The 72089-nt window shown below is 38.9% G+C and overlaps 1 protein-coding gene across 1 annotated transcript; it reads right to left on the bottom strand.

Annotated features, from left to right (window-relative positions):
* Window positions 1-40919: 40919 nt before the first annotated feature.
* On the bottom strand, window positions 40920-43927 carry LOC149179178 (uncharacterized). Its single transcript, XM_089423790.1, has 3 exons — window positions 43141-43927; window positions 42040-42169; window positions 40920-41855 (listed from the first exon to the last, which is right to left on the bottom strand). Exons 1-3 carry the CDS (start codon window positions 43271-43273, stop codon window positions 40961-40963), a joined length of 1158 nt encoding a protein of 385 aa, XP_089279916.1. The 5' UTR covers window positions 43274-43927; the 3' UTR covers window positions 40920-40960.
* Between the last annotated feature and the right edge of the window lie 28162 nt (window positions 43928-72089).

The following is a 72089-nucleotide window of genomic DNA, read 5'->3' as shown; positions in this document are numbered from 1 at the left end:
GGCATGCATGAATTCAAACTTTATCACTTCTTTTGTTTAATTAGCAGCAATAGAATAAGAGATGGAACACATAAACACACTTACAATGACAAGTAGGAAACACACCATCAACACAATAATCCACAAGAATCCACAATGATGTCTGCAAAACCCTGGCCTTCCTTTTCCTCAAATTGCAGAGATACAAGTAAAATATACAATAGAGCTTCTCCCTCAAGAGTCCAACCATGAAAATGAGCAAGAGAAGGCATAATATAGATCATCTAACTCCTTTCCCCACCTCTAGGGGTCGAGCTCAGCTTCCTAGGAGTAGTTTGAACTAATTCTAAACTGAGCACTAGATAATAGGCAGTCAAAACAACTTGCCTCTAAAACTTAGGTAACCCATTCATGCATTTAATATTCACTATTTACATCAAGGAAACTTCTAGAAGTGTTAAAGGAGAGTAAATGTATCCATGTGCCATGAAAATTACCCAACAATCCATCATTTACATGCATTAAGAGTCAACCAAAGTAAAAACAGTGTTTTGCAGGCCGAAATAGTCAAAATGGTGAAATTTCCCTGAGTGGTCGCGCCCCTCCCTTGGAGTGGTCGCACACATTGGCAGCTGTGTTTGAGGGCCTTCCTGGTGTCCAAATCAAGTGAAAAATAGCTTGTTGGAAAGTTCTATGAGTCTACTTTCCAACCCCACTGGAATTTCTGAATTTGGAGTTGATTTGACCCCTCACAAGTCATTTCTCCTAAGGCAGCTTTCTGCAACTCTAAATAGGGGCAGAAAGTCAAAAATTGCATGTATTTTGAGCTTTTGGAAGCCCAAATCTCCATAAAATTTGAATTCCATCCATAGGCAAGTGCATTTTTGCATGACAATTCCAAAAATGTAGAGTTTTCCCCGTTCTGAGCTGTCCCCACGAGTGGTCGCGCGCGGGGTGAGACCACTCCAACGGCCAAAACCTGTAAAATTGCACAAAAAATTCACAAATGACAAAATTTTCTCCAAATTTCTTGAAATTTGGGCTGGGAGTCCCCAATCAAGTACCATGCTCAGTCAAAGAGGTTTTGGCCAAAATTTGGAGTGGATCGGGCGTTTTCCTTCGTTTTTGTGCTTTGGCCAACCGTCCTTGGAGCACCTTCGTTCTCGCCGGTATTTTTGACATTTCTCTCAAACCATGACACCTGTGTAAAAAGTGAAAGAGGTTTTTCTTCCTTGTCATGTTTTGGACAAAAACCTCTCTCAGTTTTGCAAAATTCATCTTTGATTGCTCAGAAACAGCTTTTGAGTGAAACTTGTCCCGATGTGTGAAACAAGGGATTTTGTCGAAATGGAGCGAAATGAAGGGGATAGAGGGCTTCTAAATTCTTGGGGAAATTTTTGGGAGTGGGGAGGGATGTTAGGAAGCAGGGGAAAGTGGAATCTCAGATATTGAGTGAGGGGAAGGGGTCGAAAAGGACAAAACACAGGCCAAACCTAGAAAATTGCTAGGTTGTAGCTAGAAACTAGGGTTTGTGCAAAAATGAGGAATTTGGCGGATCTAAGGGATGGGAAGTGTTTGATAAGGTACTTTAAGGATAGGGGAAGGTGTATGAACATCAGGAAACAAGTTTTGCCGGTGATTTGACCATCCAAGAGAAATTGCCTTCAAAACCCTAGGAGAGGGAAATGACCTTGCCTGGGCGCAACATGAAGCATGAACAAGGTGTAAAATGACTCATTAGACACTGACATGATAATGACAACCCTACGAATGATGATAAACTCAGCTGAATGGTGACATGGACTGACATTTGGGCAAACCCTAGACCTAATGCCTAGTGACCAAATTTTGCTTGAAGACTCACTGAAATGACAAAATTTGACCTTGACACTTCAAAATCACTTTGTAAGAGCACATTTGATCACTGTAGGAAGGCTGGAAAGACTGACACTAACATTGGCTCCAATGGGGATGGTAGCTCCTTGGAGGTGCCAAGAACCTTAGACCTCTGGGAGAGCAGACCAGTGCCTTACAATCATTGGGCAATGGAGTCATAAACTCAAGCTGAAATGCAAGACTGAAAACTGACACAAACTAACTTAACCACAAGGCTAAAAATTGACTCATAAAGGACTCATGACTCAACTAAAAACTGACTCGATACTTAAACACACTCGACCAACTGAAAATGATGCTCAAAGTGGAGCTTATTCATCAAAACCTACTCTAACAGTTTCATTCATCACCTGATCAAGTGAAATGAAACAACCAATGCAACCAAGTAAGTATCCCATCTGCTGTTCGAATTCTCCACAAGTGCTTGCTTATGAACAACAAAAGAGAACTATTGAAAGGCAACTCCCATGACAACTTAGAAACAGACCCATTGAATGATATGAATTCTCTATCCGCCTCCAATAACACTGCATAAGGATCTTGAAATTCAAGCACACTGGAACTTAGCTCATCCAATGGATTACTTCTCTTTTCCTCATTACATGAATGCAAACTTTGATCTGAGTCTTGTGATGAGACCTCTGCTGAAAATGACAAAGAAACCGACTGCCGGATCAAATTCATATCAGCACATGTTTCAAGCTCACATGTGGTCAATGGAGAAAGACTTTGACTGCAAACCTCATCCAAAACATCAGCTATTGGATCATGAAAAACTTGAAAAGACTGTTGCAATGTATCCATTGAAAATGTATGACATCCTTCTAGCTGTTCATCTTTTTCTTGAGAGATTTTATGAGAATTCTACCTTATAAACTGAAATGATTCAAAACAAAAAGGTAGGGAACCTTCTTGTATCATTTGATCAAATATGTCAGCTTCCATGCTTTCATTTGCAACTTGAAAACCAATGGCATTTGGGGGCTGCAAATCTGAATATGAGAAGTCTTGAACAAAATTTTCATTGCTCTCAAGATGGTCCAAATCAAGACTTGTTGACAGCTGATTTCTAATTTCATGGAAGTTGTCTCTAATGAACTGACATGAATCAAAACAAAAAGGCAAAGATCCGCCACTTACTTCAAACTGTGCTGCACTTTCCTCGTCAATGTCATAGCTGATATGTGATGGCTGAACATTGTATTCAAGCTGCTAAAAATGAACCTCTTCCTCCCACAAACGAGCTGTTGGTTTATCTACAAGATTAGCTTCTGTTTGGAGAACATAATCATCGTCATATTGATCAAACCGAGGCAAATCATCGGTATAAAACATATCATCAAGCATGCAGGTCATATCAACAGTTCTTTCTTCTCCAAGGTGATCTACAAAGCAATCATTATCAGATCTACGACAACTAGGATAAGAAACAAAATGTTTTGGAGCAGCAACTTGTTCTTCTTCAATCAGCGAGCCATGATCCTGAACATCATAAGCATTTCTTGCATTGATCTTGTACATCATCTTTTCCACTGCACTTACCAAAATATCAAGCTTTACCTCTAGAGATGTTGATTTTTCCGGATCTATGTTTTTCATCTCTTCTTCCTTCAACCTTGCCCTTCGGATCAGCAGATGAGCTTCTACATTCACTGCACTGTTTTGCATCTCGTGAAGTGTTGCAATATTCTTTTCTCTCAACTGAAACTCCATCTCCGGATCAAAGGCACTCGGATAGTGCAAGAGAGCAGATCTAGGAGTAGGCCTTATATCAACCGGCATCGAATAATAAACTTGATTAAATCTGGCCGAAAACTGTTGTACTGTCTCACCTGGCAATCTTTTCAGCTGGTTATACTCTTCTACAATCAAGAAAAGGTTATGCCCGATCATCCACTTGTCGAGAAAAACTTTGACAAACTGCTGGAAATCTGAGATGCTTGCATCAGGCAGGGCTTTGAACCAACTCTTCACTTCAGCTTGCAAAGAAAGAGCAAAAAGCCTTATACTAACATCTTCTTCATCAACTTCAAAAAGATCTAGAAAATTCTCAAAATTCTGGACATGTTGCTCAGCGTTGACATTCTTACATTCACCATCAAACATCGGCAAGTATAGATCATAGTTTTTGGGGAAAGCATGAAGAACAGAAGGTAAAACAAGAGGCTTATACCGATCTGGAATTTTACAAGGTGTATGGGTATGTACAACAGGTATAGAATCAGACTTGGTCGCTTGAGGTTCATCACAAAATTCGGAAAAAGAATCTTGATCAAGCTCAAAGGCATGCAAATCTTTGGTATTCACAATCTTCGAAGGAAAAGAATTAACTGTAGGCCGAGGATCTCTTCTCAAGCATAGTATACTTTGCAAAGCCTTCTTGACATTCTTGGGAAAAGAGAAGAAATAATTTATGGCAAAGAACAAAATGTCTTGGATGAAATTCCAACTTGAATACCTGATTTTTCCATATTCTCCTTTCATGTTTTTGCTGGTCAGGATCATCCTCCAGTGGAGTCTTTGGATCTGATCTCAAAACTGATTTAGAGTCGCCAGGTGAATGATTTCAGCCTTTCAAGTGTCTGATCGTTGTCCACCATCAACCATCAGATCTGAACTTGATACATGTACTGGGGTAAAATGCAAATGAAGCGCTGCGTTCACAAGCTCACGGAGATTGACTGAAGCAGCGTTTATCTACTAACGCTGATGTAAAACAAGAGCGTTTTCGAAGGCTACCTGGCGTAACTTCAGGCTCCGTCTAAGACTTATGAAATAACACGTCAATGAGCAAATGATTAGTTGTTCTCCCCAGTATGGTCACCACTATGTTAGCACTTGAGATTTCACCCTAGGCTGAGGAAGGTAAACCTTCAAGGCAACATCAAACCATTTCACCTCGTAGCTAGCCCTACGGGGTATGAGAAGGCTCTCTCCGGTCAAACTCGGTAGATCTTTCAATAGGATGAGCTGACCCAATTAGGAACACTGATATTAGGCTAGTAAACTGATAAGGAGGGTTGATTTAAAGTTTTTGGGGTTTTTGGTGGCAATTGGAGGGAGTGCAATTCAGGGTGTGGGGATTGAGCTCAGTTTTTGCAGGTGGGTCTTTGGGGCAAGGAAGGAGTTTGTGCTGATGCCTTAAGCTGAGATGGATGATCAAGGAAGAAAGAGAGGGAGCTAAAGAGGGCAAACAATGACTTTGAATCCTCTTTAGACAGTGGAAAACATAAATATTAAACAAAATTGAAAGCTGAGCATGGCATGCATGAATTCAAACTTTATCACTTCTTTTGTTTAATTAGCAGCAATAGAATAAGAGATGGAACACATAAACACACTTACAATGACAAGTAGGAAACACACCATCAACACAATAATCCACAAGAATCCACAATGATGTCTGCAAAACCCTGGCCTTCCTTTTCCTCAAATTGCAGAGATACAAGTAAAATATACAATAGAGCTTCTCCCTCAAGAGTCCAACCATGAAAATGAGCAAGAGAAGGCATAATATAGATCATCTAACTCCTTTCCCCACCTCTAGGGGTCGAGCTCAGCTTCCTAGGAGCAGTTTGAACTAATTCTAAACTGAGCACTAGATAATAGGCAGTCAAAACAACTTGCCTCTAAAACTTAGGTAACCCATTCATGCATTTAATATTCACTATTTACATCAAGGAAACTTCTAGAAGTGTTAAAGGAGAGTAAATGTATCCATGTGCCATGAAAATTACCCAACAATCCATCATTTACATGCATTAAGAGTCAACCAAAGTAAAAACAGTGTTTTGCAGGCCGAAATAGTCAAAATGGTGAAATTTCCCTGAGTGGTCGCGCCCCTCCCTTGGAGTGGTCGCGCACATTGGCAGCTGTGTTTGAGGGCCTTCCTGGTGTCCAAATCAAGTGAAAGATAGCTTGTTGGAAATTTCTATGAGTCTACTTTCCAACCCCACTGGAATTTCTGAATTTGGAGTTGATTTGACCCCTCAAAAGTCATTTCTCCCAAGGCAGCTTTCTGCAACTCTAAATAGGGGCAGAAAGTCAAAAATTGCATGTATTTTGAGCTTTTGGAAGCCCAAATCTCCATAAAATTTGAATTCCATCCATAGGCAAGTGCATTTTTGCATGACAATTCCAAAAATGTAGAGTTTTCCCCGTTCTGAGCTGTCCCCACGAGTGGTCGCGCGCGGGGTGAGACCACTCCAACGGCCAAAACCTGTAAAATTGCACAAAAAATTCACAAATGACAAAATTTTCTCCAAATTTCTTGAAATTTGGGCTGGGAGTCCCCAATCAAGTACCATGCTCAGTCAAAGAGGCTTTGGCCAAAATTTGGAGTGGATCGGGCGTTTTCCTTCGTTTTTGTGCTTTGGCCAACCGTCCTTGGAGCACCTTCGTTCTCGCCGGTATTTTTGACATTTCTCTCAAACCATAACACCTGTGTAAAACGTGAAAGAGGTGTTTCTTCCTTGTCATGTTGTGGACAAAAACCTCTCTCAGTTTTTCAAAATTCATCTTTGATTGCTCAGAAACAGCTTTTGAGTGAAACTTGTCCCGATGTGTGAAACAAGGGATTTTGTCGAAATGGAGCGAAATGAAGGGGATAGAGGGCTTCTAAATTCTTGGGGAAATTTTTGGGAGTGGGGAGGGATGTTAGGAAGCAGGGGAAAGTGGAATCTCAGATATTGAGTGAGGGGAAGGGGTCGGAAAGGACAAAACACAGGCCAAACCTAGAAAATTGCCAGGTTGTAGCTAGAAACTAGGGTTTGTGCAAAAATGAGGAATTTGGCGGATTTAAGGGATGGGAAGTGTTTGATAAGGTACTTTAAGGATAGGGGAAGGTGTATGAACATCAGGAAACAAGTTTTGCCAGTGATTTGACCATCCAAGAGAAATTGCCTTCAAAACCCTAGGAGAGGGAAATGACCTTGCCTGGGCGCAACATGAAGCATGAACAAGGTGTAAAATGACTCATTAGACACTAACATGATAATGACAACCCTACGAATGATGATAAACTGAGCTGAATGGCGACATGGACTGACATTTGGGCAAACCCTAGACCTAATGCCTAGTGACCAAATTTTGCTTGAAGACTCACTGAAATGACAAAATTTGACCTTGACACTTCAAAATCACTTTGTAAGAGCACATTTGATCATTGTAGGAAGGCTGGAAAGACTGACACTAACATTGGCTCCAATGGGGATGGTAGCTCCTTGGAGGTGCCAAGAACCTTAGACCTCTGGGAGAGCAGACCAGTGCCTTACAATCATTGGGCAATGGAGTCATAAACTCAAGCTGAAATGCAAGACTGAAAACTGACACAAACTAACTTAACCACAAGGCTAAAAATTGACTCATAAAGGACTCATGACTCAACTAAAAACTGACTCGATACTTAAACACACTCGACCAACTGAAAATGATGCTCAAAGTGGAGCTTATTCATCAAAACCTACTCTAACAGTTTCATTCATCACCTGATCAAGTGAAATGAAACAACCAATGCAACCAAGTAAGTATCCCATCTGCTGTTCGAATTCTCCACAAGTGCTTGCTTATGAACAACAAAAGAGAACTATTGAAAGGCAACTCCCATGACAACTTAGAAACAGACCCATTGAATGATATGAATTCTCTATCCGCCTCCAATAACACTGCATAAGGATCTTGAAATTCAAGCACACTGGAACTTAGCTCATCCAATGGATTACTTCTCTTTTCCTCATTACATGAATGCAAACTTTGATCTGAGTCTTGTGATGAGACCTCTGCTGAAAATGACAAAGAAACCGGCTGCCGGATCAAATTCATATCAGCACATGTTTCAAGCTCACATGTGGTCAATGGAGAAAGACTTTGACTGCAAACCTCATCCAAAACATCAGCTATTGGATCATGAAAAACTTGAAAAGACTGCTGCAATGTATCCATTGAAAATGTATGACATCCTTCTAGCTGTTCATCTTTTTCTTGAGAGATTTTATGAGAATTCTGCCTTATAAACTGAAATGATTCAAAACAAAAAGGTAGGGAACCTTCTTGTATCATTTGATCAAATATGTCAGCTTCCATGCTTTCATTTGCAACTTGAAAACCAATGGCATTTGGGGGCTGCAAATCTGAATATGAGAAGTCTTGAACAAAATTTTCATTGCTCTCAAGATGGTCGAAATCAAGACTTGTTGACAGCTGATTTCTAATTTCATGGAAGTTGTCTCTAATGAACTGACATGAATCAAAACAAAAAGGCAAAGATCCGCCACTTACTTCAAACTGTGTTGCACTTTCCTCGTCAATGTCATAGCTGATATGTGATGGCTGAACATTGTATTCAAGCTGCTGAAAATGAACCTCTTCCTCCCACAAACTAGCTGTTGGTTTATCTACAAGATTAGCTTCTGTTTGGAGAACATAATCATCGTCATATTGATCAAACCGAGGCAAATCATCGGTATAAAACATATCATCAAGCATGCAGGTCATATCAACAGTTCTTTCTTCTCCAAGGTGATCTACAAAGCAATCATTATCAGATCTACGACAACTAGGATAAGAAACAAAATGTTTTGGAGCAGCAACTTGTTCTTCTTCAATCAGCGAGCCATGATCCTGAACATCATAAGCATTTCTTGCATTGATCTTGTACATCATCTTTTCCACTGCACTTACCAAAATATCAAGCTTTACCTCTAGAGATGTTGATTTTTCCGGATCTATGTTTTTCATCTCTTCTTCCTTCAACCTTGCCCTTCGGATCAGCAGATGAGCTTCTACATTCACTGCACTGTTTTGCATCTTGTGAAGTGTTGCAATATTCTTTTCTCTCAACTGAAACTCCATCTCCGGATCAAAGGCACTCGGATAGTGCAAGAGAGCAGATCTAGGAGTAGGCCTTATATCAACCGGCATCGAATAATAAACTTGATTAAATCTGGCCGAAAACTGTTGTGCTGTCTCACCTGGCAATCTTTTCAGCTGGTTATACTCTTCTACAATCAAGAAAAGGTTCTGCCCGATCATCCACCTGTCGAGAAAAACTTTGACAAACTGCTGGAAATCTGAGATGCTTGCATCAGGCAGGGCTTTGAACCAACTCTTCACTTCAGCTTGCAAAGAAAGAGCAAAAAGCCTTATACTGACATCTTCTTCATCAACTTCAAAAAGATCTAGAAAATTCTCAAAATTCTGGACATGTTGCTCAGCGTTGACATTCTTACATTCACCATCAAACATCGGCAAGTATAGATCATAGTTTTTGGGGAAAGCATGAAGAACAGAAGGTAAAACAAGAGGCTTATACCGATCTGGAATTTTACAAGTTGTATGGGTATGTACAGCAGGTATAGAATCAGACTTGGTCGCTTAAGGTTCATCACAAAATTCGGAAAAAGAATCTTGATCAAGCTCAAAGGCATGCAAATCTTTGGTATTCACAATCTTCGAAGGAAAAGAATTAACTGTAGGCCGAGGATCTCTTCTCAAGCATAGTATACTTTGCAAAGCCTTCTTGACATTCTTGGGAAAAGAGAAGAAATAATTTATGACAAAGAACAAAATGTCTTGGATGAAATTCCAACTTGAATACCTGATTTTGCCATATTCTCCTTTCATGTTTTTGCTGGTCGGGATCATCCTCCAGTGGAGTCTTTGGATCTGATCTCAAAACTGATTTAGAGTCGCCAGGTGAATGATTTCAGCCTTTCAAGTGTCTGATCGTTGTCCACCATCAACCATCAGATCTGAACTTGATACATGTACTGGGGTAAAATGCAAATGAAGCGCTGTGTTCACAAGCTCACGGAGATTGACTGAAGCAGCGTTTATCTACTAACGCTGATGTAAAACAAGAGCGTTTTCGAAGGCTACCTGGCGTAACTTCAGGCTCTGTCTAAGACTTATGAAATAACACGTCAATGAGCAAATGATTAGTTGTTCTCCCCAGTATGGTCGCCACTATGTTAGCACTTGAGATTTCACCCTAGGCTGAGGAAGGTAAACCTTCAAGGCAACATCAAACCATTTCACCTCGTAGCTAGCCCTACGGGGTATGAGAAGGCTCTCTCCGGTCAAACTCGGTAGAACTTTCAATAGGATGAGCTGACCCAATTAGGAACACTGATATTAGGCTAGTAAACTGATAAGGAGGGTCGATTTAAAGTTTTTGGGGTTTTTGGTGGCAATTGGAGGGAGTGCAATTCAGGGTGTGGGGATTGAGCTCAGTTTTTGCAGGTGGGTCTTTGGGGCAAGGAAGGAGTTTGTGCTGATGCCTTAAGCTGAGATGGATGATCAAGGAAGAAAGAGAGGGAGCTAAAGAGGGCAAACAATGACTTTGAATCCTCTTTAGACAGTGGAAAACATAAATATTAAACAAAATTGAAAGCTGAGCATGGCATGCATGAATTCAAACTTTATCACTTCTTTTGTTTAATTAGCAGCAATAGAATAAGAGATGGAACACATAAACACACTTACAATGACAAGTAGGAAACACACCATCAACACAATAATCCACAAGAATCCACAATGATGTCTGCAAAACCCTGGCCTTCCTTTTCCTCAAATTGCAGAGATACAAGTAAAATATACAATAGAGCTTCTCCCTCAAGAGTCCAACCATGAAAATGAGAAAGAGAAGGCATAATATAGATCATCTAACTCCTTTCCCCACCTCTAGGGGTCGAGCTCAGCTTCCTAGGAGCAGTTTGAACTAATTCTAAACTGAGCACTAGATAATAGGCAGTCAAAACAACTTGCCTCTAAAACTTAGGTAACCCATTCATGCATTTAATATTCACTATTTACATCAAGGAAACTTCTAGAAGTGTTAAAGGAGAGTAAATGTATCCATGTGCCATGAAAATTACCCAACAATCCATCATTTACATGCATTAAGAGTCAACCAAAGTAAAAACAGTGTTTTGCAGGCCGAAATAGTCAAAATGGTGAAATTTCCCTGAGTGGTCGTGCCCCTCCCTTGGAGTGGTCGCGCACATTGGCAGCTGTGTTTGAGGGCCTTCCTGGTGTCCAAATCAAGTGAAATATAGCTTGTTGGAAAGTTCTATGAGTCTACTTTCCAACCCCACTGGAATTTCTGAATTTGGAGTTGATTTGACCCCTCACAAGTCATTTCTCCCAAGGCAGCTTTCTGCAACTCTAAATAGGGGCAGAAAGTCAAAAATTGCATGTATTTTGAGCTTTTGGAAGCCCAAATCTCCATAAAATTTGAAGTCCATCCATAAGCAAGTGCATTTTTTCATGACAATTCCAAAAATGTAGAGTTTTCCCCGTTCTGAGCTGTCCCCACGAGTGGTCGCGTGCGGGGTGAGACCACTCCAACGGCCAAAACCTGTAAAATTGCACAAAAAATTCACAAATGACAAAATTTTCTCCAAATTTCTTGAAATTTGGGCTGGGAGTCCCCAATCAAGTACCATGCTCAGTAAAAGAGGCTTTGGCCAAAATTTGGAGTGGATCGGGCGTTTTCCTTCGTTTTTGTGCTTTGGCCAACCGTCCTTGGAGCACCTTCGTTCTCGCCGGTATTTTTGACATTTCTCTCAAACCGTGACACCTGTGTAAAAAGTGAAAGAGGTTTTTCTTCCTTTGCATGTTGTGGACAAAAACCTCTCTCAATTTTGCAAAATTCATCTTTGATTGCTCAGAAACAGCTTTTGAGTGAAACTTGTCCCGATGTGTGAAACAAGGGATTTTGTCGAAATGGAGCGAAATGAAGGGGATAGATGGGTTCTAAATTCTTGGGGAAATTTTTGGGAGTGGGGAGGGATGTTAGGAAGCAGGGGAAAGTGGAATCTCAGATATTGAGTGAGGGGAAGGGGTCGAAAAGGACAAAACACAGGCCAAACCTAGAAAATTGCCAGGTTGTAGCTAGAAACTAGGGTTTGTGCAAAAATGAGGAATTTGGCAGATCTAAGGGATGGGAAGTGTTTGATAAGGTACTTTAAGGATAGGGGAAGGTGTATGAACATCAGGAAACAAGTTTTTCCGGTGATTTGACCATCCAAGAGAAATTGCCTTCAAAACCCTAGGAGAGGGAAATGACCTTGCCTGGGCGCAACATGAAGCATGAACAAGGTGTAAAATGACTCATTAGACACTAACATGATAATGAAAACCCTACGAATGATGATAAACTCAGCTGAATGGTGACATGGACTGACATTTGGGCAAACCCTAGACCTAATGCCTAGTGACCAAATTTTGCTTGAAGACTCACTGAAATGACAAAATTTGACCTTGACACTTCAAAATCACTTTGTAAGAGCACATTTGATCACTATAGGAAGGCTGGAAAGACTGACAATAACACTTGGATTTTGAGAGGAAATATTTCCTACCACAGCTTCGACCCTCCTCAAGAGACAAATAAAGATGACCTAGACCCCAGGTAATTCCACCCCTCCATGCAATCACATGTTGACATCGAAGGTGGTATAGGATGTCATATGTAACATGAAAATTTAATGTGAAAAAGGAGAAAGCAACAAATGGTATTGATATATCACTCACAATATATGAAACAAGAAAAATGGAAGAGGCAATGAGAAGGGAAGATAACCTTGATGGAAAATAAGAATAGGCTTCACAGAGACCCACAACTGCGCAAAGATGATGCAAAAAAGATATAGGAGATGAAAACTAGCATCAAATCTGTAAGGAAGAAAGGAGGAAAGGGAGTAAGAGACTCAGTGCTTCAAATAATAATATCGAGGAAGTAGGAGGTTGAATGTCTGACTGAGGAACTTCAGGCGGCCAAAGAAAAACTTGTTCGACACCAACAAGGACCAAAGAGATTGAGCAAGTTGTAGAGGTACACAACTCCTTAATATGGTCCTCCTACTCCATTCCACCCCTCAGAATATTTCCATTTAATCTATTCATCTTCTTATGAATAGGAAGCACACAATTCTTCACGTTATGCCCATGTTTGTGGCATCTCCAAGACTTGAAAGGGATGCCCTCATGATCCAACATAAGAGGGTCCATCCTAGGACCCGTTTCAAAAGCCCTAGGGAGACCACCATGGAGGTCCACACTAATGTGAATATGTGCCATAGACATATCTCTTGTTGTGAGATAGGAGGAGTCATGATCTAGGTAAACTGCCAGTAGATTGCTAAGATCTTTGAAAATAAGATCGTGCCACAAGTGGGTAGGAAGACTAGGTATTTGAACACACAAAGGGACTATATCAATGCATTTCATTCTAGCATCAAATAAATGAGTTCAAGCCTTGAAAACAACAAGAGAAGAATTAATTTTCATTACTTTACCATTAATAAGTCTTGTGTCTTATTCATGCTGGAAGATAATGTGAATACATCCCTTCGCAGAAACCCTAACAAAATAGTAGCTTTTATTCATGGGACACATGAAAGACTCTACCCAATCTGAGAGGAAGGGAAAACCAATTTTTCGACCATGAGCCCTACCTATCAATGAAGAGTGAAAAAGAACCTCTACCTATTGAGTGGACACATCAGAACCTAGAGATAAATCCATCAACATAATCTCTGCTTGTTTGAAGAAATTCTCTTTCTTCCTTTTTTCTTGGGATACACCTTTCCTTTTATAGGATGGGCTCACATTTGGCTCTGTAGAATCATCCCCATTGACATGCAACACATCCTGAACCCTGGAGTGTGAAAAATAAACCCCCTCTTGTGTACCCATGTCCCTCGGAAATAACTTGTCGAAGGAAAATCAAGGGGAATATGAAGTAAATGAAACGAGCCAGAAAGCCAAGAGAAGAGAAAGCCCTCACTAAAACCTTGACCCTTAAAGGAAGATGAAAATCCCCTAGAGGATGTAGGAAAAATACAAACTCCCACGACCTAGAAGAAAGATAATGCAAAACGACAGGAGGAGTAAAACTCGAGCACTAAGAGGGAGGAAGAAAACCTTGAAAACTATTAGAAGCTACATGACAATCCCCAACGCCTATAACCCCAATCGATAAAGAAGCAGAGGAAACACAAAATGGAAGAAAAGGCATACATTTATTAACCATAACATATTTCGACCCAACTACCAAACAAATGGTGGACCCTCCATGAAAACCATGAGTAGCCTAAGATTGTTGGGCCCATATGTCTTGAGATCCTGACAAATCTGGACCAAAATCTAGAGGGACCTTGTTCCCCATTTCTAGGGGACAAGTTAAATATAGGTCAGCTTAAAAACCTAGCTAGGATCCACTTATAACACTACACTAGTCAAGTATAGGAAAACTCATAGGGGAATAAACAAAACTGAAAATCCATGACATAACCACCCACTAAAAATGGTATGGTAAGATTTGGATGTTCACATAAAAAAACACGACATGGAAACCATGAAAAGGAATGACCTGACCCCTAACTCTGCAATGTCAACCGCCATGCATAGATTCAACTACCACACCTTGGCTCCCATTGCTCTGCCTCTAACAACCTTTCACAATCCCCACATCAATAAGATGGTGAATCTCGAACAGTACCTTAAACTTCATGTAATATGAGGACATGCGGTACTTTAGTTGTAAGTATGGATCTTTATCATGTGCTTTAAGTGTGAGGATGTCTCATAATTTAAAAAATGTATAACTCTAGAGAGGAATCCATGGTTATCTAAATTTTGTAGTCCTTATGAGTGTAGGCTTAAATGGGTGTAGTACTCCTATTAGAATGCATTCATGAATAATTTCATGCGTGCATATAACATGTGGAAAAGAAATTACTATATCCTATTAAACATTTACATTACATGGATTTCATAATGATAATTCAACTTGTTAGTTTGATACAAGAGTGAATGTCTTAGATATGATCTTGGATTTGTGTTTGGATGGAGAATGATTCTTGGGTCTGTTAAATGAGAAAAGAATATTCACATATTTGAGTTTTGTTGTTAACATTTCAAAACCACCAACCAGGTATTGACAATGAACCTAGTTGTTGGCTCCAAAACATTAACAAAAAACTCAAATATGTGGATCTTTCTTTCTCAATAAACAACTCCAACCACAAAAACTTGAAAACTATGATTCTTGGGTCAACATTTTGACATCTTGATAAAGAAATCAAGATCAACTTTGAAAATTAAAATTTCAAAACTTAAAATTAACATATGCAAATTCAAACTAGAAGTCTAACATTTGAGTTCTTTATCATAACTATACTTAGGAAGAGCATTCTAATGCCACTCTAAATGATGCATAGTATAGGAACAATTTTTTTTTAATGAATGCCAGTAAATGTTGTAGCTATCATACTCGAGCAATTCACACTTATTGATTAACATGATGATATTCATTGAATGAGATGATAATTATTGTGTTTTCATTTCTATAGGGGTAAATCTTCATCATCATAATCATTCATTGACGTCAAATAAATATTTACTTCAATTCATAGAACACGTGCCATGGAATGTGTGTGTGTGTGTGTGTGTGTGTGTGTGTGTGCATATATTCAATTATACAATTTTTACAACATGGCACCATGTTCCCAATATACAAGATGACATTTTATGCTAAGATATGGAAATATGGCATATGATACCCTAAATACAAAATGTTACTCATTAGTCACCCATTGACCACTGTCACCCTTGCCTCTATCAAATGGAACTTGAAATGATGATATTGATTAAATGAAGTGGCACTTATTATGTTTTCATATCTTAGGAGTAAATCATCATCATCACAATCATCACCATCATCATCGTAATCATTCATCGACATCAAATAAACATGCACTCAATTCATAGAACATGTGCTATGGAATGTGTGTGTGTATTCAAAATCGACTCAACTGTACATTTTTTTTTCAAAATGGTGACAGTGTGCCCAATATACAAGATGGAACCTTTTTCCCATATGGCATATAGTTCCCTAAATACAAAATGGTACTCATTGGTTACTCATTAACCACTGCCACTGTCACCACTATCAACTGGATCCTAAAAGTTGATCTTTCTCATCTTATTAGAAGCAAGAGCTCAAGTCCTTTTTTTCGTTTGGGTGTCATTTTCCTCTCTAAAGACTACACAAAGAAATAACATTCTTATAATGTTTTTTACACAATGAATTACCACAATTAGAAAATGATACTTATAGTTCAAGCTAAGAAAACCTCACCATAAATGAAATTGTTAGTCGTGAGGGTGTTTCCCTCTTTCATGACCCTAATTTCAGCTATGCTACCCTATAGTAGTTACACGAATCAAAGCACGGAATTTAAACAAAAGTACTAAAATCAATTCCATTCATGATACATAAAAAAATCATTAATGAATAATCTCACTATGAATGTCTTAGCCAATGATGGAGATTTGCTAGTTGGTGGAGCATTTAGTTGCACAACCTACTTTGAGGTAACATCTACTGCCACATCCACTATGCTATCAACACGGGATGACGGTTGGTGGGGGGGAGGGGAAGGTGTATGGTGACGAGGTGGTGAAACCATATTAGATGAAATAATGGTGGCTATAAGTGGGGGGATTGGTGGGTGGTGTATGGTTGCAACCACTATGGATGGATGGGATGGAAAAAATGGTAGGGGTGGATGATGATAAACACCCATAGAATGTACCAAGGATGGAAGTACCAATTGGGAATAAAGCAATATCCCAAGAGCTAAGGAAATGTGACGAAAGACCGGACTTGCCTTGTAGCCTAGGGAAAATGATACGTATAAAGTGGGTGGTAATGAAGGGTATGATGATGATACTTCCAACCTAGACTGTATTGAGCCAACCTACATACACATTTATAATATTTTAGCTATTTAATCAAGATAACATAAAAAAATTCACAAGATTTAACTTGATACATGATACCGAGGATGGGGGTGTTATGCCCATCCCAAAAGGATATGGTTCATTGCTAGATAATACTACAACTTGTAGAAATATTAAATGAAGGCCATGATTATATTTAAACTAAAAAAAGAAATTCAAACTAAAAGCATCTAGAATATAAATTGAAAATATATGACAAATTTGCAAGAATGGATCATTTTAATTCACCATACCTAAGTGTATGGTACACCAAATGTATAGGCTATTGCTACTATTGCATCAATGGAAAAAATTGAAACTATTTCATCTTCCAACATCAAGAGTCTGCTATTTACGTGTAGTAGTTGCAAACATCATATAATTAGATATAGAAAGGAAATACACAATAAGCTCTCTCTCTCTCTCTCTCTCTCTCTCTCTCTCTCTCTCTCTATATATATATATATATATATATATATATATATATATATATATGGTTAAGATACTATCCTTCTCCATAAAACTCTCTCTCTCTCTCTCTCTCTCTCTCTCTCTATATATATATATATATATATATATATATATATATATATGGTTAAGATACTAACCTTATCCATAAAACTCTCATGTTTATTGGCATCGATTAACCCATAAAATGTCAGTCAACAACTCAAACATTTGTGAAGTTAATATGAGGCTCCATGTTACCTCTCTTGGCTAGAATCTATTGTAAGAAATGAAGGATCAATTCCTCCTCCAACATCAATTGTATGTCACTCCTCGTAGGATATAATATTATGAAAGTGCTATGTTGCACCAAGCTATGAGTCAAGGTGGTTATGACTTTCTAGGTTTTAATAATGCTTTCCCCTAATGTAATGTGTTGGGTATGGAGATTAGGCATTCACCTGGGAGGATGAGCATCTAGAAATGGACCATGCCTAGCCTTTTCTCTATCCTGTTCAAAACTATGACCCACCCTTGGAATTCACTAATGTCAAAGCAGTCGATATGGAGACCTAAGGTACATTCTACCCATAAATTCCTAAAGAAATATAGAGAAACTTCCCTATTATTTCAAGGACGTTCTTCAAATACCATAAACCATCTATACATCCAATGGTATATAAATCCTTGGAAAGTACACAAGTCCACATAAATGTGTTTCTTTGTGGTTGGCAGTTGTAATATTCCTAATTAGCCATGGCTAATTGGAATATTTGATTTTGCTCAATTTTTCCTTCTATAGTTAGTTATAAATAAAAAAAGAAGTGAGGGAGGGGGACATAACTCACTTTATGAATAAAGTCACTCCCTAGTAGCACAACGTTGTAACTTAAAAGGGAAGCCAGGGGGGCCCAAGGACCACGTAGAGAAGGGACCCATGCAAACACTTGGAGGGACTGTGCAAATTGAGAAGGAACACGTGGCAAGAGAGAGGCTACGTTGGAGGAGGTGGGCCTTAGGGTTTTGAGAGAGGCCAACACTATAAAGGAGAGAGGAGCCTTTTCATTTTTATCATCCGATTATGTTGCATTTGAGCTAGTCACTTCGACTTAGAGCACGCTGGCTATTTAGCCTGTCTGCAGCACTGTTTAGTGCATCGAATGTCTTCATTCGGAGATCTCACCCTTAGCCCCGGGGACTTCGAGTGCCTGCTTGGGAAAGGTAGTTCCATCAGTATTTTGTAGGAGGAGTGATTTCTAGAGTTGAGGAGGAGCTGAGTATTTTTTATGACTACACAGTCTTAGGAGGGGAGGACGAAGTTCTTTTGGGTAGGTGCTCTGGATTGAGTTTTGTGGAGGATTTGAGCTCAGAGATTGAGCAAGGGATCAACTTTATATATTGGATGATTTTGGCAGAGTTTCACGCAGATTTTTGTAGGTTTCTCTTCAGGAGTAGTGCAGAGCCTTGAGGGATTACGTAGATCCCCAAGCGGGTGATTTTTGGGGGTCAGAAATTTTAGAAAAGCTTTCTGGGCCTTTCTGGGTTTATTGAGCAAAGGCTGATTCCAGAGTTTAAGAATTTTTTGAGGAGGGGAACAACCCCAAATCTTCATTTGATTCCAGCAGTAGCAACAACATAACAGTTTGGACGCAGTTTAGAGAGAGGCCATTTCTTTACCATTTTGAGTGTATTTCTTTACTTTCCTTGTGCAAGTCAAGGTGTTATCCTTCTGATCACCTCTTGTACTATTTCCATTACTCAGTATAATAAAATGGCTTAGCATTTCTCTCTGCATTTCTCGAGTATCTGCTTATTTTCTATGTATACATTACTGTATGTTACAATATTGTTATTTCTCTGGTTGGAGTTTGCTTGTATTTGAGGTATATCTCTGGTAAGGGATATTGCAGTGGTATCAGAGCATAGATTTGGCTCAGCCTTTGGAGCTAGCAGTCTATGACACCAAGGGAGAAGCCCTACATCTGTTACAGAGGTAGGAAATAAAGAGATATTGAGCATAGGTTGGAGAACACCTACAGAGAGGGAGATTGTGTTCGGGTGGTGGACACAGAGCAGGAGGAGCCTGTGGTGAACACAAAATAGGAGGAGCCTGTGGTGGATGTAGAGCGGGGGGATCCAATGGCAGATGATGACGGGAAGAAATTTGCAAACATGCTCCTCAAATCAGTGTCGGATCTATCGAGGCAAATCGAGGTGATGGGGCAGAGATTCACGGCGGTGGAGGCTAGACAACGTGAGAGCCCATAGGTTTTCCAGGTTGGAGAGGGACCGGGTGCATCTCACCATTTTCCAAAGCTGGGTGCCACTCAGCGTGATACTACTCAGAAGGTGGCCTCACATGCCCCTATACGCTCTACCATGCCCACTTTCCTAGGAGTAGACACGGGGACCAGAGCACAGCAAGAGGCAGAGCCCAGTCATATGGACGATTATTTTGCGGAGTACCAGGTCTATGGGTAGGAGTTCAGGGATGCTCTCTCATTCAGAGACTTTGTTTAGCTCCAGAGGGATAGTAGACCCTGTGACCATCAGAGAGGATACTGGCATTATCATGATGGAGACACCCACCACACAGCTAGTAGATTTCACTTGCCTATGTTTGATGGCTCATCAAACAATACGACAAAGTATTGGGTGGAGAAGCTGGACATCTATTTCCAACTTAACTAGATGTCGGAGACAGAGGCTATCAAGGTGGCAACATTACATTTGGATGGTGAGGCCTAGGACTGGTGGTTCCATGGGTTGGTCACACTCGGACACTCCACAGTGATGACATATGTCGAGTTCACTAGGATACTGATAGAGAGGTTTGATCGGAGGGATCCAGAACAACACTTTGTTGAGCCGACGAGGCTCAAACAGACCAAAAACCCAGAGACCTACATTGCAGAATTCTTGAGGGTTTTAGTGATGGTGCTAGATATATCCACGACATGGAGGATATACATGTATGTTGAGGGGTTAGTAGAGCCACTTCGGGGTCTAGTCAGATCCACTAGACCAACCACACTCCAGGATGCTATTAGCAGGACCCGGGACTTACAGGATGCCTTACCCAAGACCCGGACACCTTACCCCTAGAGACAGACTTTCCAGCCTAAGGGGTAGGATGTGAGGATTCCGCCTCCAAAGGGGAATCCAGGACGAGCACAGATTGATGATGATTCCAGGAGGAAGGTAAAGAAAAAGTGGTTGTGCTTTACTTGTCAGGAGCCGTGGGCACCGGGACATAGATGTGCTGCTGGAAAAGCACATTTTATTGAGGTCTTATCCGAGAGCAGTGGGGAAGAGGATGAATAGGATGATGTGGAGGTAAGGGATAGTAATGCCGCGAAGGATCCTTTTCCACCTCCACCACCACCAGCAGGTGGTGCAGCCTTTGCGCCTACCAAAGGGGGCCTTACAGCATTGCAGGGAGTTCCCAAGTATCTGACGTTGTGCGTACAGGGGACAGTATGTGGCCAACGAGTATCAGTTTTGGTTGACAGTGGGGCAACCCACAACTTCATCGATGCACAGATGGTTGAGCAGAGAGGTATACAGATAGAGAGCTTTGATGGCTTTTTAGTTTTGGTCCCAGGAGACCAGACCATGGTGTGTGCTCATTATGTTCCAGAGTTATCAATGACAACGAGCACCTACACACTGACTGACCACTTTTTCGTCATCGATATTCTAGACACCAGCATGATACTGGGTGTTTAGTGGCTTATCACTCTAGGGAAGGTCATGATAGATTGGAAGGCCCTAGAGATGGAGTGGGATGATGAGAAGATAGGGAGGCATGAGAAGATACAGGGACAACACACATATCCACCTCAGATTGTTTCAGCTCATCGGATGGAGGCAGTCTTCTGGAAGGGAGACGTAGAGTGGGCAGTGGAGCTGCGTGCATCAGAGGTAGGGACTACAGGGCAGACGGTGCACCCAGAGATACAGTCCATCCTTTACCAGTATGCCACAGTGTTTGGGAAGATTCCACTGGGATAGCCACCGAACTGGGGGTTTGAGCACACCATTGAGCTTGAGCAGGGCATACACGCAGTGATTATTACCCCCTATAGGCATCCCAAGGCCTATCGAGATGAGATTGAGCGGGCCATTCAGGAGTTACTGGCTCTTGGGCACATTCGGCTGAGCACGAGTCCTTTTTCTTCTTCCGTGGTGTTGGTGAAGAAGAAGGACGACACATTGAGGATGTGCATTGACTACAGAGCCCTGAACAAGAAGACTCTGAAGAACAGGTACCCCATACCCAGGATCGATGAGTTGATGGATGAGTTGAGAGGATCACGGTTCTTCTCAAAGATTGATTTGAGATCTGGGTACCATCAGATTCGCATGAGGGAGCAGAACATTCCCAAGACTGCCTTAAGGTGTCACTATGGGCACTTTGAGTTTTTGGTGATGCCCTTCAGGCTAACCAACGCCCCAGCTATGTTCCAGTCGTGCATGAAACACATCTTCCACAAGTCACTTAAGGAAGTTTGTGTTGGTGTTCTTTGATGACATTCTCATTTACAGCAGGACTTGGGAGGAGCATCTCCAGCACATTGAGACAGTGTTGCGCATCTTGGAGGAGCAGCAGTGCTATGCCAAGCTCTCCAAGTGTGAGTTTGGGTTGACGGAGATGTTGTACTTGGGACACATCATAGGGGTGGATGGAGTGAGAGTCCATGAGGAGAAGATCAGGGCCATCAGAGATTGGTCGGAGCCAAGGAACGTGACAAAACTTCAGGGATTCATTGGAATTTGTACTTACTACCAGAAGTTCATCAAGATTTTCTCACAGCTCGTTGCACCCCTAACAGATCTGACGAGGAAGGGGGCAATCAGTTGGTCGGATATAGCGTAGCAAGCCTTTGACAGGCTCAAGGAGGTTATGAGCAGCTACCCAGTGCTTGTATTGCCGGATTTTTCACAACCATTTGCTTTAGAGTGTGATGAGTCGGGAGAGGGGATCAGCGCAGTGTTGATGCAGGGAGGTCACCCTATAGCCTTTGAGAGTCAGAAGCTCCTTCCAAATGAGAGGTTGTATTCCATATACGACAAGGAGATGTTGGCCATTATGCATGCATTGGCCAAATTCCGACAGTATTTAGTGGGTAATAGGTTCAGGGTGAGGACTGATCATAACAACCTCAAGTTGTTTTTGGAGCAGAAACAGCTACAGGAGAGGCAGCAGAAGTGGATCAGTAAGATCTAAGTGTATGACTTCGACATTGAGTATGTCTAGGGTAAGAACAATGTGGTAGCAGATGCCCTTTCACGTAGACCAACCACGTTGTCTCTTATGAGCTTGGACACAGACTGGAGGGCTCGACTCCTAGTAGAGTACTCCAAGGATAGATTTGCATGTGAGATTCTGGATGGGAAGGTGGTAGATAACAGGTACAAGGTGATCGATGAGATCATCTACTATAGGGACCGAATCTTCTTGACTGAGGGATCTCAACTCAAGAAGAAGATACTTCAGGCATCACATGATTCACCATTGGCCAGCCATCAGGGGTTTACCAAAACCTACAGGGCCATTAGAGAGAGGTTCTCATGGAAGGGCCTCAAGGAGGACGTACTCCAGCATATCTAGGAGTACGAGGTTTTCCAGAGGAGCAAGGGGGAGATGAGCCATCCCATAAGATTATTGCAGCCTCTTCCCATTCCGAAGGGGAAATGGGAGAGTATTTTGATGGACTTCATCGCAGGGTTTCCCATGGTGCAAGGCAAGGATTGTATCTTTGTTGTCGTTGATCGACTGACAAAGTATGCACATTTTTTCGCCATATCCACACACTACATAGCAGCATAGGTGGCCGAGCTATTCTTAATAGAGATCTTCAGGCTACATGGTCTTCCTAAGACCATTATCAGTGACAGGGACAGCCGTTTCATGGGCGGGTTTTGTCAAGAGCTTTTCCGGTTGGTGGGGATGGAGTTGACACTGAGTACCAGTTATCACCCACAGACGGACGGGCAGACGAAGATAGTTAACAAGTGGCTGGAGGGCTACTTGCGTAGCTATGTCAGTGGGCAGCAGCGAGCATGGCTAAAGTGGTTGCATCTAGGGGAGTACTGCTACAACACCACACATCACATGTCCCTTTGTATGTCACCATTCTATGCTTTGTATGGATATCATCCTTTATCTTTTGTTGACGTGATTTTTGGTGCTTGCAAGGCTCCAAGAGCCAAGATTTGGATCCAAGAGAGTGAGGATATCCTTCGAGCTCTTAAGGATAATATGGCTACGACGCAGAACCAGCAGAAGCTGTATGCTGATAGGGGTCGGGTGGAGAGACAGTTTGAGGTAGGGGACTTGGTCTACCTACGATTACAGCCATACTGACAGCCGTCACTAAAGCAAAAGGGAGCTGATAAGATCAAGCCCCACTTTTATGGGCTATACAAGGTGATACACAACATTAGATAGGTTGAATGTGAATTGGAGTTGCCCCAAGGCAGCAAGATTCATAACATTTTTCAAATATCATGCCTGAGGAAGGTATTGGGGTAGCAGGTGATAGTGACAGATGAGCTACCACCCACGGAAGATGAGGGGCATTTGGTGTTGCAGCTAGAGGCTATTATTGATACCAGGGAGAGGCAGCTACGGAGTAGGACGGTCCGAGAATTCTTGGTGAGGTGGAAGAATTTACCGGATGAGGATGCCACTTGGGAGAGTGAGAAAATTTTGCAGCATCCATCACTTCAGTTGCTTGAGGACAAGCAACATTTTGCCGGGGGAGACTGTAATATTCCTAATTAGCCATGGCTAATTGGAATATTCGATTTTGCTCAATTTTGCCTTCTATAGTTAGTTATAAATAAAAAAAAAGTGAGGAAGGAGGACATAACTCACTTTATGAATAAAGTCACTCCCTAGTAGCACAACATTGTAACTTAAAAGGGGAGCCAAGGGGGCCCAAGGACCACATAGAGAAGGGGCCCACGTAGACACTTGGAGGTACTGCGCAGATGGAAAAGGAACATGTGGCAAGAGAGAGGCTACGTTGGAGGAGGTGGGCCTTAGAGTTTTGAGAGAGGCCAACGCTATAAAGGAGAGAGGAGCCTTCTCATTTTGATCATTCAATTATGTTGCATTTGAGCTAGTCACTTTGACTTAGAGCACATTGGTTGTTTAGCCTGTCTGCAGCACTGTTTAGTGCATCGAGTGTCTCTTTTCGGAGATCTCACCCTTAGCCCCAGGGGACTTCAAGTGCCTGCTCGAGCAAGGTAGTTCCATCAGTATTTTGCAGGAGGAGCGATTTTTGGAGTTGAGGAGGAGCTGAGTATTTTTTATGACTGCGTAGTCTTGAGAGAGGAGGACGCAGTTCTTTTGGGTAGGAGCTCCGGATTGGGTTTTGTGGAGGATTTGAGCTGGGAGATTGAGCAAGGGATCAACCCTTGCATATTGGAGGATTTTGGTAGAGTTTCAGGTAGAGTTTTGGAGGTTTCTCTTCAAGAGCAGCGCAGAGCCTTGAGGGATTGCGTAGATCCCCAAGAGGGTGATTTTCGGGGGTCAGCAATTTTAGAAAAGATTTCTAGGCCTTTCTGGGTTTATTGAGCAGAGGCTGATTCCAGAGTTTCAAAATTTTCTGAGGAGGGGAACAACCCCAAATCTTCATTTGATTCCAGCAGTAGCAGCAGCACAGTAGTTCTCCGACAGTTTGGACACAATTTAGAGAGAGGCCATTTCTTTACCATTCTGAGTGTATTTGTTCACTTGCCTTGTGCAAGTCGAGGTGCTATCCTTCTGATCACCTCTTGTACTCCTTCCATCACTCAGTATAATAAAATGGCTTAGCATTTCTCTCTGCATTTCTCGAGTATCTGCTTATTTTCTATGTATACATTATTGTATATTGCACTATTGTTATTTCTTTGGTTGGAGTTTGCTTGTATTTGAGGGATATCTCTGGTAAGGGATATTACAGTGGTATCAGAGCATAGATCTGGCTTAGCTTGTGGAGCTAGCAATCTATGACACTGAGGGAGAAGCCCTACATCTGTTACAGAGGTAGGAAATATAGAGATATTGAGCATAGGTTGGAGAACACCTACGGAGAGGGAGACTGTGTTCAGGTGGTGGACACAGAACAAGAGGAGCCTGTGGTGAACACAGAACAGGAGGAGCCTATGGTGGACGCAAAGCAAGAGGATCCAATGGTAGATGATGCCGGGAAGAAATTTGTGGACACGCTCCTCAAATCAGTGTAGGATATGTCGAGGAAGATCGAGGTGATGGGGTAGAGATTCACGACGGTGGAGGCTAGATAGAGTGAGAGCCCACAGGTTTTCCAGGTTGGAAAGGGATCGGGTGCATCTCACCATTTTCCAGATCAGGGTGCCACTCAACATGATACTACTTAGCAGGTGGCCTCACATGCCCCTATACGCTCTACTATGCCCACTTTCCTAGGAGCAGATACGGGGGCCGGAGCACAGCAAGAGGTAGAGCCCAGTCATATGGGCAATTATTTTGCGGAGTACCAGGCCTATGGGAAGGAGTTCAGGGATGCTATCTCATTCAGAGACTTTGTTCAGCTCCAGGGGGATAGTAGACCCCGCAACCATCACAGAGGATACCGGCATTATCATGATGGAGACACTCACCGCACACCTAGTAGATTCAAGTGCCTATGTTTGATGTCTCATCAAACAGTTCGGCAAAGTCTTGGGTGGAGAAGTTGGACATCTGTTTCCAACTTAACCAGATATCGGAGACAGAGGCCATCAAGGTGGCGAAATTATATTTGGATGGTGAGGCCTAGGACTGGTGGTTCCATGGGTTGGTTACACTCGGACACTCCACAGTGACGACATATACCGAGTTCACCAGGAGACTGATAGAAAGGTTTGACCAGAGGGATCCAGAACAACACTTTGTTGAGCTGATGAGGCTCAAACAAACCGGAAACCCAGAGATCTACATTGCAGACTTCTTGAGGGTTTTAGTGATGGTGCTAGATGTATCCACGGCATGGAGGATCTACATGTATGTTGAGGGGTTAGCAGAGCCACTTCGGGGTCCACTAGACCAGCCACACTCCAAGATGCTATTAGCAAGACTCGGGACTTACAAGATGCCTTACACAGGACTCCGACACCTTACCCCCAGAGACAGACTTTCCAGCCTAAGGGGAAGGATGTGAGGATTCTGCCTCCAAAGGGGAATCCAGGACGAGCACAGATTGATGATGATGCCAAGAGGGAGCTGAAGAAGAAGCGATTGTGCTTTACCTGTCAGGAACCGTGGGCACTGGGACATAGATGTGCTGCTAGAAAAGCACATTTTATTGAGGTCTTCTTCGAGAGCAACAGAGAAGAGGATGAGGAGGATGATGTGGAGGTAGCAGATAATCATGTCGTGCAGGATCTTTCGCCACCTCCACCACCAGAAGCAGGTGGTGCGGCCTTTGCACCTACCATAGGGGCACTTGCAACATTGCAGGGAGTTCCCAAGTATTTGACGTTGCGCGTATGGGGGACAGTACGTGGCCAGCAAGTATCAGTTTCGGCTGACAATGGGGCAACTCACAACTTCATCGATGCACAGATGGTTGAGCGGAGAGGTATACAAACAAAGAGCTTTGATGACTTTTCAGTTTTGGTCCTAGGAGATCAGACCATGGTGTGTGCTCATTATGTTCCAGAGTTATCAGTGACGATGGGCACCTACACACTGACTAACCACTTTTTTGTGGTCGATATTCTGGAAACCAACATGATACTGGGTGTTTAGTGGCTTATCACTCTAAGGAAGGTCACGACAGATTGGAAGGCCCTAGAGATGGAGTGGGATGATGAGAAGACAGGGAGGCATGAGAAGATACAGGGATAGCACACATATCCGCCTAAGACTGTTTCAGCTCATCGAATGGAGGCAGTATTCTGGAAGGGAGACATAGAGTGGGCAGTGGAGCCGCGTGCATCAGAGGCAGGGACTACAGGGCAGACGATGCACCCAGAGATACAGTCCATCCTTGACCAGTATGCCACAGTGTTTAGGGAGATTCCGCCGGGACAGCCACCGGACCGGGGGTTTGAGCACATAATTGAGCTTGAACAGGGCATACAGGCAGTGATTACTACCCCCTATAGGCATCCCAAGGCCTATTGGGATGAGATTGAGCAGGAAATTCAGGAGTTGTTGGCTCTTGGGCACATTCGGTCGAGCATGAGTCCTTTTGCTTCTTCCGTGGTGTTGGTGAAGAAGAAGGACGACACATTGAGGATGTGCATTGACTACAGGGCCCTGAACAAGAAGACCCTAAAGAACAAGTACCCCATACCCAGGATCAATGAGTTGATGGATGAGTTGAGAGGAGCACGATTCTTCTCAAATATTGATTTGAGATCTGGGTACCATCAGATTCACGTGAGGGAGCAGGACATTCCCAAGACCACCTTCAGGTCTTTGAGTTTTTGGTGATGCCCTTCGGGCTAACCAACACCCTAGCTACATTCTAGTCCTGCATGAACCACATCTTCCACAGTCACTTAAGGAAGTTTGTGTTGGCGTTCTTTGATGACATTCTCATTTACAACAGGACTTGGGAGGAGCATCTCCAACACATTCAGACAGTGTTGCGCATCTTGGAGGAGCAACAGTTCTATGCCAAGCTCTCCAAGTGTGATTTTGGGTTGACGAAGATGGTGTACTTGGGACGGAGTGAGAGTTCACAAGGAGAAGATCAGGGCCATCAGAGATTGGCCGGAGCCGAGGAACGTGATAGAAGTTCGGGGATTCATTGGCATTTGTACTTATTACCAGAAGTTCATCAAGAGTTTCTCACAGCTTGCTGCACCCCTGGAAGATCTGACGAGGAAGGGGGTATTCAGTTGGTCAGATACAGTGAAGTGAGCCTTTGACAGGCTCAAGGAGGTTATGAGCAGCTGCCCAGTGCTTGTATTACCAGATTTTTTGTTTTGGAGTGTGATGCATCGGGAGAGGGGATCGGCGCAGTGTTGATGTAGGGAGGTCACCCTATAGCCTTTGAGAGCCGGAAGCGCCTTCCGCATGAGAGGTTGTATTCTATATATGACAAGGAGATGCTATCCATTATGCATGCATTGGCCAAATTCCGACAGTATTTGGTGGGTAACAAGTTCAGGGTGAGGACTGATCACAATAGCCTCAGGTTGTTTTTGGAGTAGAAACAGATATAGGAGAGGCAGCAGAAGTGGATTAGTAAGATCCAAGCGTATGACTTTGACATTGAGTATGTCAAGGGTAAGAACAACATGGTAGCAAATGCCCTTTCACGTAGACTAGCCATGTTGTCTCTTATGAGTTTGGACATACTCTGGAGGGCTCGAGTCCTAGTAGAGTACTCCAAGGACAGATTTGCATGTGAGATTCTAGATGGGTAGGTGGTGGATGATAGGTACAAGATGATCGATGAGATCATCTACTATAGGGACCAGATCTTCTTGACTAAGGGATCTCAGCTCAAGAAGAAGATACTTAAGGCATCACATGATTCACCATTGGCCGGCCATCAGGGGTTTACCAAAACCTACAGGGCCATTAGAGAGAGGTTCTCATGGAAGGGCCTCAAGGAGGACATACTCCAGCATATCCAGGAGTGCGAGGTTTTCCAGAGGAACAAGGGGGAGATGAGCCATCCCGTAGGATTATTGTAACCTCTTCCCATTCCGGAGGGGAAATGAGAGAGTATTTCGATGGAATTCATCACAGAGTTGCCCATGGTGCAGGGCAAGGATTGTATCTTTGTCGTCGTTGATCGACTAAGAAAGTACACACATTTTTTCGCCATATCCGCACACTACACAGCAGCGCAGGTGGCCAAGCTATTCTTCAGAGAGGTCCTCAGGCTACATGGTCTTCCTAAGACCATCATCAGTGATAGGGACAACCGTTTCATAGGCGAGTTTTGGCAGGAGCTTTTCCAGTTGGTGGGGACGGAGTTGACACCAAGTACCAGTTATCACCCAAAGACGGACGGGAAGATGGAGATAGTTAACAAGTGGCTGGAGGGCTACTTGCGTAAGAATGTAAGTGGGTAGCAATGAGCATGGCTGAAGTGGCTGCATCTAGGGGAGTACTGCTACAACACTACACATCACATGTCCATTGGTATGTCACCATTCTATGTTTTGTATGGATATCATCCTTTATCTTTTGCTGACGTGATGTTTGGTGCTAGCAAGGCTCCGAGAGCCAAGATTTGGATCCAAGAGAGTCAGGATATCCTCCGAGATCTTAAGGATAATATGGCTACAATGCAAAACCAGCAGAAGCTATATGCTGATAGGGGTCAGGTGGAGAGACAGTTTGAGGTAGGGGACTTGGTCTACCTACGATTACAGCCATACCGACAGTCGTCACTGAAGCAGAAGGGAGCTGATAAGCTCAAGCCCCACTTTTATGGGCCATACAGGGTGATACGTAGGAATGGACAGGTTGCGTATGAATTGGAGCTGTCCCAAGGTAGCAGGATTCATAACGTTTTTCATGTATCATGCTTGAAGAAGGCATTGGGGCAGCAGGTGACAGTAACAGATGAGCTACCACCCATGGATGATGAGGGGCATTTGGTGTTGCAGCCAAAGGCTATTATTGAAACCAGGGAGAGGCAGCTACGGAGCAGGATGGTCTGGGAATTCTTGGTGAGGTGGAAGAATTTACCGCATGAGGATGCTACTTGGGAGAGTGAGGAAATTTTGCAGCATCCATCACTTCAATTTCTTGAGGACAAGCAACATTTTGTCGGGGGATACTGTAATATTCCTAATTAGCCATGGCTAATTGGAATATTCGATTTTGCTCAATTTTTCCTTCCATAGTTAGTTATAAATAAAAAAAGTGAGGAAGGGGGACATAACTCACTTTATGAATAAAGTCACTCCCTAGTAGCACAACGTTGTAACTTAAAAGGGGAGCCAAGAGGGCCCAAGGACCACATAGAGAAGGGGCCCACGCAGACACTTGGAGGGACTGCGCAGATGGAGAAGGAACACATGGCAAGAGAGAGGCTACGTTGGAGGAGGTGGGCCTTAGGGTTTTGAGAGAGGCCAACACTATAAAGGAGAGAGGAGCCTTCTCATTTTGATCATTCGATTATGTTGCATTTGAGCTAGTCACTTCGACTTAGAGCACGTTGGCTATTTAGCCTGTCTGTGGCACTATTTAGTGCATTGAGTGTCTCTGTTTGGAGATCTCACCTTTAGTCCCGGGGTCTTCGAGTGCCTGCTCGGGCAAGGTAGTTCCATCAGTATTTTGCAGGAGGAGCGATTTCTAGAGTTGAGGAGCTGAGTATTTCTGATGATTGCGCAGTCTTGAGAGGGGAGGACACAGTTCTTTTGGGTAGGAGCTCCGGATTGGGTTTTGTGGAGGATTTGAGCTGGGAGATTCAGCAAGGGATTAGCCCTTGCATATTGGAGGATTTTGGCAGAGTTTTGGGTAGAGTTTTGGAGGTTTCTCTTTAGGAGCAGCGCAGAGCCTTGAGGGACTGCGTAGATCCCCAAGAGGGTGAGTTTTGGGGGTTAGCAATTTTAGAAAAGCTTTCTGGGCCTTTCTGGGTTTATTGAGCAGAGGTTGATTCCAGAGTTTCAGTATTTTCTGAGGAGGGGAACAACCCCAAATCTTCATTTGATTCCAGCAGTAGCAGCAGCACAGCAGTTCTTCGGCAGTTTGGACGTAGTTCAGAGAGAGGCCATTTCTTTACCATTCTGAGTGTATTTCTTCACTTGTCTTGTGCAAGTCAAGGTGCTATCCTTTTGATCACCTCTTTTACTCTTTCCATTACTCAGTATAATAAAATGGCTTAGCATTTCTCTCTACATTTCTCGAGTATCTACTTATTTTCTATGTATACATTATTGTATCTTGCACTATTGTTATTTCTCTGGTTGGAGTTTGCTTGTATTTGAGGGATATCTCTGGTAAGGGATATTACAGTGGTATCAGAGCACAGATCTGGCTCAGCCTGTGGAGATATAGTCTATGACATTGAGAGAGAAGCCCTACATCTGTTACAGAGGTAGGAAAAACAGAGATATTAAGCATAGGTTGGAGAACACCTACGGAGAGGGAGATTGTGTTGGGGTGGTGGACACAGAACAGGAGGAGCCTGTGGTGAACACAGAATAGGAGGAGCCTATGGTGGACACAAAGCAGGAGGATTCGATGGCAAATGATGACGGGAAGAAATTTGTAGACATGCTCCTCAAATAAGTGCAGGATCTGTCGAGGCAGATCGAGGTGATGGGGCAGAGATTCATGGTAGCAGAGGCTAGACAACGTGAGAGACCACGAGTTTTCTAGGTTGGAGAGGGATCGGGTGCATCTCACTATTTGCCAGAGCAGGGTGCCACTCAGTGTGATACTACTCAGCAGGTGGCCTCAAATGCCCCTATACACATTACCATGCCCACTTTCCTAGGAACAGACACAAGGGCTGGAGCACAGTAGGAGGCAGAGCCTGGTCATATGGGCGATTATTTTGCGGAGTACCAGGCCTATAGGCAGGAGTTCAGGGATGCTCTCTCATTCAAAGACTTTGTTCAGCTCCAGCAGGATAGTAGACCCCACAACCATCACAGAGGATACCGTCATTATCATGATGGAGACACCCACTGCACAGCTAGTAGATTTCAATTGCCTACGTTTGATGGCTCGTCAAACAGTTCGGCAAAGTCTTGGGTGTAGAAGCTGGACATCTATTTCCAGCTTAACCAGATGTCAGAGATAGAGGCCATCAAGGTGGTAACATTACATTTGGATGGTTAGGCCCAGGATTGGTGGTTCTATGGGTTGGTTACACTCGGACACTCCATAGTGACGACATATGCCGAGTTCACCAGGAGACCGATAGAGAGGTTTGACCAGAGGGATCTAGAACAACATTTTGTTGAGCTGACGAGGCTCAAACAGACCGGAAACCCAGAGACCTACATTGTAGACTTCTTGAGGGCTTCAGTGATGATACCAGATCTATCCACGACACAAAGAATCTACATGTATGTTAAGGGGTTAGTAGAGCCACTTCAGGGTCTAGTCAGATCCATTAGACCAGCCACACTCCAGGATGCTATTAGCAGGACCTAGGACTTGCAGGATGCCTTACCCAGGACCTGGACACCTTACCCCAGAGACAAACTTTCCAGCCTAAGGGGAAGGATGTGAGGATTCCGCCTCCAAAGGGGAATCCAGGATGAGCACAGATTGATGATGATGTCAGGAGGGAGCTAAAGAAGAAGCGGTTGTGCTTTACTTGTCAAGAGCCGTGGGTACTGGGACATAGATGTGCTACTGGAAAAGCACATTTTATTGAGGTCTTCTCCAAGAGCAGCGGAGAAGAGGATGAGGAGGATGATGTGGAGGTAGGGTATAGTCATTCCACACAGGATCCTTTGCCACCTCCACCACCAGTAGCATGTGGTGCAGCCTTTGCGCCTACCAGAAGGGCCCTTGCAGCATTGCGGGGAGTTCCCAAGTATTTGACGTTGCGCGTACGGGGGACAGTATGTGGCCAACGAGTACCAGTTTTGGTTGATAGTGGGGCAACCCACAACTTCATCAATGCATAGATGGTTGACCGGAGAGTTATATAGACAGAGAGCTTCGATGGCTTTTTAGTTTTGGTCCCAGGAGATCAGACCATGGTGTGTGCTCATTATCTTCCAGAGTTATCAGCGACGATGGGCACCTACACACTGACTGACCACTTTTTTGTGGTCGATATTCCGGAAACCAACATGATAATGGGTGTTCAGTGGCTTATCACTCTAGGCAAGGTCACGACAGATTGGAAGGCCCTAGAGATGGAGTGGGATGATGAGAAGACAAGGAGGCATGAGAAGATACAGGGACAACACACATATCCACCTCAGACTTTTTCTGCTCATCGGATGGAGGCAGTCTTCTGAAAGGGAGACATAGAGTGGGCAGTGGAGTTGCATGCATCAGAGGCAGGGACTACAGGGCAGACGGTGCACCTAGAGATACAGTCCATCCTTGACCAGTATGCCACAGTGTTTGGGGAGATTCCGCCTGGATAGCCACCGGACAGTGGGTTTGAGCACACCATTGAGCTTGAGCAAGGCATACACGCAGTGATTATTACCCCCTATAGGCATCCCAAGGCCTATCGAGATGAGATTGAGCGGGCCATTTAGGAGTTGCTGGCTCTTGGGCACATTCGGCCGAGCACGAGTCCTTTTGCTTCTTCCGTGGTGTTGGTGAAGAAGAAGGACGGCACATTGAAGATGTGCATTGACTACAGGGCCCTGAACAAGAAGACCCTGAAGAACAGGTACCCCATACCCAGGATCGATGAGTTGATGGATGAGTTGGGAGGAGCATGGTTCTTCTCAAAGATTGATTTGAGATCTGGGTACCAGCAGATTCGCGTGAGGGAGCAGGACATTCCCAAGACTGCCTTCAAGTGTCACTATGGGCACTTTGAGTTTTTGGTGATGCCCTTTGGGCTAACCAACGCCCCAACTACATTCAAGTCCTGCATGAACCACATCTTCCGCAGTCACTTAAGGAAGTTTGTGTTGGTGTTCTTTGATGACATTCTCATTTATAGCAGGACTTGGGAGGAGCATCTCCAACACATTGAGACAGTGTTGCGCATCTTGGAAGAGTAGCAGTTCTATGCCAAGCTCTCTAAGTGTGAGTTTGGGTTGACAAAGATGTTGTACTTGGGACACATCATAGGGGTGGACGGAGTGAGAGTCAACAAGGAGAAGATCAGGGCCATCAGAGATTGGCCGGAGCCGAGGAACGTGACAAAACTTCAGGGATTCATTGGCATTTGTACTTACGACTAGAAGTTCATCAAGAGTTTCTCACAGCTTGCTGCAACCCTGACAGATCTGACGAGGAAGGGGGCATTCAGTTGGTCGGATATAGCGCAGCGAGCCTTTGACAGGCTCAAGGAGGTTATGAACAGCTGCCCAATGCTTGTATTACCCGATTTTTCACAGCCATTTGTTTTGGAGTGTGATGCATCGGGAGAGGGGATCGGCACAGTGTTGATGCAGGGAGGTCACCCTATAGCCTTTGAGAGCCGGAAGCTCCTTCCGCATGAGAGGTTGTATTCTATATACGACAAGGAGATGCTGGCCATTATGCATGCATTGGCCAAATTCCAACAATATTTAGTGGGTAACAGGTTCAGGGTGAGGACTGATCACAACAGCCTCAGGTTTTTTTTGGAGCAGAAACAACTACAGGAGAGGCAACAGAAGTGGATCAGTAAGATCCAAGTGTATGACTTTGACATTGAGTATGTCAAGGGTAAGAACAACGTGGTAGCAGATGCCTTTTCACGTAGACCAGCCACGTTGTCTCTTATGAGCTTGTACACAAACTGGAGGGCTCGACTCCTAGTAGAGTACTCCAAGGATAGATTTTCATGTGAGATTCTGGATGGGCAGGTGGTGGATGATAGGTACAGGATGATCGATGAGATCATCTACTATAGGGACCGGATCTTTTGACTGAGGGATCTCAACTCAAGATGAAGATACTTCAGGCATCACATGATTCACCATTGGCTGGCCATCATGGGTTTACTAAAACCTACAGAGCCATTAGAGAGAGGTTCTCATGGAAGGGCCTCAAGGAGGACGTACTCCAACATATCCATGAGTGCGAGGTTTTCCAGAGGAACAAGGGGGAGATGAGCCATCCTGTAGGATTATTGCAGCCTCTTCCCATTCCAGAGGGGAAATGGGAGAGTATTTCGATGGACTTCATCACAGGGTTGCCCATGGTGCAGGGCAAGGATTGTATCTTTGTCATCGTTGATCGACTAACAAAGTACACACATTTTTTCGTCATATCCGCAACTACACAGCTGCGCAGGTGGCTGAGTTGTTCTTCAGAGAGGTCTTCAGGCTACATGGTCTTCCTAAGACCATCATCGGTGATAGGGACAACCGTTTCATGGGCGGGTTTTGGCGGGAGCTTTTCTAGTTGGTGGGGACGGAGTTGACACTGAGTACCAATTATCACGCATAGACGGATGGGCAGACGGAGATAGTTAACAAGTGGCTGGAGGGCTACTTGCGTAACCATGTCAGTGGGCAATAGCAAGCATGGCTGAAGTGGCTGCATCTGGGGGAGTACTGCTACAACACTACACATCGCATGTCCATTGGTATGTCACCATTCTATGCTTTGTATGGATATCATCCTTTATCTTTTGCTGACGTGATGTTTGGTGCTAGCAAGGCTCCGAGAGCCAAGATTTGGATCCAAGAGAGTCAGGATATCCTCCAAGCTCTTAAGGATAATATGGCTACAACGCAGAACCAGCAGAACTTGTATGCTGACAGGGGTCAGGTGGAGAGATAGTTTGAGGTAGGGGACTTGGTCTACCTATGATTACAACCATACCGACAGTCGTCACTGAAGCAGAAGAGAGCTGATAAGCTCAAGCCCCGCTTTTATGGGCCATACATGGTGATACGCAGAATTGGACAGGTTGTGTATGAATTGGAGCTGCCCCAAGGCAGCAAGATTCATAACATTTTTCATTTATCATGCCTGAAGAAGGCATTGGGGCAGCAGGTGACAGTGACAGATGAGCTACCACCCACGAATGATGAGGGGCATTTGGTGTTGTAGCCAGAGGCTATTATTGATACCAGGGAGAGGTAGCTACAGAGCAGGACGGTCCGGGAATTCTTGGTGAGGTGGAAGAATTTACCGGATGAGGATGCCACTTGGGAGAGTGAGAAAATTTTGCAGCATCCATCACTTCAATTGCTTGAGGACAAGCAACATTTTACCAGGGGAGGCCGTAATATTCCTAATTAGCCATGGCTAATTGGAATATTCGATTTTGCTCAATTTTGCCTTCTATAGTTAATTATAAATAAAAAAAAGTGAGGTAGGGGGACATGTCACATAACTCACTTTATGAATAAAGTCACTCCCTAGTAGCACAACGTTGTAACTTAAAAGGGGAGCCAAGGGGGCCCAAGGACCACATAGAGAAGGGGCCCACGCAAACACTTGGAGGGACTGCACAGATGGAGAAGGAACACGTGGCAAGAGAGAGGCTATGTTGGAGGAGGTGGGCCTTAGGGTTTTGAGAGAGGCCAACGCTATAAAGGAGAGAGGAGCCTTCTCATTTTGATCATTTGATTATGTTGCATTTGAGTTAGTCACTCCGACTTAGAGCATGCTAGCTGTTTAGCCTGTCTGTAGCACTGTTTAGTGCATCGAGTGTCTCTGTTCGGAGATCTCACCCTTAGCCCCGGGGGACTTCGAGTGCTTGCTTGGGCAAGGTAGTTCCATCAGTATTTTGCAGGAGGAGCAATTTCTGGAGTTGAGGAGGAGCTAAGTATTTTTTATGACTGCGCAGTCTTGAGAGGGGAGGACGCAGTTCTTTTGGGTAGGAGCTCCGGATTGGTTTTTGTGGAGGATTTGAGCTGGGAGATTGAGCAAGGGATAAACCCTTTCATATTGGAGGATTTTGGCAGAGTTTCGGGTAGAGTTTTGGGGGTTTCTCTTCAGGAGCAGTGCAGATCCTTGAGGGATTGCGTAGATCCCCAAGAGGGTGATTTTCGGGGGTCAGCAACTTTATAAAAGCTTTCTGAGCTTTCTGGGTTTTTGAGCAGAGGATGATTCCAGAGTTTCAACATTTTCTGAGGAGGGGGACAGCCCCAAATCTTCACTTGATTCTAGCAGTAGTAGCAGCACAACAGTTCTACAGCAGTTTGGACGCAATTCAGAGAGAGGCCATTTCTTTACCATTCTGAGTGTATTTCTTCACTTGCCTTGTGCAAGTCGAGGTGTTATCCTTTTGATCACCTGTTGTACTCTTTCCATTACTCAGTATAATAGAATGGCTTAGCATTTCTCTCTGCATTTCTCGAGTATCTGCTTATTTTCTATGTATACATTATTGTATGTTGCACTATTGTTATTTCTCTGGTTGGAGTTTGCTTGTATTTGAGGGATATCTCTGGTAAGGGATATTACAGAGCTATAATTGGGTTGTTGGGCCAATAATTCATGCCATCATACATTTTTTGGAAATGTATGAGTTTCTAAGTTGGTTTATTTAGACCTATCATATAATATTCCAACATTCTAGCCATATAATAAGAAATATTAGTTCCCCGGATGCGGGTGTATTTAAAGCATGAACGGCAGGTGGCTTGTCACATGGGCAGCTGGCAGCCCGGACAAGCCACCATATATCAACATGCCGAGGTATTAACTGCGAAGGAGGGTGAAGCCATAGGGAGGCTCAGTTCGGCTCAAGCGACATTCAATGCGGAGGGGATTTTTCTTGGGATGTCCATTCCGGTTCAGGCGCCATTCAATGCGCAGCTTCGGACAAGGGAAATGGCGATCCATAAGTTCGGAACCCATGCTGTATTCCTGCATTCTTCCAAGCGGCTTCAGCAACTTCTGGAAGCGACAGAACATACTCTGGCAAGGTGTAAGCTTTCTTCGAGGAATTTGGTTAAGGAAGGCAGTCGCAGGATGCCAATTGAGAGACTCAGGATGGGCAGTCGACGCGGCGGAACAAGGGGTCGCCCTGCTACTCAGAGGCCCGCTACTTCACCCTCCGCCTCTGTGGACAATCCTTCTGGGCAGAACAGAAGCCTGAGCGGCACAGTTAGCCGTAGCATTGAACGAGATAGGGGTGAAATCCTGGATTGCGGTCACAGGGAGCATCCGGCAGTCAGATATCGCATCCCCTGCACGCTGGAGAATAATACGCTCATTGTTTCAGTCACTGTGGAGCATTGCAGCGACCTCCGGAGGCCTGGGGACAACCTGACAGTGCCAAGGGTGGATATGCAGGTTCCCAGAGTGGATATGAGGCGACCCACGCAAGCAGAAGAGGCCGGACCCAGTGAGCCGGCTCTGAGAATGTCGCGCCAAGATGCAGAGGATGACAAGAAGCTCAAGGGCTTGGCGACGGATGAGCCTTACCTCACTGATGAGGATTAGCTCAGAAGCCTCTGTCCTCATGGCCAGGAACGCTACTCTCAGTCCATCTCCTTCTGTTTTCTTGGTATGTTTGTTTGTCATAGGGTCAATGTCCGCCGCGAAGGTTTACGTGTCTACTATGTTAGTCTACGTGTCAATTGTGTCAAGTTATGGGTCCATCGTGTCAAGTCATATGTCCGCTGTGTTGGCTCAAAAGCCTGTTGTGTCGATTACATGCTGGTTATGTCGGAGGAAAGAAACTGGTCCCTTTTTGCCTGTTGCTTAGAATGGCTAATCATGGGAAATTCTCTTCGGAGATGCGAGGCTTCGGCCCTTTTGTAAATTTGGATGTATTTTTGTTTTTTGTAATATAAATTAGTGCAGTTTTACGGAGAAAAAAAAAATAAGAAATATTAGTTAGCAGGCCTTGATAGTTTGCAATGGATCATACAATTGTGTCTATGAAACTCACTGGTGACAATCAAAAGGGCTCTCTAATGTTTCACAAGTCATGTATGAGGGTTCTAAGAGAGCTCAAACTCACATCAATTTCCATGCTAACGTTGGATGGTTGTGGGTTGGTATTTGGTATTTGGTATGTCCTCCTATAGTGGTGTTTGTTTTGGTTTATCTCTAGGAACCATACTAATTAAGTTTACTGCAACTTAATAAAAATTTACTTTTATTTATTACTTTTCCATTTTTTAACAAATTATATAAAAAACAATTTTCATTAAAATACTTACCTAGGGTGCAATGAAAACCAAATTAGTAGAGTTTGCTAGAAATCTCCTAAATCTTGTCTCAATGTCCTTAGTGTCCCATAAAATGAGAAATGTTCATCAATCTCATCTTAATGTCCTTAATGTCCCATAAAAAGAGTTGTTTGATCTATGGGGGAAAATGACACACTATGAGCACTTTAAAAAAAATGCGCCCAATAGAGATATGCACACATTGCAAAGTGCAAGTGTTCCTAGGAATGCATGCACATTCTTTTTCCATCCCTACTTGACATTGACATGGCATCCTTCGTGGCAGTTCAAGGAATGCTATAGTTGGACATTCAAGATTATATGTGTGTTCTCAATAATGCAATTGCATTCATGTGTGAACGTATTCATGCTAATCCCATTGCTACCTTTTTGTCCATAAACTTTGTGGGAGCACCTATAGTAATTTTGTTTTTTTAAGAAACTATTTGATTACATGGTTTGCCAAGTATAACCTTTGACAAGAATATCAAGTCTATTAGTCATGTTTGGAAGAATTTTTACAAAAATTTGAAGATGAAATTATTGTTCAATTGTGCATGTCATCTCAGAAATTTGAGATGAGATTGTAGTTCAATTATGCATATCATGCATAAATTCACAAACAAACTGAAGTACCTTTGTTATTTGTAAACTGACTTGGATATTCCACTAGACAGTTCGTCATAACAAATATGATAAAAACTATATTTAAAAAAATTTGAAAGCTACACCATAGAGTTTATTTCCCTTTCGATTTATGGATCTATAGATTATTGTTTATTGCGTATGCATGCAAATTAAAATTTATACAGAAAATAGAGAATAAAAAAACTCATGAACCATGATGGCATAAGATATAACTTGAGAAACCCTTTCGGGAGAAAATTCTATGTGAAGGTGAGGCTGCTCTACTCTCTTTCTCTAAATAGAAAATCACTGCGAGTACAAAGAAGTAAGTCTTGTAACCTGTGGGCTACTACATTCACAAATCCTCTTCATGTGCTCTATCCCCTATTCCTCTTGGCTATTTTGCTCATTTATGGAACAAATGCACTCGAAAAGAATGGAACCCATCCAGTGGTTAGGTTTGACTAACTCAACTCTTAATCAAAGTTACAATATGGACTCTTTTAGAGTTCAACACAATCATGTGGCTAGCCCCCTTTCCATGAGTTATAGGGGTTGACATGACATCCTCTCGAATTATGGTGGTCAAAACAAGAAGGTTGGCTAGCCCCTTTTCTATGAGTTATAGGGGCTCATGTGACATCCTCTCGAATTATGGTGGTTAAAACAAGAAGGTCAACTCTAGAGCGATGTAACTTTTGCATACAGACTCCGATTGAGGCGATTTTTGCACCATTGAAAAGGCCTTAGTATGCAAAATATGAAAGAGGTGCAGCGCCAAAGCGACAACTTTTACCTCCCAAAAACATCGTTTGATGTTTCAAAATGCTCCCAGAAGGTTTCAAACCCCAAATTTGCCAAACTCGATCCCACTGGTAAAAATGGTGCATTGAGATGGATGACAATCAATATAATGATGCTATCTAAATCACTTTGAAACTCATAACAAAGAGTAATTTAGAAAACACAATTTAGCCTCCGATTTGCATCGACAAAAGTTCCATTTATGATTTGCTTTCGCATGTTGTGAAGTTAAATAATTAATGGAATTCAGTAATCCTTGGAAGTATTGTAGGAGCTTAACCTTTGAAATTCATACCATAGGGTAGTTTGGAAAAGGCAATTTGGCCTCCGCTTTGCATCAGCAAAAGCTCCATTTATGGTTTGTTTGTAAATGTTGTAAAGTTTTAATTTATGTAATTTTAAGCTGTTTATTTTCCCTTTATTTGCTGTTGCTTGCATGCATTTTCAGATCCCGGTCTGTAATGAGAAAATAGATAGCTTCTATAGTGAGGCTGAACCAGCCCTTGTGTTCACATTCATGTTGATTTTTTCATTTTTTTCTTGAATTTTAATGCGGAAGATTTCCAAGACATTATCAAGCTTTTGCCAAAATTGCATTTTTTTTTTGCAATATTTTATTAGATAAACAAGACATCTCAACCTTCTCCATTCTAATCGAAGCACACGGGAAAATTAAGTTAAAGGCACACCTCAAATAATTAATCTCTGATCACAAAGTCAGGATGTCTTCGATTCCTTCTTCCATTGGACAGTCAGGCCATTCTAAATCCTGAAAGTCATAACCAGTGCTGGATGGCTTGGGATCGGGAGTAGCCTTTATATCTGATAAACTAAGCTCCTCTGAACTCAGATTATTACATTCTAGTATCAGCGATGAATAATCGTGGAAAACGCTCTGTATCATGAATTCTGATCCACCTTCCAAGTTACAGAATTGCAGATGATCGCTGAAGCCCTGATCACTATCATCAGAGTAGCAGCCAACAAAAGGAAGTGAGTGATGTTGATACCGAGGTTCATGGAGTTCCATACCTATGGAGGAAAGGTTCTGCATTTTCAATACTGAATCACAAGATTTAGGTTCAGGCCATGGATCAGACTTGAAAGTCATGCCTGAGTAAAGGGGGTCCACTTGATTTGATGGTGTATGTAATTCCACTGGTTCGTCCAAACTATGTCTCAGATCATCCATGGTTCCTTGTATAGACTTCTTACTATGGCTGTCCATGTCTTCAGAGTTGTCATTATTGCTATTAATCCCTGAAGGAAATGATATGTACCTGTTTGCTTTGGGTAGATGGACAGGTTGCTGCATTAATTGCGTAGCAGCATATTGATAATCAGTGGTCTGTGATTCTCTGGCTTGACCCACCTCTTCATTTTTCCCAGTCTGCACTTGTCCATCTTGGAGGTTGCTGGAAATGTTATTTTCATGAGTATGATTGTCTCCAGTATTCTCATGGGCATGATGTTTTGATTCGAGAGGTTTGTGGGTGACAGGATCGATGCCTTGTTTCCTGAGCTTCTTACTTAGATGACTGTTCCAGTAGTTCTTTATTTCATTGTCTGTTCGTCCTGGCAGTCTCCCTGCTATCAACGACCACCTGATAGACATCAACAGTTGTAGTCACGTCATTTGCACAATACTTCACAATCCTATTCATTTAAACCCATTACCCATATCAATTAAACATTTAGAAGCATCATTGATACAAATCCCACAAATCTCAAACTCTTTCATATCTCATGCATTTCTATATTTTCATTATTTGAATTTGAGCTGAGTACCTGTTGCCCAGGAGACGATGCAGGCGAATTATGAGATCTTCTTCATCCTGGGAAATATTACCTCGTTTTATTGTGGGCCTCAGGTAATTGAGCCATCGCAGCCTACAACTCTTTCCACACCGCAGCAGACCTGCACACATTGCTTCATGTGATGAATTAGGTGGTCTAAAACAACCTTCCATACAACAACTGAGTTACAGATATTCATTCCATCAATTCTACTGCATCCTAAAGAAGTTCTTCAAAGTTTTAAACATGATTAATCTTCATTATTTGTTTTTGGGTTTGATACTTTCTAGCATGTCATTAGGAATCTGCCCCCGAGGCATTTAGGCTTTCAAAATCTAAGTCATTCAAATCATTTGGGATTGCATCCACTTTGACCCGACCAACCTTTAACATTATTGGATTTGTGCAGAGTAAAAAAATTGGAACTTTAACATAAATAGTGCTTTAACAATGCATGTGCCTTCTGTCATATCTGATCTATATGATCATGATTAATCTTCATTAACTTGATTTGAATAATTTATTTAATTCAAATTAAAATTAATAAATAAACTTTGTAATGAGCATTTTTTCAGGGATTGCAGATCCCTGGAATATCTCCACTAATAACAACAAAGTCAATAATTAACATTACAATTCACTGCTATCAATAAAATATTCCGGAAATCTACCATCTAGATAAGTTCAACCCCTTATAACTAAAAATTCTTATCAAAATTGAAACAAATTATGAAATTAACTTGATAACCAGAGCTTCACATAAAAATCACCCATACCAAGACTCATTCTTCTGACTAAAATGTTTAATCTATCCAAGCTACTAACTACTGCTGTGATCAGTACAATTTATCTGATCAACACTATGTGATATGCATGTAAACACGTAGCAGATCATATAACGAGAATCCATAACTGAAGGATTGAGGCTGATGAAGCTGCCAAATGTTTCAGGCTGCACATATCTATGGAAAAAAATCAAACATTTTGCAGCAATTCTTAGGCTTTACATTTCAGTATCGTGCATTTGTTAACTACATTTCATCTAGTTATACAAATAACCACCCATGCATTGAAAATTTGAAGGACTATGACCTGCTTTCTCAGGGAGATTTCTCCAGTCACCTTCACCATGCCATTCAATAAATCTGGTGAGGAGATTATCCTCCCTGGCTGTCCAGGGTCCTCTGTGCAAACCATTCTGGGAACAGCAGGGAGACCGACCCATTTTCTAATTTCAACTACTCTCTTAACACTGAAGAATAACCAAAGTGCCACTCAATTGGTCATGGGCTTAAATCATCTGAATCCCCCCACTCCCACAGCAATAACAGCATAATCAGAGTCTGCTGATGCTTCGCATTAATACACTGAAGCAATTTATGGCTGCTGCTAGTCCTCATTTTTTAATCATTCAAAAGCAAGTCCAGTTGATTTTTTTAATGGCTTTCTCGCTCAGAAGGTCACTTCCTTACTTAAAAATAGAGCAGCATGTGATATAATTCTATAGGGCCTCGAGTCCCCTAAAGTTGTTCTCTGTTACAAGACTTTATCGAGCCTCCTCGTCCATGTAACTGCCATTCTCAACCGCCATTCTTACGTTATTGCAGGCATTACTCAGGGTTTCAAAGTTTCTTCTAATGGAGTCGTGAAACCCTTGGCCCTCCATCCACTGCAGCCGCTTTATGAGACATTATTCAAATGTGATTAAAGCTGATTTCTGTCGAACTAAATATAATTCAAGTCGTGGAGACAGAAGGAACTATAAAGGCTCCAGCTATGTATACCCGTTGTGAAACAAATTGCAGGAACTAGAAAAGTAATTTCAAAACTCCGAGAAAACCCCAATACCCTAATGAAATCCAAAGCCACGACCACCTAAAAGTCGTCCGAAAAGAGAAATAAAGCGAATAACGTATGCTTCAAATTTTATTGTTCGGTTCAATACTATAACTCCTTTTGATCTGTGGTACTGAATTTTTAAAAAGCAAGATATTAACATCTTTCAAAAGTGAAAATTAGTTTGTCGGTGTGTACAGGCCATTTTTTTAAGACGGAACAATTACATTACATAATAATGTTTTATAAATATAACATGATTTAAATGTAATATATATATATGTTTTTTTTTATGGTCATAGTAAAGTTAGACGTTATATTGATGTATGAGATTTTTTTGTTTGTAGGATAAGGGACTCACTTTCGCATGGTAATTTGATTGCTAATTTGACACCACATTGGTGTATGAGACCCCCTTGTTTGTGGGATGAGGGACCCACCTCCTCCCTGTGATTTCACTCTTAATTTTACAAAATCATACATATTCTACCCCTTTGGTTTTGAACATGTGACCTCTTGAAAAGAAACACATACTTTTAACCATTAAACTCACTAATTAAAAATACATTGAACTTTATAAGTATATTATTTGAAAATGAATCAAACTATTAAACAATTATACCTGTAATATTGAAATTGAATAAAATTTTATTCTATTCTTCAAAAACATGGAAATGTACTCTCTTGTAAATTTAAATGTGATATTGAATAAAATTTTATATGATTATAATTTAATGAATAGTATTAAAATCAGAGATATATTGAAATTTATGATAAAGGAGGGTTAAGTAATATTTTTAAAGATTTTTTTTAATATTATTAAAATATATAAATAAAAAGTAAATTAATTATGTTAATAAATGTGTTTATTTTGGATTAATGTTTTTAAAATTATAATTTATTATTAAAAATAATTTGGTGGATGGTAAAAATTTAACTTTTAGGAAATATTTTAGAATTTTTTTTTATTAGAATGCACAAATAAATGGTTGAGATTTATTTTCAAAATAATTAAGTTTTTTTTTTTTTTTTTTTTTTTAATTAAATTGATTAATTAAAGAAAATGTCCTATGAACAAGTGTTATATGAATTAAGCTATGAGTTTTTGGGCATTTGGTATTGATAAGCCATAGTATTGGTCTATGGTATTGTAATAAAGCATATTTACAGATATGGTAAAAGTGATGGTGAATCACCATGATTAAGAATATTGTTACATGTTTTTTTGTTAAATATATATGTTTAACTTAGATATTAATTCTTTTAATAATAATAAAAAATTTATAATTTAGTTTTTTATAATGTTTTAAATTTTAGAAATGTGAGATGTATTATGAAGTGTGTGTTTTGATGTTTATCATGGATTAATGTCTATAAAATTTTATGGACTATTTAATTATATAACTGCATTAGTGTTGAAAATTTTAGCCTCTTGGAAATATTTTAGAATATTTTTAGTAGAATGCACAAATAAAAGGTTGAAATTTATTTTTGAAGTAATTATGCCTTTTTTGCCACATGAACTAGTGTCATATGAATTAAATTAGATTTTCTTGGGCATGTGGTATTGATAAGTAATAGTATTGACATATGATATTGTTATAAAGCCTATTTACAAATATAGTAAAAGTGAGAGTGAATTTCCATGATTAAAAATCTTATTATATATTTTTTAAAAATATATATGGTTAACTTAGATATTAATTTTTTTAATAATAATAATAATAATAATTTTATAATTTAGTTCTTTTATGATTTTTAAAAATTTATCAAATGTGTTTTGATGTTTATCATGAATTAATGTCTATAAACATTTATAAGTTATTTAATTATAGCACTATACTAGTGTATTATTTATTATCACATAAATTAACACATTTTTATTATTAACATAAATTTATTAAAAAATTATTAAATATTTAAAAATAAAATTTACAATATTAATTTAAAATTAATTATTATTTTATTATACCAATTTTTTTTTGGAAAATTGTGTTCATTTTTATAAGTTTATATCACGAATCAACTATTGTGGTTTATACATAGAAGTAGTTTTATTGGAAAACACAAGTTTAAATGTCAATTTATATTAATTAAAAAATAACTATTTAAGGTTAATGTATTGATAAATTTATATTTAAATTATAATTAAATAATAATTATATATTTAAAGAGATTAATTATGTGTGTGGGGAAGCTAAATTATATATATATTTTTAATAATAAAAAATTAAAATAATAATGGATAAGAATTATAATTATCATTATTATTATTTAAATTCATATAATTAATAAGTTTATTTATATTATAAATATATTATTATTATTTTTTTTTTTTGAAATAATGATCGAGAAATTTTATTAGCAAAAATACTATGACTATTTAAAGTTGATTTAATTTTAGAGTTTGCAAAGCCAAATTTTTCATAATTTTGATTCTTTTTATTCATTGTTTACTTTTAGCTAATTTTCGTATCCAAAATTACATGGAATTCGGTATGTAAAAACTTTGCAAAATACATCTGGTCAATATTATTGCATTTTTAGTTCATGCTTGATTGTTATCTTATTTTGTCTTAAAAAATTACATCGTTTTACTTAGTATTCTCAAGAACATGAATATTCAATTCAAAAGGGGTCGAGGAGTAGTAGATACAGGCACTGTTAAAGGAGGTCATAATGCTACCTAGAGCTCTTTCAATTGCTTCCTTATCCCTTCAATTTCACCCTCTTTCCTTTTAATCAGAGCCATTTGTACCTATAAACCTATTCTTCTTTTTTCCAATGTGTGCCATGTTGCTTCCTAACTTGAAACCATGTTGTGCCATTCATATCGTCATGAGATCAAGCACGTCTCCAGAGTTTTGTTTATATTCAAGGTTCCTATGACTCACTTGGTGGTTAAGTTTTCCAATGAGTATGCTTCAGAGTTTAATTTGCAAGGACGTGTAATGATTTATACTCTTTAATGGATTTTAGACTTAGTTTGATCCTTTTTTGCATACCTTTCAATTGAAGATCTCATGGGATGATTTTAGATTGAAATGTTGAATGATGTATTCATGTTTGTTGGAATCAACATTTCAAACCAAGAGGTTGGTTCGAAACGTTGATTCCAACAAACATGAATGCGGTGACTCAAGAAGATAACACTACACAAAACACAGATCACAGAAGCCTCAAATTATTAATGTTGAATGATATTATTGGAGTTTCCAAAAATCATTAATTTTTGAACTAGATATTTTTAATTATGTTAACTCCCTCTGCTAGAGAAAACCACTTTGCATGATTATTTGATGTCGTGCCTAGAATCCACTGGTACTATTTTTTTTATTTTTCCTATGGTGTTATAAATCACCCCTCCTTAGACCTACCAACCATAGGTTTTGTTTCGATGCTCCATCAAAGAAAATAACATATGAGTAATGAGTTTTTATCTAATTCTAAAATTCTTCTATTGGAAGTGATATCTACCATTGAATCTTTCTTTACACTACAAGGGTGTTTTGAAGTTCAATATGGAATTGAGCTAGCCATATTATTTCAAAGAAGTCTACAACTAGAGGCCTTTGTGGTTTTAAATTTTTGCTAAATATATAATTTTCCATAAGGGTCTTGTCCCTTTCTGTTATCACCTCTAGTTTGATTTGACTATTTTGAAATATTATTTTGTTGTGTGTCAACCATGTTTTTTATTTGACATATTCTGGAAAAGCCTCCCAAACTCTTTTTAAGATCAGATTGCTTCTAAATGAACTTGTATAATTTTGATGCCAAGAGTCGAACCATTGGGTTATGGAGTTTGACCATTTCACTATGTGTAACAGACCTTGTAGTACATGTTCCTATATTTTCTTTATAAATTCCTATTCTACAAACATATCATGGATATTTTCACTATTTTCCTGTTAGAATGCAGATCTGGAGGGTCCTTGTATTCCTCTTTTAATAAAAAAAAAATTTGTGACAATTTTTTTTGCGCTAATGTCCAACATAAGATATTTATTTTAGGAATCCCATTTGTGTGCTAAATTGCAACCACAATTTGCAGTGTGAAGGAGGTCCCTTTAGAAAGATCTGCCACTCATAACAAAACTTATATGGAATTCCCCCATCCTCTGGAATCTTTTTCATTTATTGAGTTGGGAACACATCATTTCAAAGAAGAAAAGACTAGAGATTAGGTGGCTTAGGCGAAGAGGAATGGGGGAAAATTCCAACCCTCTTATGCCCCTTCAAAAGACCAAAATGAGATATCAAATAGAAAATTTATTCCCTATCGACAAAGCCATCACTTGAGAGGAGTAAGGGCTAAATTATCCCTCAAGGGATGATTTCCCTTTACATTATCCTAGCAAATGTTTATTTTTTTTCCATTCCCTGGGACCCATGAGAGGGGCGGAATCTATGAGTGGGATCGTTGTTGAAAGTAATGTCTAGATTTGTGAACATCCTTTGATTGAAAGGAAGTTGTCTGCAAATTATTTTCTTGGTTCCTTCCAAATATTTATACAAGGTTTGTTTCCACCAATCATCCCTATATGTAACCAAACACTATAATAAATGCCCCCTAAACACCCAATTCATCATTGTTGGATCCTTCATGCCTAGGCCACCATTTATGATTGGGTTCTTAACTATTTCACATTTTACCAAATGGAATTTTTTCTCATTAGCATTACCTCCTTGCCAATGGAAATTCCTTAATTCTTGAACAACATATTTATCAACTCCAATAGATGTTAGAGTTGTTGTGAATTGGAAAATTGGGAGTGTTGATAGGATTTATTTGAGGAGAACTAATCTGCCTACTAGGTTTAGCCATTGAGCTCCCCATTTTGTAATTTTTTCTTTTATCTTGTCCAATATTGGTTGCGATGATGGATGGAGAAAGGTTTAAGTCTTATTGGAATTCCTAGGTATATGAATGAAGACCATTCCTCTTTAATAGGAATTTGAAGGATTTGTTGCATTGTTGCTTATCTATTTTTTCTTGCATTCCACATAATTAGTAGGCTTTTCCATTTATTTATTAGTCCCAAAGGTTTGAATACATTTTTCTAATACTCCATTAAATTTGGATACAATAATTATGGATGCCCCTCCCATCAGAAGCATGTCATCTGCAAATTAGACATGGTTAATGTTTTGACCTCTTTAATGATCGATAAACCATGGAGGTTTCTAACATTTCTATGAAATTCTAATTTTTTGCTTAGTGAGTCTATTATGAGAATATATAGGATCAAGGAGAGTGGACCTCCCTACCGTAGTCATATTGAAGCTTTAAAAAACACATCTAATCTCCCATTGACCACTGAGGATATCCATGGGGTGGTGATACATGTTGATATCCATTTTATAAATTGAGAGACGATTCCGTATTGAAAAAGAACTATAAATAAAAATTTGTGTTGAACCCTGTCAAATACATTGACCATGTCTAGTTTAATTAACATTCCTTTTCCCATCATTCTCTGTTGCACTAGATGGCTTCTTGTACCAAAACTATATTATCCATGATTTTCCCATTTTTGATAAATCCACCTTGGTTTTTAGAGATTAGAGATGGAAAAAGGGTTTGACTCTATTTGCAATGGTCTTGGAGATTAATTTATATGAAACATTACATATGGATATAAGATCAAAATTATCGAAGGAAGAGAGATTTGATTCTTTTGGGAAAAGAGCCAAAAAGGAAGAATTGATTCCTCTCACCATTTGAAATGATTTTTCAATGTATGAGATCATTCTTGCCAAAGAATGGTTTATAATAGCCCAATAGGTCTTGTAGAAGTGCATTGAAAAGCCACTGGGGCTCTGTGACTTATCTAGATCGAAAGCCAATAGAGCCTACCATACTTCTTGAGTCTTAATAGGCCACATTATTCTCTCATTTTCCTCCTCACTAACCATCTAGTGCATATGTTCCATCACTTCTTAAATAAATTCTCCATCCTCATTAGGTTGTTCTAAGTACAGGTATGCAAAATGTCTTAAATATTCTTATTTAATTTGTTCAAATTAGTTAAGGGTCTCTCCCTTTACTATGTTAATTATTTTACTTTTTTCCTCCACACCCTTTGATTAACCTATTTATGGAAAAACACATTTTTTTGTCTCCTTATTTTAACCACAAACTCCTTGATTTGAGGTGCCACATTTCTTCCTCACTTTTTAAAGATGTTTGAAGTTTTTGGAAGGCTTGTTTTTCTTCTACCTAGGAGTTCTCAATGATTAGTTTTTTTTCCTTATTTATTTGAATTTCCTCTAATTTATTTCATACAAATACATTTTTTTTTGGTACTTATGATTGAATTTGCCAATTGTTTTGAAGATTTCCTGAATTTTTTTATATTTTGCTTCCAAATGGAAACTTAGGATCCTTTAATCCACTAACTCCATTCCTTTGAGACTATATTGAAAAATTCAAGTTCTTTAGACCAACTAGGATTGTAGTGGAAAGGGAGGGGGACAAATTTTTCTATGTGAGAGATGGACATAGAAATAGAGCGATGGTCCGAATTCCCCCCTACAAGGATTTGGGATAGAGGGGTGGTGTTTTCATTCAAGATGGATTTTTTAATGAGGAACCTATCTAATCTTTCCATGATATTACCTAGTTTTATTCTTCTATTTCACCAATCATATTTTCCATTTATAAGCTTTGGATCATATAGATCTCAAGATGAGATGAGATCTTCCATTTTTTATTAAAATGGATCCCTGACATTTGATACCCCTTTTTTATCACATGCTCGAATTATAGTATTAAAATATCCTACAAAAGAAAGTGGATCTCACTTTGTGCATTTTAGGTTTAAAATAATTTTCCAGCATGGCATCTTATCATAATAAGCATTGGGAATATAAATGTTAATGAAATTGTATGTTTTACCTGAGGAGATGTAACGAAGCTTTATAACTATCCAATTTGAAGAAACACAATCTTGCATGAGTTGAAAGTGTGATGAAGAATAAATTATATAGATGCCCCTTGAAGCCCCTCTAGAACTAGTTCCCTTGGATGCACTTCCTTTCCATATTTTCCTACTTCTTAGGAGGATGACATCCTCCAGTATAGTTTCGAGGAGCAACAAAATTTATGGTTTTTCCATTAGAATCAAGTTCCTAATTGATGCCAATTTTTCTTCACCACCTAAACCCCTATAGTTCCATGAGATGGCTTTCATCATTATCTATTTGCTTCCGAGACTCACCTTGTAGGGGGTGCATTACCACTTGGATTCTTAATATTTTTGGTGTTTATCTTATAAATTCCCTCTAAAATATGTTGTGTTCCCATTTCTTTATCCCTATTTGTTCGTTCTTCCCATTTGTATTTGTTGTGTTTCCTTCCTTTCCTTATTGAGTTTCTTATAATTGAGACCCTCACTACTTATTCTTCTTTTGACCCTTCTCCCACTAACTCTATAACTAGAAAGAATGGCCTTGTGGTGAGGATGACAGTAGTAGGGTCCTCCCTTAGGGAATAAATTCTCAATGTTATTATAAATGTTCGATTAAATTAGGTATTCTATAGGATAAACACATTCAATAACCACTCACACAACCAAATCAAAGATCACAACACTAATATTTTTACAGGGTTAAAACCCTCTGAGAGGGAAATAGTCTATGGTTATGGCCAACATTGCCAGTTGAGGAAATTTTATTAATACAAAAGAAAATATTTTGCATAAGAGAGTTCTCAAAATCAATCATTATCAATGATCTTCCATTCACTTTACATACAGATCATGGACCAATCATGTGCTAAGCCATGGATCAACAATTGTTAGTGTCGAGGAGAATATGAGCCATCGAATCATTATATGAACATATCGTGACCATCAGATTATGATGAAATTAATGCATAATAAAAAAGCACACTAAGAATCACATTTTTACATAAGAGACGCATTAAACCAAGTTGAAGTTCTAAGTGTCTAAATATCCTAATTTCCCTCCTTAAGAACAACTTGGGATATGATTGAAGAATTTACAAAGGTGACATGATATGAGAAGGAATGAGGCATTAAAGTATATCCCCCCTTTAATGATAACTTCTTGAACTCCTTACATAGATTGATGTTTAGAAAACTTTATTTTGGAAGAGACTTTGTGTAAATGTCTACAACTTGATCATCTATAAGGAAAATGTGCACTTTAATAACTCAATCATGAATGAGCTTTTTTTATGAAGTGCATTTCTGGCTCAATTTGTTTTCTATGTTAATGCTAAATTGAATCTTTACATGCTTGATGGAACTCTAATTGTCACATCATAGGGTGTTCGAATTTTGTTGCTGAAATTTAAACTCTGAAAGGATATATCAAAGCCACAAGAATTTTTTACTTGCATTAACTTTTGCTTGGTACTCTGCTTTTTTTGAAGAAAGAGAAATATCCTGCTAATTTTTACAAGCCCAAGTATTAGGTTTGGAACAAATACTAAATACATAACCTACAATAGAATTTCAATCATTAGGGTCACCATCCCAATTTGAATCTGTGAAACCAACAAATAAAGGAGCCCCCCAAATTATAATGTATCCCTAACTGAACTATACATCGAATATCTTGAAGTATCTTTTTTCTGCTTTCCAACGAATTTCTTGTGGTGTTTGTATATAGTGGGAAAAAATACCAACATCACATGAATAATCATGATTGGTATGAATCAAATATAATAGGCTATCAACTAACTGATGGTACAAAGTGGCATCAACTTAAGGTCATGTGGCAATAAGTTTGACTCTAGACTAAAAGGGAGAAGGGGCTAATTTACAATCTTCAATGTGAAATGGTGAAGAAGGTCACGTGCAAACTTATATTGTGAAAAAGAAATTCCTTCCTTGGTTTGGAATACTAATAGGCCAAGGAAATAATGCAAATATCATAAATCTATCATCCAAACTTCTTCTTAATGCTTGAATTCACATGTGTTAAAATTTTAGTCACTACTAGTGAGGATAAGGTCATTAACATAAAGAACAAGGATTATGAGATGGCTTCCTAATTTATTGGTGTAGACATTGGGGTCAGAATGACATTTAGAGAAGCTAGTGTCAAGAAGAAAACTACCTAATTTTGCATATCAATCTTGAGGAGCTTGTTTAAGACAATAGAGAGATTTCTTAAGAAGGTAAACAAAGATGGAGTCACTCTAAACATATCCAAGAGGTTGATCCATATAGATTTATTCTTGTAGATTCCCCTACAAGAAGGTAGATTTCACATCCATCTGATGGACCTCCCGTCTATGTGAGGAAACAAGGGCTAGAACAAGGTAGATAGAATTAATTTTGATGATAGGGGGAAAGGTTTCATTATAGTCAATTCCTTCAACTTGAGAGAATACCTTAGCAACTAATGGGGTCTTATGTATTTCAAAACTTTCATTTGATACATGCTTAGTTCTATATACCCATTTACATCTAATAATTTTTATTCCTTTTGGAAGAGGTACAAGTTCCCAAGTATCTTTCACCATCAAGGAACAATATTCTTCATTGCTAATTCCCAATCTAGATGGCCTAAATCATCTGTGAATGTTTTTGGATCGCGAGTCTCTGAAACTTGAGCCAAAAAATAGGAAGCTTGCTAGAACTATGAATTATTACCATGTTGATCTGTAGGATCATTGACAAGGTCACTAGTTGCTCCACGCATTGAAAAAACCCATTTAGGAAGTTATGGTGTTGATGTAGATCCATTTTTAAAGGACTCAAATGTGAGCAGGAGGAAGTGGATTTTCATCCTCAATTTCATCATTGGAATAAGAATAAGGTGGCATAAACTTTGAAGATGGCTCACAAGTTGCAGAGCATACAACTGTCAAAATAGGCTCAGAATGAAAAATATTTTCATCAAATTTAACACCTCTTCTAATGATTATTTCATTTGAGTGAGGTTGAAGAAATACATGACATTTTACATCTTCAGAATACCCAAAAAAAATACACTTCTCACTTTTAGGTTGTAAATCTTTCTTTTTTTCATCAGAAATGTGAGCCCATGCTACACTACCAAAAATATGGAAGTGTGGCTTACATCTGGATTATATTTAGTCCATGCTTCTTCCAATGTTAAATTGATTGAATCATTTGTGGGAGTGTGATTTACTATGTAATTTGCACAATTGATTGCTTCCAACCAATAATGAAGACTTAATTCTATTTTTTTAAATGCATGGTTCTTTCTTTCAACTACACCATTTTTTTGTGTTGTACATGGAATAATATGTTGCATTTGAATTCCTTTTGAAGTGAAACATGTTACGAATTTATTTTTGACATATTCACCTCCATTATCTATTCTTAACCTTTGTTGATGATGTCCATATTGTCCTTATACAAGGGCCTTGTAGGCCAAGAACAAGCCAAAAAATTCACTCGTTTTAAGTAATAAACCCAAGTTCATTTGTAAAAGTCATCAATGAAATTTAAGAATTACTTCAACCAAAAGAGGGAAGGAGAAGAAAGTGCACCACATAAACCACTATAAACAAGATGCAAAGGGGCTAAGGCGTGCCAAGAGGCACGTTTGTCAAAACTTCCTTGATGATGTTTGCTAAGAACAGAATTGGAAAAAACACCATCTCTACAAGAAACAAGAGGAAGAACAATCACCATATTTTGATTATATAACTGTTTCAATAAGAGATAGTTTAAATGACGAAATTATGCATGCCAAAGTTTGCTCAAGTTATCACTATGAGCAATAAAAATTAAGGGAAAATATGATGACCCAAAGTTGTCAAACTTGTACAACCTAGTAATATCATCAACTATTCCAGTGGCAAGGACATGCTTAAGATATTTTAAATCCTTAATTACAACTTGGTGAGGTGAAAACTCTATTGTTTTACCTTCACTTAAATGAGTGATTTGATATATTGATAGAAGGTTGTAGGAAATACTTGGAACACATAATACATCATTGAAGTGGCCATTATCTACTTGAATTGTGTTAGACCCTACAAAAGTAAGAGATCTATCGTCACCAATACATATTTTTTTGGTGTTATAATAATTATAAGTATAAAATATGGATTTATCCTTAGCCATATGATAAGATGCTCTAGAATCAGTATGCCATTAATAAGAAGAATAAGTAGAGGTTCAATTGAAGGAGAAACTAGAACAAGAAAGTGCATGTCTATGAGAAGAAGTTTTAGAAGAAGAATCAAGAGTAATGTTGTGCTTCTTCATTACTGCTTTTAAGGCCTCCATACTTTTAAAACATTTAGACTTCACATCTCCATGTTTCCCACAATAATTGCAATGTCTGTCAATCTTCTTAATCTTTGATCTTGGTCTTTTATCACCGTTAGGGGTAGAGGCAAGATGAGAGGGTTTGGGACCCTCATTTTTCTTGTTGTTGTGAGGATGTTGCTTCTTTGGATGCTTGGTTTTATCTTTATGTTGGACCCCTAGGACCTTGTTAGATGTACCTGTAGCGTTAAATGCTCCAATATGCAAGAGCTTGTCTTGTTCTCTAATTAGATAGTCATAAAAAGATTCAAGAGAAGGATTTTGATAGGTATCCCCCCAATGCTTCTCTAGTGGCATAAAATGTAGATACAAAAACATAATATATAGAACTAAGATTTGAAAGAATAATATATATGCAGCATTCCTCACTTATATCAACCTGACATTATTTAATCAAATGTCTATGTGTTTTAAACTTAGATAAGTAATCTTCAATGAAAGAGAAATCATTAAAAATTAAATTCATGATTTAATTTTCAAGTTGATGAGATCTAATAATATCAAGTTCACCAAATATCTTTTTCAACTTTTCCTAGGCTCCATTTAGATCATCAATTCCTTAAATATGAAATTGCAAACCAAGAGAAATGGACATTCTGATTAATTCACATGTGTTTCTTCATTCCTATTATCCCATTTGGATCTCTTATCATCATTAGTGGGGACCATTTCTTGTCCCAAGGTAATCTGATACAATCTTAATTTACTCTAGTACATCCTCCATGTGATATTTACATGAGAAATAGTTTGTACAAGAGAAAAAGATCACTTGGAGTGGCCATATCAAAATATATAGGTAATATGGCTTCAAAAGCTAAAATAACTGTATGGATGGAAAGCTCTAGAAAAATTAGGTTGTTTCAAGAAAATGACTTTGAAAATGGAATTCGGATGTAAAAGCTATGCCCTTTTTATAAAAAGGCAATAACGGTAACAAAGAACCACATGGAAAGTAGAAGTTGGTCCATATGTTGATGGATGTTCATGAAAAAAAAAATAAAAAAATATTTTCCCTTGTTAGCTTTACGTATAACCTCACTTTACAATTAATACTTTATGAAGTGACCTTCTTTTATAAAACAAGTGAGAATTACTTCTACAATGAAGCTACTTTATAAATGAATTTCACATGAAAAATAACTTTAAAAGTATTTTATCGTGGTTCACTTTGATATGACAAGTGAAATAAAGTTTACAATAAAGTTGTGAAATAACTTAAGTTTGCATATTTTTTTCAAAAAATAACTTAGAAAAATAAGAGATTTGAACTCAAGACCTCTTACTAAATAAAATAATGTTTAACCACGTGTTCTAGTACAAACGACATAACAATATTAGTAAAGGATGGTGAGGGTGTTGTTGTTGGAGCTTTGCCTTGAACTATATGCTTGTCAAGATTAATTTGTTATGAACTTTTCATTTTAAAAATGATGAGAAACCAATAATTAGAGTCCACTTTCAGGGGGGAAACTCTTTTTACAATGAATAGAATGTATAGTGGGGCTTATATAGGTTTTAACATGCCCCTCCCATTCCAGCAAGTGTTTCCCTCAACACTTTGTGGGTGTTCCTACATGAAAAATCATCTTCATATGTCACATGTTCGAATGGTAGGTACTTCCATTTAATGTGGTACTTAGTAAATTATCAATTTCTAAACTACTTAATTCTTGTTTCCAAGAATTATCTGGTTCTAGTATGATTTTCCCTTCTTCATTAGTCTTTGGTAAAATATTTTGTACTAGGACCTTGTCATGATTTCCTTTGTTAAGTAAGAAACATGGAGGAATGGATGTGCACATGAAGTTGGAGAAAACTCTAATTTGCAAACCATACTTCAATTCCTTTACCACACCTTATGAGGGCATAATACCTCGATGCTAATTTATTGACCTCCTTTTATTACTTAAGGTGCATTTGTTTATGTGGTTTAGTCTCACAAATACCTAATACCCCTTCCATTATGATGTTGATTTGCTTATTGTTTTATCCTATTTTGTGGTAGTACCAAGTTGTCCTTCAATAGTTTGAGAGCCTATTGTTTGTTCCTTATGTGATCCTCCACAAATTGAGTTCTTATAGTCCCTTTCAGTGGTGATGTGATGGAATAAGGATTATATTCATGAAGTGTCATAAATGGGGATATTTTTGATGAATTATGTTGGATTCACACATATACTTGTGGCAGGTGGGGGGAGTTGGTGAATCAATAAGAAAATTTATTACTTAAACATTCATGAAGCATAACCAAACAATCTCACATTTGGAATAAAATATATAAATTAATTTTTTTACGCCATATATAAGCCCCTTGTTAACCCAAAAAACCCTTATTAATCCTTATATATTGAGTGATTACATGTCTATTGTTATATTGTTATATAGGTTAGAACCCCTCATGGTCCCATTTTATTATAATTGTACCCTTTGTTTCCTATATATACACTAAGGAGACCTACTCTTAGGAACACTAATTATTGACTTGTACATTGTATTAATTGTAAAAGGAGGTTTCCCCCTTGAAGAGGATTGTAATTATTGGTTTCTTATCATTTTTAAGGTGCAAGAATCATAACAAATTATTTATAACAAATTTGTGTAGGCACCAACCTACTGATATAAACGTTGTAGGAAATAACCTATTGTTACAAAATTTGTAGGAACTAACATATAGGAGGCACCAATCCCCCACGCTGATATATTTGTAGGCACCAACCTATACTAGAGACACCAATCCTCTCAACTGCAAGATTTGTAGGAACCAACTTATAGGAGACACTAATCCCCTTTGGTGCAAGATACTCATAGGAACCAACCTACTTCACTGAGTATTATTACTACTTCTTCCTTCAATAGGTCCATTAGCTACTTCTACGTTCACCAAGTCTACTTCATCTTTTTGTTTCACCAAGTTTTCTTGCTACTTCTACTTTTACTAGGCCTGTCTCTCCTAAAACTTGTTGTTTTTGGCCTCTTCCCAAGAATAAACTTGTACAACATGCCATGTATCCAATTTTACAAATATGATTCTAAAATATTTACTTGAGGCACTTATGTATTTCTCCTCATATCTCTGAAATTTTCATGGTCTAAAAACTCCTAGAAAATAAGTTATGTAAAAAATGACAAGATGACCTATGCGAAGTTGATTTCAAGACTATTCAATAACCCTAAATTCAGAGGGAATATCACCAAAATTATAGTGAACCAAAATATGAAATTTATACTGCAAGTACCTAGAGATGTTATTATATCTATCTCTTCATGTTTTCACAATATGAAACATCTTAGAAAGAAAAAATTAGAATGAAAATTCCAAGCTAACTTGTATGAGGCAGATTCATGAATAAATTTGTTATATAATATATACAAAATTACAGTGTAAATTTTTTTGAAATGTCTAACATAGGTACATGACACTCTCCCTTCTATATCCTCCAATTTTCATAGGCGTAAACATCCCAAAATAATTTTTATAGCGAAAATACCAAGCTGTCCTATTTAAAATAGATTTAAAGTTCATTCGGGAACCCTAAATTCCTCATATCATATCTATGAAACTATAGTGAACCAAATTGAGATTTTTCTACCAAAATTACATGAATATATCCCATATATATCCTTAAATTTTCATGGCCTGGAACATCCCAAAAGAAAAGTTATAGCGAAAATTCCAAGATGACTTGTTCACCCCAAAATCACATTTTTTTCTCCACCTTTAAAAACCAAAGAGTATTCCCTAGATTTTGTTGTGCACCTTGGATCTCTTCTTTCTTAGATGGTATTCACACCCACTCAGATATACTTTCTTTATAGTGTTTCTATGTTCACTTATGGGGCTAACTTGTAAAATTGGTTGGGTCGACCTATACTTTTTGGCTACACCAACTTAACAAAATCTTTCATATATCCTCATTTCTATGGAGTTAAAGGTAGTTCCATATACCATTGGAAAGGTCTAAGAATAATATATTCAGCCACGTACCTTATTTTCCCATTTGAACTAGGTATCTCGAGTAAAAAGGGCTTCAGATATAGGGTATTTAAACTAGGCATCATGAAAAACTGGGTATCCAAACAATCTTTCCAAGAATCTTCATCTTGCAATATTTATATTGGACATTTGTAGTGTCCCCCTATATTTTAAATCAATGAAAAAAATATTTCCAAAAATCTCCCCCTTTTTCATTAATGGAAACCGTTAGTCAATTTTGCAATAATATTGCAGTACTCCCTAACCTTTAGTTGGGCATCCATCTTAGTTTCCCCCTAACTTTGACATTCTCAATCTCCCCCTATATTAGACATCAATGAAAACATAATATTAAACAATATCCCCATTTTTCATTGATGGAAACCACAAAAATTTAAGCATTGTAGCTAAAGAACTTCCCTTGTCAACAATTTCTCCCCCTTTGACACCAATGGCAAAGGGTTACTCCCCTTGTGTGCAACTTCTTCCTTTGTATGAAGATTCTCCCCTTTTTAAAGGGATACTCCCCTTGATATTACTCTTTCCTTTAATAATGATTTGAGAGTGATATCACAACAATTTTATCCTTTAACTTTATTGAGGACATATACATTACTTAGGGTACTGGTTGCTTTTGCCACCAATATTCCTGAACCTACTTTCCTTATTTGACATCATTTAAAATGAAATGTGAGATCATATCCTTGATCACAAATTTGAATAAAACTTATAATATTGTGTTTTAGACCTTCGATATATAGGAAATTCTAAGTTTTAATATTTCATTGATCAAGACTAACTTTGCCCTTTCCAACTATCCTCACTAATGCATTATCTCCAAGGGTAACACTTCCTCCTTTTTCTTATTTTAAAGTAAGGAATTTACTTTCTTCTCTTGTCATGTGTTTTGAACATCCACTATCAGTAAACCTTTTTCTTTCTTTACTTTGAGCATATAGAGAAATTCCACATTCATCTTAATTTTCTTGTGTCCTTTTACATACCTTTGTCCATTGTTCTCTATGCCTAGTAATATCATCTTCCTTGGTTTTCTTAGGAAACCTTAATGTGATGTTTTAGCAATTACATGCATTATGCCAATAGTTATAACACTTGTAGCAATCAACAAGATTCAAAAGGGGGGAAATAATTTGTATCTTCTACACCACCTTCATTAGTTTTGTTGCTCACTAAACCATTGTTTGAGGTCTTATAAGATCCTTTGTCTCTAATTCTCACATAGTCATTTCTTACATAAGCTCAAAAAATTATTGCTTTATGACAAAAAAATTTACAAGCAAAGTAATAGACAATGAATATTTTTTATACCAAGATGTGAAAGGCCTTCTTTATGGAGAAACTCTTTTGAATTCATTCTTGTTTCTCTTATGAGAAAATTCAGGACATTGCTAGAGTTCGAAATTCAATAGCCCAATAGGCAATGGAGGAGTTTTTTTGAAAATGGATGGAGTTACAACCTTATCTCCCCCTCGAATACCTCATTGTTGTGTAAAAGGGAGTGGTTGATTGTAAGTAAAGGTAAGAAAATGAAAGTGAAATCGAAAATAATGAATTTGAGGTTTGACAAAGCTTAATGTACCATGACATGACGAGTATGGCCATATGGTTGGCTAAGGTGGAAAGGCAGTTGGTCAACAATTACGTGACATCATGGTGAGGGTTCAAAATGAAACACGGTGATAAAGAATTGGGTGAGAAGGCCCTTTTATAAGTAGTTTGTGTGGCAAACATGAAATTAGAGGCAATAAATTCCCTAAATTTTGTCACTTTGAAAGTCACTTCTTCCACAATATGCCATTGTAAAGTTAGCCATTGCAGTGAAAAAAAAATTGGGGGAATTTTATATCTTGGCATCACGTCCACCCCTAATTCTTTTGCGAGAAGGTGGCCAGGTGGTGTGGATAAATGTAAGAGTTACAAGTGTATTGTGATGATTGTGGCTTTGTCGATGATATGTTGCATAGACAAGGGAATTTTGAGCAACATGTTATCAAAAAATGACTTTCTAGCAATATGTCACCAAGAATCCCCTTTCATTGATGATGCATTGGACTCAGGATTTAATTGGTAAAGAGTTTAAATGCAACTAAGGTGAGGATGCCATTGTTATATAGGAAGAGAGAATTGTTATGATGTATTTATATAATCATGGATTTTGCAATGATATATCACTGTGATTTTTTCCTTTTAGTGATGTGTCAATAGAGGGGGAGATTCTTATTAACTAGTCAAATGAGCCTAGGAAGACTTTAGAAATATTAGCAGGGTAGTAGAGGAATGAAAAGGGGTTTGAAACCTTGGGGAAATTACTTAGAAAGGATTTTACAATACTTGGGGAGACCCTTCATCATTTTGAGTGTGAAAATTCCCACAATGAAATGAAGGGAATTTGTTGATGTTGGCACAACAGTTGGTGATGCAATAGAAGAAACCATGAATATTTACATGATTACTAGAATCGACTATGAAATTGTTGCAACAAATTTATACTCGTGGGATAACTAATCTAACCACATGCACACCACTTTAGAGACCAAGAGAGCATTGAATTATTTACCTTCCCCATTTTGCCTAAATGATGCTTATATCCTCAAGGGAAAGAGAAAAACACATTTTTAGCCACAAGATCACCCCCTTTTCCTAAGTTTCTTTAAAATTGTGTAGTATGAAATGTTTTAGGAGGCTAAAATATTAGGCTGTAATTTTAAATCTGTAGTGTTTCTATTCTACCAATGAGCAACCATAACCCCAGTAGAGACACCCCAACATCACATAGCTTACTTGATCAGGAAGCCTTTCTCAAGCCTTTACCTTCTTTTGTTTTCTTGTGTGGTCTTTTTATAGGCCAAAGGGTGGATGAGTGATCCTAAACATGCCTTTACAAGACAACATGGATGATTCTTATGTTGAGACTTTATTGGATTCCTATGTATTGATAATTATCCTTTAATAGAAATTTTGAGCATTCCATTAGCTTTAGGTTAGAGGTGAGACCTTAGCTAGACCTAAAATAAGTGTATGTATTTAAGATTAATTGGCCACCCAGGATAGATGAGATTAGATTCCCCTCAACGCATATCACTTTCTCTATTGAGTTCCCCACACGGTACTAGTCATGATTTCTCTAGCAAGTATGATTAAGACTTTGAATGGCCATACCCCAGTCTTGGAATTCACATAGGGATACATGGCTTTAAACTGTGCCATATTTTTAGGAAGGAGTGTGCTAAACATGAGGAGTATTTTATGGGAAATCATTGTTGAAGATTCTATCAAAACAAAATATTTTATCTGGCTACAAAAATGTAAGAAAAAATCAAGGCTAAAATAAAATGATGCCTGAAAGAAATGAAACTTAGTTGGGAAGAAAAGGGAGTAAATTTATTATGTAGACAATAGCCACCTGTGAGGTAGCAAGGAAAAGTACCTTTTAATAATTTGGCCATTGACTTGGAGGGACTCTACATCCCCCTCTGACGGTTGCAATCTATACTTGTCTAGGCCATGTTTTTTCATGATAATATATGTACCATGTCATATTTGTTGAAATTTGGTGTGTTTATGTTAATCTTCATGTACAATATTAGATTTTAGTTCTAGGTTTCCTATTTGGAATCTTTCTCACTAGTGGACTTGTTATCATACCATTTTATAATAATTTTTTGGTGTATGGAAAACGTTTTTTTCTAGATTTATGTCTTTCCTATTTAATTTTGTTGATTCTCCATTGTATAATTAGGCAATGCTAAGGCATTGTTCTCATTTCTCTGTTGATCAACTATAGTTTGTTTTAAAATTAAAATCAAGTTTTTGTTACTAGATTCATCCAATCCATTTCCCTAAGGGTGGTAGTTAGCTGAGTGTCTCAATATAATACCTTAGTCCAAAGTGAACTTGGTTAAATTTAAAGAGGAAAAATAAGTAGTGTTATTGAGAACAAGAGAGGTTGGCACCCAAAACCTGGGGATGAGTTGTTGTTCCAAAAAATGGATGATGATCTAGTCATTGATTTTGGTGGGTGAAACAACTTCAGTCCATCAAGTGGAGTGGTATATGGGAGTTATGATATATTGGTGTTGTTTTGAAGAATGAGGATAAATTTCTTTAAGTATGTCCAAACCCCCATTGTTTAAATGGCTCTTCGACTATCACAAGATATAGGTAAACTACACATCTTATTTCACATCCAACACATATTTGGCATACTAGACACTTATTGACATAATCATCTAAATATTTAAACAAAATTTTCCAGTAGTATCCAACTCTCATGATTTTGTGTGCATTTGTATCTCCTATGAAGTGTCCACTTGTTGGTCCATTGTGTAGTTCTTATAGGACTTGATTTCATCTTTTCCCTTGAGTAAATATAGGAGAAATCCATCATGATGCTTCCTAAATAGAACTCCATTGACAAGGTGATACTATGAAGCCTTGATCTTTATGGATTTTCTTTTCCTAGTGTTGATATTACTAGGTATACATTGTGATGAAGATATTTTTTCAAGTCTTGGTACCATGAACCTTCTAGAGAGGATGTGTGGAGGAATTCATAGGATCACATTGATATTTATTTCTCCCACTCTTTCTTGATGTTCCTATGGGTCTAGGGCCTCAACTATGAGCTTACATAGAACTTGACCTCTAATGATGTTATAACATTTGAATTCAAGGTCATATTCTTGAAGTGAGGTAATCCAATTTCCCTTGTGTTCTCCTAGCTCTTTCTAAATAAATAATGATAGAAGAGTGAGGTGAGGGAAAATTTCCTTAACATGACTCCTTAGAATATAGGCCTTGAATTGATTGATTGCCTTATATATATCATATTCCTTTTTTCCATACCCAGATAGTTAAGTTCAATGCCCTGTAAGCTAGAGCTCATGAAAGATATTGGTTCTTCATTTCCTTGATCATACTTTTGTGTAAATATTGTCGCTGGAGAAAAATATGATGGAAATGTCTAAATCAAGAAATGTTTATTCAAATTTGAACTGCATAAGGAAGGGGTTGTTTCTATGGAACCTTTTATTTTGTCAAAATCTTCTTTCTCTACATCAGTCCACTTATACTATGCATCCTTTTTTTATCATCTATTGAAGAGGTTTGGAAATTTGAGCAAATTGAAATATGAAACTTCTTACACAATTTATTTTGTTGAGGAAAGAGGACATATACCTCTTGCTGGTAGGAAGTGGGATTTCAGTGATGGATTTAACTCTTTATAGGTCAATAGAAATCCCATATTTGGAGATGACATGCCCTAGTAGTTTTTTCCTGACACTGACAAATATGCTCTTTTTGAGATTAAGTAAGATCCCATACCTTTTGCACCTTTTGAGTACTTGCTTAAGATGTTGTGGATGGTCTAACATCCTTTTGGAGAATATAGTAATGCCATCAAGGTACACTATCATGTTGTTGTTGATTAAAACCTTGAATGATATATCCATAACATGATGAAGGGTTTCTCCTACATTAATTAGGCTGAAGGGAATCTGATGATAACTAAAAATTCCTCACTTGATGTAGAAAGTTGTTTTTGTTTGGTCTAATTTAATGGGTAAGACTTGGTTGTACATAGAGAATCATCTATTAAAGGAAACATTTCAAATCCTGACATGAGTTGAAGGATCTATCCCATTGATGGGATAGGATAGTTATCTTTGTTAGAAGATTGGTAGATATTTTAGAAATATACATAGAGCATTATTTACCAAGAAAATTTTCTTATAGGCAACAAGTTAAACACCCTAGTAGAATGTCGGACTTTGAATATGATCCTTGCATCCAACATCTTCTTGATCAGTTTTTTCTAAATTAAAGACTCTAGAGTAGGATGGTTATCTCATAATTTCTTTTGATATGGCTTGAGACCATATTTAAATGGAATGAAATGATGTATAATCAGGTATCATAGATATTTAAATCATCATAAGTCTAGGAAAAGACATCCTTATATGTTCTAAAGAACTAAATGAATATGTGCTTTTTAGTTGGAGAATAATAGGTGCTCAAATTTAAATATTTTAGATTTTGGTCAATACACAAATTAACCGACTCACGCATCATTATGGGTCTATTAGTTTTAGCATTCATTGACGTTCAGAACTTGGTTGGTAGAAAAAACAACTTTTCAAGTGACATTATGCCTTTAGGGATCGGGTTGTATTTCATTATGCCATGATTTTCATTGGCTTCTTGGATTGACCATTCATGTTCTTCATCATCCATTATGACATATTTGAATACACCTACATGGGTATGGAATTCCATAGCATGTGAATTGTCATTGAAAAAAATCGAGTTAGTGATATTTGCAAGGACTATACGCTCGAAGATTAATTTAAATAAAAAACCATGACAGGAAGGAGTAAAATTAGAAATTGCATTAGCTAAAGTACCAAAATTAGAATTCACGGAATGAGGAATAAATGAAATATTAAGTTCCTATAATGAAGAAATGATTTTCTATACCTATTGTTGATACTCTCTGAGGTAAGGAGAAACACAATGAATGATGTTATGCACCTAATGAACAACTATTTCTGAGTCATTTAATACCTTTAAGAATCCTACCTTGAGATTAATGGAATTTTTTAGGATGATAATGAGGGATATATATTCAACTGTATTATTGGTGCATTTTAACTCTAATCGATCAGAGATGAGATTTTTCCATCACTGTGGGTCTATCAATATACATCTAGTGCTTACACTGTGATACGTTTTAGAGCCATAAAAGTACAAGGTCCATAAGTCAAGATCTAATTATAAATTAATGGAATTGTTGCTACTTACATATGTTATATTACAAACTTAGTCATTAACTTGAGTGCAATGAAGGAGTTCATATTGAGTGTCTAGTAGAATTGGCAATGCCTGAGTTGCATAATAGCAAAGATTAGTTTCCCAAAAATAGTTACTCAAAGTAGCATGAGAAAAAATGATAGGTTCATTCTAGACTTCCAAATCTATGATTTTCTGCTTCATATGGGCCTCATTATGTTCCTCAATCTGATTATTCTCCCCTCTATAAGGAAACCACATATGAGACCAGCTTGAAGAAAAATACCCTTGCAGTTTATGTGCCTAGCCCCTACTTAGTAGAAAGACATAAGCATATGGTATATCCAAAACCATAATATCTATTAGTTGGTGTACTCTTTGGTCTAAAGCTAACCTGATCATGACATCCTTGAGTTCACTTATAAATTTAGCCTCATATCAGTCTAGCTAAATGATTATAGTTGTAGTTTTAGATGGGATAGCATCAATCTTTTTTCATGTAGAGTACGACATAAAATTCGATGAATCCTTGGAGTCAGCAAAGTTATCATGTATATTATGATTGAAATTCTCAATTTTATATAGGAAAGGTGGAGTGTGAGATTTTGATTGTGTCCCAACGTTGGTTTCATTGATGATGGACTTGTTAGTGCTTTAACTATCTTGCTTGGTAGGAATTTTATTGATTGAGGGTTTTAGACTTGGAGTGGATTTCTGATGAGGGGTTATGGATTTGAAGGTCTTCATGATTAATTCCCTTTGCTATGGGAGACTAAAAATTTCATATAAAGAATCATTCAGTTTGCTTTTCTTCATATAATCTCTAATGTTATATGCCATGGAATGGAAATTTGTATGAACCACGGATTTGGTGTTTTTTGAGACATTGAGTGTTTTCTTACTGAGGGTTATACTCTATTCAAGAATATTAAGACGTGGGATCACTCTTTTTAGGGTAGATTTACCTTTGGCTAACGAGGGTGAGTTAGGAACAAGACATTCCCCCCTAGTAACACCCATAAGAGGGCCCACCCGAAGGGGCCATATGCCCAACCGACTCAACTGGCAGAGTCTAACCCTAATGGACCTAAGGAGAGTTGAACCCGCACCTCATGATAGAGGGAAAAAGACTTTGAAGGGGGGAATTCAACCAACTGTGCTACCCATCAGGACTAGGAACAAGGCCAATATGAAGGTCATACATTTTAGGGGTGATATGATCAATTTGGGCTTCATCAATGGAATATTATCCTATAATTTACATGTATGTATCTATCACCAGATACCACAAGAACATGGTTGATCCTTTGACGACATTTTCTTCTATTTTAGTGGGTTCACTATTAGCTAAATGGGTTGGTTGTTTAAATATGGATTGTTTATCAAGAAGTCAGATGATCAAAAGATTCATGGTGTTTACCCATTAAGGACATTTTTTTTTCGAGTGATTGGGTTAATGGTAGGAGAAAAAATTATCCATGCCAAAATCATCTAAGTTCAAATTTACACTAGATATTTTAGCAGGTTTGGGATAGTTTTTGGTCCTTTTCTAGAAGGCTTTGAAAGGTCTATGATTGCATTAACCTTCTCCAATTTTTGTATGTAGGTTGACAACTTCATTGGATATCATTTTAACTAGTTTGAAGAGACTATCGAGATTAGTAGCCTCCTTTTTAGAGGGTTTGGTTAAAAACAAAGGATTTTCCCAATAGCCTTAGATTATACTACAACAACATATACTCCTAAGGATAACATATACTTTTTTACATTTTGAGCTTCCTCAAAATTATCTGAGCCCTTTTGATAAACATAATTATGGAAGAATCTAAAGTTGACATGTAGTATTCTATGCCCAAGGAGTTAGCAGATTGTGAGTCCATGGGGAAAGTTTTAAGAAGAGTAGTAAACCACATATTGATGTCTTTAACCTTCTCCTTTTTATCCATTTCAATGGCTATGCTTTATTTGAGAAAAGTGGTTAGGTTTCTCTATTCACCAAACTTGTTGATGAAATCCTCTTCGAAAGCTTACCAACTTCCGATGAAAATGGTGGGGAGGTTATAATATTGGGTAGAAGCATTATTTCATAAAATATAGGAAAAAGTCCTAGATAATAGCCTCATTTTGTACATTTATAAGACGTAGGGCCAAATAGAATCTCTTTATGTGGTCTTCAAGACTAAATATTTATAGGGACCAAACTTGGGTAAGAGCCTCTCTAGGTGTTTAGGCAATTCATGGAGAATGCTAACAAGGTTTAAGGATCCTTGGGACATCCATACAGGTGGGAGATTTTGATTACCACCCATTATATTATTGAAATTATATTTCTTTTCTTTGTAATCACAATTATAGAAAAATCAAAGAGCAAGGTGTTCTAGATGGGTTTAGGGAAATCTAGCCAAGTCGTTCCAAAATTTCCTAAAATGAAATCTCAAATAAATCTTATACTATGTTGACCTATATGTTGGCTTGGGTAATAGGAATTTTGAAAAACAAATTCCTTGATAAGAGAGGGGATACAGGGAGTTGTCCAATATGCTTAGCATATGTGCAAGTAATACATTTGAGGGCATTGAATTTGGTGGAGGGAATAATGTGCAAAGATTCATGGGAAGACTCAGGATTTTCAATCTCAAAAGGATTTCCTCGTAACTTGCCTTCATCTCAGGCTACTTGGGGATTGTATAAGGGGTATGTGATATGTGTCCAGGGTATAATCAAGGATTTGTGTTGGGTGTATGTTATATTATTTCCACGACTACCCCATGTGCGGGGGGGTAGTATCCCCGTTGTATGTTGCATCGGGCATAGTGGGGGGTCATGGGGGGGCAGTTGCCCCCCCTGTCAGAGGGTATAGAGAGGGGTGGTAGCCCCCTTGCACGGGGTATGAGGCAGTGCCTCAAGGAATTTATTTTTGGACGCTATATTAGGTGGGCAGACCTACCTATGGTTTTGTGCATGGATTTTACACATGGTTTTGGGCATGATGGTCTTCTGTCCATGGTATTTTGTAGATCTGATCAAGGGACCTATGATTATGTTCTAATCTAAGGTTAATGGATTGGGTTTTATGGATGCTTCAGAATTTATATATATGTATTGTAACATTGAAAGGAATGTAATGAAAAATCAATCTAGTAGTCCCGATTTTGGGATCCAAGGGGAAAATATCTGTGTATATCTGTTTTATGCTTTATAATCTCGCCATTGTTTATTTTCTGTTTGTTTTAGAATTCGTATGCAAGTAATTTTTACACAGGGTTAAAACCTATATTTGGTATCAGAGTTGTTTTTGCTTCAAGGGGATGCCTTTGCTACTGAGGGGTTTTTCTCGAGCCTGTGGTAGACCCTGTTCAGTGGGAGATCTACAGGATTGATTCTTGTGGTGAAAGAAGATGGCGAGCAATTGAAAGATAGAGATCGATAAATTTAATGGTCAGAGTTTTGAGTTGTGGAAACTCAAGATGGAGGATCTACTGGTGGATAAATATCAGTGGATCACGATAGATCTAGGTACTAAACCAATAGAAATGTTAGCTGAAGATTGGGTGAAATTGGACTGGAAGGAAAAAAGCAAAATATGATTGTGTCTCAGATTCAGTATTGTTGAATGTATCAGGGGAAGCTTCAATGAAGGTTTTGTGGGACAAGTTAGGGACTTTGTACCAATTTAAGTCTCTGGTGAATAAACGGTTCCTATGGAAAAAGTTGTAAAACATGAGGATGAAAGATGGAGACTTAGTGGCAAAGCATTTGAATGCCTTTAATACTGTGGTAAGCTAATTACTATTTGTTAATATTAAAATTTCAGATGAAGGTAAGTGCATCAATTTGTTGTGTTCTCTACCAGATTCATGTGATATTCTAGTTGTTGCAATAGATATCAATGCAACTGCCTTGCAGTTTGATGAAATAGTCTAATCTTTGCTGTCCGAGGAGATGAAATGGAAAAATATGGAGGGAGAGAATGGTGATGCCTTGTTTATATGAGGACAGTCCCAGAACAAAAACAAAAATAAGTCCTCGAGTGGGAGATCTAAATCTAGAGGGAGATCTAAATCTCTAGGAAAACCTATAAAGGTGTGTTGGAAATGCGGAAAGGAAGGGCACTTCAAAAGGGATTGTAAATCTAAAGCTCCTAAGAAAGGAAAGGGATCTAATGATGCTCCTTTTGCCAAGGAGAAAACCACCTCAGATGAAGGTGGGGATGTGTACTTTTCTTCTTCTTCAAGTACACATGTATATCATGAGGCATGGTTGATTGACTCAGGTGCATCCTTTCACTTCACTCCCCATAGAGAGTGGTTTTGAGAGTATGAGAATAATGATGGTGGTGATGCCTTCTTAGGGGATGTGAGGAAGGCTAGAATCCTTGGTAGAGGAAAATTCAAGTTGAAGTTTCAAGGTGGAAGGATTAGAACACTTCTAGGTGTTTTGCATATTCCTGCATTAGCTAGAAATTTGATATTTGTAAGCAAGTTGGATGATGCAGGTGTAAAAATACTGTTCGAGAAGGATACCTACAAGATGGTTCGGGGAGCACGGGTATTAATGCAGGGAGTTTGGATTGGAACTCTATACAAACTTTAGGGTAACATTGTTATTGATGGGTGCAACAGTTTTGTGGTTCTTGAAAGTGGAGCAGAAAATATAGTGGTCTCTGGAGAAAATACCATGCTATGGCATCAAAGCTTTCGACATATTTGAGAGAAGAGCCTTCTAATAATTCATGGTAATGGTTTGGGAGAAGGTATGTATAATTTCTGTCTGGATTTTGATTTCTGTGAAAATTGTGTATATGGGAAGCAGAATCAGGTGAGTTTCTCCTCTGGTGCTAAGAGGGCAAAACGAATATTAGAGCTTGTGCACAATGATGTGTTTGGACCTATGTCGGTTCCATCACTGGGTAAGTCTGTGTACTATGTATCATTTATAGATGACTTCTCAAGGAATACATGGATGTATTTCCTCAGGAAGAAATCTGAAGTCTTTGATAGGTTTAAAGAATTTAAGGCTTTAGTGGAAAACCAGACAGAGAAGAAGATAAAGGTGTTGAGGACAGATAATGGTGGAGAGATTTTCAAGAAGGAATTTGAAGAGTTATGTAAGAAGTGTGGTATAGCACGACAAAATACTACTCCATAAACACCTCAACAAAATGGAGTTGCATAAAGAATGATCAGGATGTTGATGGAAAAGGAAAGAAGCATGCTCAGTGGTGCCAGGTTAGGACAAGAATTCTGGGTAGAGGCAGTGGAGACTGCATGTCACCTGGTCAACAGATCACTTTCATCAGTGTTGGAGGATAAGACTCCACAAGAGGTATGGACTAGTAAGAAACCCTCTCTTTCACATTTGAGGGTATTTGGATGTGATGCATATGTACATGTTCCAAAGGAGAAAAGAACCAAGTTGGATAGTACATATGAAAGGTGCATCTTTATTGGGTATAAGGATGGTTTAAAAGGTTATAAGTTTTGGAACCAAGAAACAAGGAATGTTGTGTAGAACCATGATGTGGTGTTTAGAGAGGTGAAAGATGTTATTAAACATGAAGTCCTACCAAAGGAACCTGAGAAGATAAAGCTTGAGCTAAATGAGGAAGAATCAAATTCTACAACAAAAGAGGAATCAGAAGATGAAGAGCCACAAACTCCAGCTGTGAGAAGATCAGATCGAGAAAGAAGGCAACTAGAAAGGTATAGTCCATCTCCTTTATATCCAAACTTTTCTTTTGATATTACTGATGGTGATCCCAAAACTATGGGGGAAGAAGTAGATTCAGAGGATGGAAAAGTTTGGAAAGAGGCCATGGTTTATGAAATGACAAATTTTCACAAAAAAGAGGCTTGGGATCTGGTGGAGTTTTTGGCTGGAAGGAAACCCATTGGCAGCAAATGGGTGTTTAAGAAGAAGATGAATGTAGAAGGAAATTTGGAGAAATACAAAGATCGGTTGGTAGAAAAAGGTTATTCCTAGGTGCCAGGAATTGATTTTGGTGATATTTTTTCTCCTGTTACCAAGGTAGCTTCTATTAAATTATTTTTATCTGTTGATGTTGCTTTTGATTTTGAGGTAGAACAGATGGATGTGAAGATAACATTTCTTCACATGGATCTGGAAAAAGAGATCTACAT

Source organism: Pinus tabuliformis, chromosome 4_1 (genome assembly GCF_031772625.1).
Source record: "Pinus tabuliformis cultivar Carrire ecotype Pingquan chromosome 4_1, CPIR1, whole genome shotgun sequence".
NCBI lineage: Eukaryota > Viridiplantae > Streptophyta > Pinopsida > Pinales > Pinaceae > Pinus > Pinus tabuliformis.
This window is presented reverse-complemented; position numbering and strand designations above follow the sequence as displayed.

Excerpts from the sequence above, each read along its gene's own strand:
- LOC149179178 (XM_089423790.1), bottom strand. The coding sequence starts at position 43,273 with ATGGGTCGGTCTCCCTGCTGTTCCCAGAATGGTTTGCACAGAGGACCC. Across the intron at positions 42,170-43,140 it reads AAATCTCCCTGAGAAAGCAG|GTCTGCTGCGGTGTGGAAAG; the intron begins GTCATAGTCCTT and ends CAATGTGTGCAG. Across the intron at positions 41,856-42,039 it reads CATCGTCTCCTGGGCAACAG|GTGGTCGTTGATAGCAGGGA; the intron begins GTACTCAGCTCA and ends GATGTCTATCAG.